The sequence below is a fragment of the Gambusia affinis genome, linkage group LG04, assembly GCF_019740435.1.
Source record: "Gambusia affinis linkage group LG04, SWU_Gaff_1.0, whole genome shotgun sequence".
Classification (NCBI taxonomy): domain Eukaryota; kingdom Metazoa; phylum Chordata; class Actinopteri; order Cyprinodontiformes; family Poeciliidae; genus Gambusia; species Gambusia affinis.
The window spans coordinates 10,634,529-10,706,617 of record NC_057871.1 but is presented as its reverse complement, the minus strand read 5'-3'; the positions used below and the strand labels follow the sequence as shown (position 1 = coordinate 10,706,617).

The window sequence follows — 72,089 nt, the reverse complement described above, 5'->3', positions numbered from 1 at the left end:
TGGCCAGTGACCTGTGGCTGCCTAACCAGACCATAGACTGGCTCACACTTGTATAAACAGACAAAACCTAACATGCACCAGCAAACAGGTGAATGTAAACACAATTGTCTTTCACCACATTACCTGTGCTGAAGAAAGGAAATCGCGTGACAGTAGAGTCAGGTGGTCTGTTTTTCATACATTTGTTTTTATTTTGATGTTTAATAAATTGGTTACATTTGGGGAGAGTTTTACAGTTCTGTTTTGGGCTCTTCTCCTGCTTGCTTCACGTTCTGAAAAATAAAAGAAAGGATTTAGTCACATATAGTTACACATATTGTACAAGTTAATGTGTATCCGGTTTTCCACAACAGCTTTAGCTAAGTGATATAAGTATAAGTTTTTCTTGAGTATTTTGACATTTCATTCAGTTTGTTCTTTTCAGTGTATTTGAATATGCGCTTACTTGAAACGTAATCCCAGAGCCTTACATTACTGTGCAGGGGAAAGAAAGCAGTGACCGATTTCAAATAGTTTTTTCAAATAAAAGACTTTGGACACACAAACATATTGTGGTAGATGCTCAGGTCAAATGAGACTTTGGTCTAAATGCAAAACGTTAAATGCCTGGTCTAAGGAAACAAGACACACCACCCTGAGCACATCATTTTACCATCCAACAGTAAAACATGGTGGTGGCAGCGTCATGCTGACAAGATGCTTTAATAAAGGTGCTCCAGGGAGGCTGCTCAAAGTTGGAAAAGACGGACTGAGCTAAGAATACTGAACTGGAGGGCCAACTTAATACCAAAAACAACAAATAAAATCCCATGACTGTCATGATATTTGTTCTTGAAACAAAGTGACTGATTGTTTATGAAGTGAAGATTTGATTAAGGAGGCGATGCTATGTTCACTATTGTATCGCACCTAACACCTCAGCCTGTTGTTTATTCAAAGTTAAATATGATGAACTCTGATTTACACAAGCAGAAGGACTTGTTTCCATCTTCTCCAGGTATTTTAAAAATTGTTTAAAAATTGTTTTCCACTCTACATGCTGAGGTGCTCTGGAGACAGTTTGCTTTGAGAGCACTGAGCCACAAACTGTCGTCCTTCAGTTTGCCTCCAAACTGCCTCGCCCAGCTGTGCTGGTTCCTGTGTTTTAACTGGCACACAAACACACGCATGCCCGCCCACACACACATAGAAAAGTATAGCCAGGAAATCATATAGATGCTTCTGTTATGCAAGGAGTTAATTTAAATTGTTTCCATTTTGTTAAAAAACAAAAAAGTTGTCATTTTTAACTTGGCAGTAATTTAGACTGAAGGTAATGATTATTTACAACAGACACAGCAATAAGCGGACGTACGCAGATATTTGAGAAATTTATGTGAAGAATTTGAGGTCAGAATGATGGATTTACCAGGAGAGGGATTTAAGAGCACTGTTTTATTGATCTGTGACAAATACTCTGAAAAGTAACTTTTCTTTATGTTTGTTTTTGAACATGCATTTCGCACATAAAAATTATTTGTGTTGCACTGCCTCTTAAACCATTTTTTTTGTGTGCAATTTTTCTTGTGTAACCTGGAGAAAGCTTTAGACAAAAATTCTAATTTTCAAGAATGTTAGTAGCTGCGTTTTATTTATTTTTTTTATAATGTATGATATCCTTTTTTTATTGTTTTCACACAGTTAGAAATTATTCATAAAAAGTGATGATGACACAGGTAGGCTTCAGATAATGGCTCACCTTCAGTTCTCCCTTTAGAAAAGATTGACAGAAGTCCCGCACACGCTCTGTGGAAATTTCTCCTTCAGGTAGGAGCCACTTCATGTCGGAATGTCCATCATAGATCCCGACTCGAGGCAGGTCTGTTGACTTCAGGCCAAAGTAATTGAGTGACTTGAAATTGGACTTTATGCCTCCATTGATAAGCACAAATAAGAACTGGAACAAAGAAGTTTAATTACATCAGACATTTGATCTCTTCGTTTATCTAGGACAGAACGTTCATAAAGCCTGTACTTTTACTTTAATTATCCAAATACTTCTGTCTGAACTCATCGTTCACTGACATCTATACAGTGAAGTTTAACATGAACCTATTTTTCTCTAGAAAAATGTATCTCAGGAATCTCTTCACCTTGCCAGTGAACTCGGGGGCCAGAGCTCCCAGTCTCTCCTTGAGCTCGGTAAATTCTTTACTCCCCTTGTTGGCAAAGAGCACAAGGTGTGTCTTCACCTCTGAATTGAACAGGCCCACAGCCGTCTGGGAAAATAAAGAGAGGCAATTGAACATAAGATGCCAGACATACTATTTCCACTTGTAGAACTCTAACTTTACCAGCTCTATTGCAGCACTTGAAAAAGTATTCATGCATGACAACCTTTTCCATTTTTGATCACATTACAATCACAAACCTGGCTGGGATTTTAGTTGACAGACCATTACAAAGCAATGCATAATTTTGACATAAAAGGAAAATGATACATGAAATTAAAAATGTTTAATGGTTTACATACAGTGTGTACTCAGCTTCCTTTATTCTTTTTCTAAATTGAATCCCTTGCAACTAATTAGTTCCAAAGTGGTTTATAATACACAAGAGGAAAGCAACCCTCTTGTGTATTATAAATACAGCTGTTTGATGAAGTTTGTTAGAGAACAAACGGCAACATGAAACCCTGAACATTGCTCTCCACCTAAACTGAAAAAACCAGCAAGGAGATATTAATCAGACAAACAGCCAAGAGGCCCACAGTTGCTTTGGAGGAGCTGCTGAGATCCAGGGCTTGGCTGAAGCGTTTCAGTGGACTCTGCAAGCATGTAGAGGAAGACACTAGTCAGATGAAATCAGATTTTTTTTTTTGTTTGCTTTAAAATGCTTTAAAACTAACAGATTAGTTAGTTCTCCACCACTAACATTGCCCATAATGTTAGCTGGTCGAAACATACGTTGAAAAATCTGCTGCTGTAACCGCAGTGAAAGGTGGTCCAGTAAAGTGCTGACTCTGAGTGGCTGAATATCAATGGGAGATCCACTTTTTGGACTTTTAGTCATAAACACATTTTAAGCCCTTTCCCTCTAGTTCAGTTATGCAATATTTTGTCTTGGTCGATCAATAAAATTCAGTAAAAACCATTTAAGTTCATGTTTATAAATTGGAAAATTCAAGTGTTTTAAATACTTTTGCAGGACACCGTTTAAATGTTTTAAATTTTGAGCAACTAACTGCTTCCCTCCTATTTTTTATTTGAAGCTTATTGTGAAAAGTTATTGTGAAATGAATTGTCATTTTATCGTGACTTGAGTCATCACTGATTTTGTGTTAATTATAATATTATATATCATTTGACTGTAATTGGGTGCATTTTTCTAATTTTCATTCAAAAGACTCCAGTCCTTTTAAACAATGCAGTAGCAGTATCAGAATTGGTATAAAATATAAAACATTTTTCTTACTATTAGTACTGAAGTTTATTTTTTTCTAATTTAACACCCCTACTCACCACTTGGTCGTATTCTGTGATGTATCGGACCTCATTGATGGAGATGAAGTTCACAAGTCCATCAGAGTTTAACGTCTTGACCTCACCAAGAACTAGGTTCTCCTGATGGTTATCTGCCTGGATCACAAGATAGATACGTGGGACAAAGTTAGAATCATCATCATCATCATCATCATCATCATCATCATCATCACCATCATCATCATCATCATCATCACAGAAACACCTGTGTCCCTAATAATAAAGACATGCGTAAACTCTTTAAATGGTTTAAGGCACTTTTCTGAAGAGGCTGATGGTTCCTGAAGTGATGTTGAAGTCAGCCCACACGTCCTTCACTGTGCAAATGGCTGCAGGGACAAAATCAACTTTCTGTGAAACTGCCAGAAGTTCCTCGTATCCAAGGCTCTCCTCGTTCTAAAAAAAGAAAAGATAGTGTCAATCTTCTCTTATCACACCATCTGTACTTATTTCTTCAAAAGTGTGTCTTCATGACATGCTTCTACACTGTCTTGGCCTCTACTGCTGATCGCCTTCCATGAAATTGTAATAACTCTGACATAAATCTTACGTAACCTGGCCAAGATTGTCTGAAGTTGGAGCAAACACTGTGGACTGTCAGTGGGAAAAGAAGTGGAAAAGTTAAAGAGAAAAATGGAGGCTGCCTCAAAGAGGGGTGAATCATCGCTATTTTTGAGACACTATTTTATGAGCTCTGGCTCATCTGATTTTTCATTTTGAAGCCTCCGTGTGATCATTCTCTGTGAGTCACTGCTCCAATATTTTGGTCTCATGTTGCCTCCAGCATCCAGCTCCGTGCTATCCTCATATGCTCTTGCTACACCACTCTCCTCCTCATGAACCTCCTCCCTGCACTTTGCAGTTGTGGACATAAAAGTCTGCCGAGCCAATCCCACAAGTCTTAGTATGTATTTCCTGTTAGTTCTTCCATCTTCCCACACAAGCAGTGTCTGGCCAAAGAAGTTTGGACAGAAGGACACTCTCTCTTCTCTGCCAAAGATGTGGTGACAGGACGTATATCATTCGTCAAAATTTGCTTGTGAGAATATAGTATTATAATGATCAGGTTAAGAATGGCTGCTTTTTAGACTTCACATTTTTTATCTTTGCCAGAACTTTTCTTTCAACAACTTTCTTTCTGCCAGGTCAGGTTTTTGACATGTGTCACAAATAGTTGTCTACAGATTTCCCTCCAGAGCATTGTATCTCTGCAGCTCCTCTAGAGTTACCATGAACCTCTTGGTTGTTTTCCTCAATAATGTTCTTACCCAGCCTGTTGACCGTCATGTCCTAGTGGGTTTTCAGTAGAGATGGGCAATTATCATATTGTTTAAGATGTAGCACTAGTGGCTTTAATCATTTCACATCAGCAAGGGAAAAGAAAGGAGACGATATGATGTAAATATCAAAGGATCGGGATTCAACTGTGTTGAGGATCTCCATTTATGCCTTATATCGGCGGTTTTCAAAGTGTGAGGCGCGCCTCCCCGGGGGGGCGCCAGAGCACTTTAGGGGAGGCGCGGTGCGAGGGAAAAAAAATAAACCGGAAAAGCTATCTGCTTGCTGTCTACTGATGTGAGAGAAACGTCTTTTACGCACACGATCAACTCTGTGGATTTAGGAAAAAGTTGGTACTGTGGGGTGCGCGTGTGGAGCGGGGATCAGTGGAAATGTTTCCCCCCTTAGAGGATGTTTTGGCCAGTGATGTCAGTAACGTTACTGACGTCGGACCACTTTTTTCAGTAACGAGTAATCTAACGCGTTGCTATTTCAAATCCAGTAGTCAGTCTACAGTTACTTATCAAAATCATTTTTGCGTTACTATCTTCTTTTGTTATTTAATCGTATTTCCTCTACGTGTCTTGTCGAGTGACCGACGTCTCTATGCGACAGAAATGTAAACAATGGAGGGAGATGCGCATTTTGTTGGTGGAAAAACTGGAACTATTTTGAGTTTCTGTCGACAAGTCCGATTATTATAAGCGGCTTTGGGCTTCATTTTTTTAAAGTCGCTTGCAGATTTAATGAGCGGGTTGCGCCTTTTGGGCCTGCTTTTTTTGAACGTGAAGTTACTCATTTGGGCTTGGAAATAAGCAGAGACTCACAATAAATCCCAGAATTTGTCCGTCATTAAGGTAGTTTTACTCCGTCTCTCCCTGTTCATCATTTCCAGGATGATCCGTCCCGCTGTGTCTTTGTTAATGTCAACTTAATTTATTACCTCTGAATGATGTCGAGCTTCGCGTTGCGCTCCAGAAAACTGCAAACGTCGAGACCAATATAAACAGCGCAATAAACGTGAAAACAGCCACGAATAAACGTGTCCGTAGTTGGCAATAGTTATAATGGCAAGTTAGCACCGTTATAATTATTAATATTACGGTAAGTGTCGCAGCCATCGGAGCTGTGGAGCTGCAGTAGCTCTGTGCTGCGACATCAAACTCAGGGGCGTAACGCAGAATCTGGAGGCTGGGGGGAGGGGGGCTTTAAAATTCTTCTTAGAGTTTTCCAGACAACAGTGGACCACACAAATTACTCATGTTTTTTATTTTTTGTACAATCTCCTCTTCAGTTCAACCTTATCAGTGGAGACACATTGTTGATGTTACCATTATAAAATAACTTACAATTAAGTATTAGCAAAGCTCAATGTGATTTTCACAGGAGGCAGAGCGTTGTTGTTAGCAGCTGCTGAAAGTAACTAAAAAGTTACTTAATCCTGCAGTTAGTTACTTTCCTGCAGTTAGTTACTACTTGACTTGGAAAGTAACTTAGTTACCTCCTCCGACCTCCACGGGGCGGCGCAGCAGGCCTTAAGCTCCTTGAAGGGGGGCTCACCCTTTCATACTTTGAAAACCCCTGCCTTATATGGTCAACAGGATATCATCTTAATAGCTCCGTTTCTCCGCAACCGTCTCCCTGATCTGTCTTCTGTATTCCTTGGTTTTCATTATGCTGCTTGTTTATTAATGTTTTCCATCAAACCTTTAAGGACTTCACGGAAAAACTGATTTTATGTTTAGATTAAATTACACACAAGTGGAGTCTGTTTACTAATGAGGTGATTTGTGAGGTCAGTTGGTTGCACTGGGCCTTATTAAAGGGTTTTCCGACTTAAAAGGAAGTGAATACAAACCCACAATACAGTTTTAAGATTTCTTCTGAAAGAAAATGTGAAAACCATGTATCCTCCACTTCTCTAATATAATCAGTTGACACTGTTTCCTGATTAGCTGACTTCTGAAGGCATCATTAACTTCTCTGACCTCCAGGAATCCGATGACCACCACTTCAGTGGAGTCGATGAAGGCCTTAACAGCTTTCATATCATCAAGCTTTGGAAGGCCACTTTCTGTGAAACAAAGACGTAACACGACATGGCATGAACAAAACTTGTTATAATGCTAGCAGCTGTAAGAGTGGACAAAGGCACAGGATTGCTTTGGGGTGAACTCTAACATGAGCAGATTAGCATGATAACATTAGGAATCCAGTTTCTCTCTTCACTTAAACAGATCAGTTTAGTCTCAAGTAGGTTAAAATGTTTCTTTTCACTCAAATGCAAAATAAAAAAAAAACAAGTTACATATTCTTGTTCTATAAGTTGCTAATAAGATAAGAGAGGGTAGAAATAAGTCATTTGAATAATAACTGAAGCAGTCGTTCTGAAATCACTAAAAAGACACTTTTAGTGACAGTACAAATGAGAAATACAAAATGTAGGTGAATAAAATAGATGGTCACAACAAGACGAAATCTGGCTTAAATCTCAACATTTGGGGGGTTTTTTAAGCTGAGTCTGCAAGTAGTAAAAAACCATGGACTTGTAACCACCTCTACCTGCTATTCAACCATTTAAATGTATTTGTACACAATTCATAGTTAATAAGGAATCTCTAAAAAAAACACTCTCATTCAAAATTACTCTTACGTTGCTTTTCAACAACGGTTAATGTTAGTGCTAAATTTTAGTTGAAAGCTTTCCAGGTATTTTTACTGTAGAGTAACAAGGGGTGTGTCTTGTTTAGGACCTCATTCAATCTGAGATCCAATTCTGCTTAAGGCATTTTTAAATGAGTCCTTGAAAAAACTGAAGTGATACTGATGTATTCAATGTGAATTTATATCTACTCCATCACCAGCAATGAAAATGTGCATGAAGCTGCTTGTTTTCATGCACACCAGCCTGAAAACCTGATAGGGCGAGTAAATTATTTATGTTGATCAAACCATTTGTTTTCCAAAACCATCTTAGTGTTTTTACCCAGCATGGTGACGAGGCCACAAGAGCTGTTGTAACGTCCAGCAGGTCATGCCATGTGCTCTATACTCAGAGATTGCTTGTTATTGTGGGCGAGGAGATTAGAGAGTAACAGAAACACTATGCATAAAATTTTAAGATGTTTAAAGCAAATTGGGTTTTTTTAAATTAGAACAACTTTTTCAGCAAATTTTATCACTGCACAATTAACTGGAACCTCAATAAAATGTGTTTTGTTGTATCAAAACAAAGAGTAAACATGTTAATGTTAGATTTTAGCAAACTGCTGCTCTTAACAACACTGGAGCAAGATACAAGTTTTCCTGTTCTGTGGTTGGTAAAAAAAAAAAAAAAAAAGATGATGTTCCTGAAAAGAAAAACTGATTTTGGATACTATAATGTCCAGAAAATCATGAGTAAGTTAAGTTAAATACGATTTTAATACTAATGTAGATCATGTAATTCTAATTTAAAGTACTCTGTTATGTGGAGCTTCACTTTGAAACTCCATATTTTTAAGCATATTTCACAAATACCAAAATGGGACTCAGTATTAGCAAATACCTGACCTTCAAATTGTCAGATCAGAATCTTGAAGAAACGTCCTGATTGACACACAGGAGGAGTAATCTCTAGTGGCTCTTTGCTTTAAGGGAGGCACAAAGCTGTTCAGTGTGTTATCAGAGGGGAAACATTCTAGAGTAGATGCACAGAAAAACTCAGAGAAAATATGAAGCAATTTACCTTTTTCTGCGGCAATGACAGAGGACACCAGAAGGGTCAAACACAGAGTGACAAACATGTTTGGACCAATTTAGCTCACAGGGAAGAAGTCACAAGCATGGAAAGCCCAGAACACTGTGTCTGTTCTTTTCTGTCCCCTCTACTCTATCTGTGACGGTTGCCTCATGGCTGCCAGCAGAGACTGCAGCAACGTCTGTGGGTTGTGATTGGAAGCTTTGTGGGAATCATCCAGGTGCTCCTCAGAAGTCGGACAATCAGCAATCTTAGACTACGTGTCACTGTGCCACAGGGGACACGTGTGAGTGTGTGAGTCTATCCTTGTCTCCATATCTAACTCTAGGGATGATGGTATCAAAACTCACATGGTCGGTTCCACTAGTCTGTCAGTTGGCTCCATCACACATTGACATTCTTTAAATGCTTCACTTTCATTTCCGCTTTTAATCTGGGAAACATGCAGAGAAGTTGCAGTCAGTGTTTAGGATACCTGTGTGAGAAGTTAAGCACCAAGTTAACCAAAGTGTAATTTTCTACATTCACCACATGATGGAAACGTATCCCATTTTATTTACCTCCAAGCAGAATAAACCATCTCACTCTCTGACACAATATTATTCCCAACATTATTTCTGTTTTCTAAAAAAAAAAACAGAATTATAAAACATAATTGTTGTTTATTTCCTTCTTTATACTCAGAGCTTTTACAGATGGTGACATTATTATGCCTTTGAATTATTTGGGAAAGCCCAGATGACAATGTCCTCTCTTTGATGGCTTCTCATTAATTTACATTTGAGATAATTGGATGCACACTGGTAGATACATGTTAGGGGACTACCAGTAAGACACAAATTTATGGAAATTATCAAAAAATCTAAAGAAAGCTGTCAAGGCATGAGTAAGAGAATGGTAGTCATCCTCAAGTGAAGTTTGTCCTTGTGTCCAAATGTCGGATGCCTGATGGTTCAGTTTATGCAGGTATGAAAGTTTTGGAAATGTCTGGACATCAGTAAAGAGACGGATTCTGTGTTTGATGTGTGTGTTAACCGTGGGACAAAAGCAAAATATATTGTGAAGATTCTGTTTGAAGTAGGTACATAAGTGTTAAGCATGGACTGAAAAGCCACTCAGGGAGAACGAAACCATCACTGTGAAATGACCAGAGTACAGTTTTCAAATTACAGACAGCGACAAAATTCGAGCAAAGTATTGTTAGCTGTGAAATACCAAGAAAGCTTAACTCAAGTTACCAGATTTTTAAAGAAAGCCATACAAAATAATAATATGTGTAAACTCATTACACATATTATTATTAAACTCTCTTGTTATTCTGGCATTTAACAAATAGAAATCCTGACCAAAGGCAATAAAAGTCAGACAGTGAGAGTGTACTGAATATAACTGGTTTCAACTATTTAAAACTTATGAAATGCTTTTAAAAAGCTGTTTGTGTTGCAGATCGGTAATTACTAAATTCTCTCATATGTAAGAAAATAACAATATATTTTTTTATGCTTTTTTTGTAGAGTTGAGAAAAAATAACATTTTCTGATTGAATATTTAAAAATTATCAGAAAAAGTTACAAACAGCAAAAATTTCTTGATGTTAACAAAGGTACATTTCTGACATCTATTCAAGATGGAATTTATTAAGAAAAACTGTTAAAAAGGCAATAGAGGTGACCTGTATGAAACTGCACTTTTTTTTCAACAATAGCTTCACTTTGGGAAAAAAAAAATTGCAACACTTGAAATTACGCAAAAAACCTTGATGGACATTTTGTTGGGAACATCACAGACGATCCCTTTGTATCATTAAAGTCTAAATACATGTTCTAAAAAGACTTAGACGAAAATGAGGGTTCTTTTGAAAACCTATTTCTGTTGTTCCTTTTTTTTTGTCTTATCCAGAAGTTAGTTTATGAGTGGTCTCTAAATGAGAGAGAGAGACACACAGCAGTGATAAAAAGGTCTGGTGGGAAACTTTGAGAATTTTAAGGAATTGGAAAACAAGCAATCTTTAAACTGTGCAGAGACCGGAGAGAAAGTGGAATATGAGCGTATCAGATAATCAGAAATATCAGCCAGCACACAAGAACAATTAAGAACAAACCTCTTCAAACAACTTTTCAACACCTCCAAATAAATCGCCGAAGCAAAAAAGCAAAGTCAGTGTCTTAAAACACATCTACTCCCATGACAAGTTCCACTACTTGGAGAATTAGACTAAAAGAGGTATGCATGCAGATCGAAAGGTAAAAGGTTTGATTTCACAGGCGCTGGTATGTCTAGAGCAGCTGCAGGACGAAGTGGTAGCGTCAAATCTGGACTGAGTGCAACAGGCAGTCAGTTAAACATCTGATAGTGAGTCAAGATCAATTTTGAGACTTTGATAATGGTCACATTCCGAGGTTTCCAGATAACCTGCATGGGAAGACTATTTACAAAGTTTCCAAAAAATATTCTGCTTCCTTTTTAAATTTGATTTGATTTGATTTGATTTTTACATATGAGCCCTTTCAAACAAGCATGTACAAAAATTAAAGTGAAATAAATAGTATCCAACAAAAGAAAAAAGTAAAAAGAATCTGATTTATCAAAAGTGGAGGAATTGTAGTTCATCTCAGTTGCAAAACTTACTGCTAATACTGATACAAAAAGTGATTGAGCAGCACAATAAATTATTTTTTGACCTTTTCGCAATGTGCTTGATGTAATCCAATCTTTTTTATTCTTTAAACTTCATGCCTTCTGCTCAAAATAAACGTCTCCCCAATGTTTTTTTTTTTTTTTTTGCGTATCTGAGAGTAATTAAAGTTACTGAAGTGCTGACACAAATACTTTGCCAGCAGTAAAGCTGGTGTTTACAGCATTCCTGACACAAAGAGAACAGGAGGGACAGAAATAAATCCGACATATCAAACTCCTTCAGGAAAAGTGTTAAATGTTCCTCGGGCTCACAAAGAACGATGCTTAGGATGAAATTACAGGTCAGGTTTCTCTTGAGGCTGGTGCTGCTCATAAACATTGTTCATGTCAAACTATAGTGGACGCAGTGAAATACGTGTGAAAACAAGCGAAAGCAGTCTGCTTTCAGAAAATAAAAAGTGTGTAGGCGTTTAAATGAGACTTCCAGGATAGAAAAAACAATTACATATATCCAAAAAAATTTAAACACCCCTGGCTGTAATATCCAGTAATGAAAGAGGAAAATAAATTAATACTAAGTTACAGAGTCATAAGTCAGCAATTGAAAAAAATCTGCCTATTTAAAAAGTAGATGTTATCTGAAACAATCGTCTTGTGTAGATGAACTCATGTAGAGATTATAAAGCCTCCACAAACATGAAGCTTGGAGAGATCTTGGTGTCCTCAATCTGTCACTACTCCTTTGTAGAGCGCCAATGAAGAACAGGTCACATGTTCTCCAGAACTCACAGGCACCCATACTTTACTGTATATGCACTGCAAGGTCCACAGGAACTACTGGAACATGATACATGTTATGTTTGTGGCTTTCTCCCCTGATCTCATAGGAACGTTTCTTTGATTCGTGAATAAAAGATTTAATATCTTAAGTGGTAAATAAATCACAGTGTCTGTGTCTCATCAATCAAAAAAAAAATCTGGTTAGAAAAAAAAAGGTGTCCATGATTTTCTCTTCTTTCCCAAAACTCATGGAAGAAGACCTTTTCTGGCATTTATAAAGCTTTGTTTTACTACAATATTATACATTTATTTCCACCTATTCTCTCACACATGCAGCTGTTGCATGTAACTCTTCCTCCATAGCTTTCCCTCAGTTTTAAACTCTTTCGAATCCCTCTTGGTAGCGATCAGTGTGGGTGGTCACAGCTCAGCAGCAGCCAGAGCTGACACTGTGCAGACAGAAAGTAAGGTTTAGCTTCAAGCGTCAGTGATGTAATGCAGGTGAGCCTGAGGCTAACAGATTACAGCTAATAAGACTCAGGCCGGGTTATTTCTCGACCATCAATTACATAACCTCTACCCTTGTTTTGGCTTTATCGCAGCTTTCGTGTGTGTGTGTGGGGGTGATCTCCTGGCACAGACTGTTGCTCACTTATACAACTCACACATGCTACCCTGAAGGCTCAGGATGGAGTATCTTGACAGTGAGAAAGAGAACCTATAGAAAAAGTGAAAGTAGATAACTTATTTGAAACCATATTGCTGCAAAAGATGGAAAGAGATGTGAAGTGAATGCTTAATCTAAAATTTACATATGAATAATTTCAAAAATGCCATGTTTCCTCTTTTAATGCACTTGATCATTGTTGCTGTTCACTGATACAACACGTGCTTTTCTGTGGGGAAGTAAGCAGCTCATGCACTGTGCTATCAGACTGCACACATTCAACTAAAGCATTTTGAAATTTTGAAAATGTGTGCAAAGTTTTTGCGTAGCTTACAAATAAAACATGAACGTGTCCTATTATTTATTCAAATAACTCCCTGATGACTTTGTAATTAGTCTGTCACAACGCAAAATAAAATCTATGTGCTGCTGTCAACATTTTTACTGCTGTAGTAAAATTATCTATCAGCTTTGACCTTCTGTCTCTGTTCCTGCTGTCAGACACTTTCTCACTTTCCTGACGTTTCGCGACTTTCAAAACAGCTGCCAGCATCCCCAGGTCTGGCCATCCAGGCAAGTTCAACCTTAGAGAGGACTGCAAAGTGCTAAAAGAAGCATTAAAACCACCAAAGTTTTTATGGTTCCCACAAGTTCTTGCCACTCTTGATGTTGAAACGCATGTCTGCATTCCGAGACAACCAATGTTGAACTTTGGTGTGACCTGTGCAAGGAGGAAAGACTTCCTTACTAAGAAAACATGAGGATGGATGGATGCGAGTGAGAATGGAGACAAAGAATGATACTTATGTTCTGCTCAAACTTTCTTTGTACAGATCCATCTAAAATTGAATAATTTCAAACAGAGAATGTTATTAATATTAACCAAATACAGGATTTCAGGGAAAACAACACCATACCAACTGTACTTTATGTCAGAATTTGGGGATGGTTTCCTGCATCAGGACCTGATCAGCTCAATGTCACAGAATCCATCATGAATTCAATGATAATCGAACACTAAACCCTGCAACCAGACAATGACCCAAAACAAATCAGCAACCCCAACAATGAATGGCTGGGAGTTTACAAAAAATGTAAAGCTAAACTTTTCTCACATTGATTTCAGATTGATAGGTGTGTATGAGAAACATCCATGGAAATTATTTCAGCCAAAGGAGTCCTGACTTTTTCTCAGTATTTATATGGCAAAATTCTGGTATTTATTATGTAAAATACCATAAACTTCTGTAGTTTCTGGCATCTTACCATAAACCAAGAGAAGGTTTGGGTTTTTTCTTTTTACAGTGTATCTTTTTCTTTGGGACTAAAATTGGTTAAATTTTTTTTGGTTCTTGATTTAAAAAAAAGCATGAATTTATTAAAATGCTACATATTTAATGGTTACCCTATTTTTTCACTAAATGTTTTTTTTATCTATCATATTTAGTTGTATTTTCCATTTTCCTTTCTTTCTGTCTTCTTTAAGAAGCTCAAGAAAAGAAGAGAAGGAAGGAAAACATCCTGACCAAAGATGATCATGCGTGTGATTCACATTCTGGTTGTCAAAGCATGAAAACATCTAAAGCATTTGAGGTTCTGCTCTGTTTGGGTCACCAGTGAAAGAGGACAGTTTTAGATGAAGATAGATTCAGCAAAAATAGAAACAAAGACTCAGAACAAGCAGTTTGAGCATTTGCCTGCCTTGACCTATATGGGCCAATCCCAATCCTATTAGGTTGTTAGCTGCTCACTTAGCCTCAGTGTGAAGAATGATGGTGTCACGTCAGGCCAAAGTGACAAACAGCACCTTTGGAGGCTCTGCAGTTTGTCTTGTTTTCTGATTATCTGAACTGAACAACTTGAATGGCTGGGTGTTGTTTGGACAAAAAAATATATATAAAAACAAGCATTTACATCAATTTTTATGTTGCAATTGGCAACACATTGGCTTTACATGTAAGCTCTTGCCTTTCAGTTGTATGGGTAGTGTAGTTTATTGATTGCATGAACAATATGTTTTTTTTCACAGTAGATTTTGAATATTGTTTTAATAACTAGGACGGAAATTAAAAAACTTATTGTACAACTTTTGCCTTGCCATTTTTTTCTGAAATTGATGGTTGAAGCCACTAAAACCTTGAGTGATGGCTAAGGTTACATGCTTGTCCAATCATGTATTGTGCTTGCGTTTGCGTGTACATTCCGGTGTGTTCCTTGAGGAACGCCTTACTTTAGATATGCTGTCTGCAGACTGACCTACTTGCCAAAAATTGTTTTTGCACTCTGATATGGTGCATTCACTGATGTGAAAATACATCAAAACAACTTAGTGTATTTTCGGTGGTAACCTTTTTTCCCAAGCTGGATATTCTTATCTGAGGCAAAAGTTATCTTTTGGACTTTGAAAAATAAAAGAGAAATAAGCAACAAAAAGGTGAGCTCAGAAAAGTCTGAACAGCAACATCTTAACTTTTCATGCTGTTTGGATTTCTACTTGAACTGTTGAAAATATAGGATCATTTACAATATATTCAGATTTCCCTGCGTCCAATCTGCTTGGACCTCCTGTTGAGGGACTTTTCATAATGTGACAACAGGAAGGCGTCTCGCAAAAAGGTGATGCATGCATACTTATCCCCTGTAGGCATATTTGTGGGACTCCCACAGAAAACATTCCTGGTAAACAGCATTAACAAGGATGCAGAGTAACAGTGTGTGTGTGTGTGTGCGTGTGTATGTGTGTGTGCGGGTGCTCGTGTGTGTGTGTGTGTGTGCGTGTGGGTGTGTGCGCGCGTGTGGGCGTGTGTGTGTGTGTGTGTGGCAGCAGTTTGAGTGGCAGGGTGATGACTCAGACCTCAGATTTATGAATTGCAAATGCATCATTTTCCCAAACCTTTCACAGTAGACAGAATAAATTACATTTGTGCTGCATGTGGTTAAGAAAATAATGCAACAGTTATATTCACTTTCAGCCTGAATGTGCCTAACGATTTACTCTAAACACTTTGTTCCTTGTGGATGCTCCAGAGCAGAGAAGTCCAGGCGTCTCCAAATGGTCTGTGATTATCAGAAGTTAATCTTTGCAGAGTTGTGAATGATAAGAACAAATCCAGTTGAAGCACAAAGGCAGATTTACAAACTAATTAATCCAAAATTATGATCACGCATGCACTGTCTGTGACTTTCTAAATGTAATCCTATTTCCAGTGGAGACAAACAACAGGCAGATTGTTATTTTCATCCCAGGTGCCAGCAAGTAAATATGACAGTGGCTGAATTTAGAAAGTGGCACATTAAACTCAAAATAATACTCCAACACACTGGCAGCTTCCTTTTATTTTGTTATCCTGCCAACCTCTGAGGAGTCCGTTTTTTATTGCTGAGAGGAAATCTCATATCTACCACAAAGAATTGTCTCCTTTATTTTTATCAGGAAGTAGGAGCTCAATAAGAAGATGCTGTGAATACAATAATGTACCACGTCCCAAAATGTATCAATATTCTGTATTCCAGATTGTTGGGGGGGGGGGGGTTTGCTACTCTTTCTTTGTTACTCTGCCAGGATTGCCTGTCTGTAAATTTAGCAAACAAAAAAGCAGAAAATATTATTATTTCTGTAAACTCTTGTAAATGTAAAATGTTTATGTGAATCACTGGACATGTTCACCTCATCACGCTTGAAAAACGATGCCATAATCAGCTTCTGGACCAATTGCTGAAGATTTGAGTAGTGAACACAAATTCAGGCAAATTCTAGATTCTCTAAAATTTACTTTTTATCTTTTGTTTCATATGCACTGTCCAGAGTTGTGCCAAGGAAAAGCCCAACAGATTTACTTTCACAAGTGGAGCATTATATATAAGCACATATAGAATTTTTCCCATTTACATAAATGCTTCTTTCAGTTCACACTCTCGCTGATATTTCTGTCTCTAGGATAAGTATGTTCACTAATTCCCAACACATGGCTTCTCTTTCCCTTTACTTTGCTCCTTCGGTCTCCAGAAAGGCTCAATGTTGAAATGTTTTCATCTCACTCAGCTAAGCTGTGTGACAGGTCCTCCACTTTCCCCACCCACCTTTACATGCATCTGCTTCAGGTCACAGTGAAATTACCCAACAAAAGGTTTTCAGCCAGTGTCTGTCATTGTCATGCCACAGCGCACAGGAAAATGTGCCATCTGTGTCCTTTTTTCAGGGGTTTGAACACCTAACTGATGCAATGACACAAACACATATTGCTTTACAGAGACCACAGACAAAGTTGTTGGCGCAAGCAAACAACAAACCATCCATAAAAAAATATATATAGCTTCTCAATACTGTGATTTTCAAAAATGGCCTACATATTTGTATTCACTGTTACATATGATTTTAATGAAGGATTGTGATGCACAACCACCAATCAGTTAGCGTTGTACAGAAAACACAAAAACTCAAACAAAACAGTGATGTCAGAGCCTGACCATTGCTTTGCTAAGCAATTCGGTTCCATTCTCATCTCCCTTCAGTCTGGACTTTCTCCCATTGAGCTTGATTTCTGTTGTAGAAACTCTACTGGGCCAATCAGGGAACACAAGGAGAAGTTATGAACGATGATGTCACATTTAGAATTGCAGTCTGCCAGTGGTTTTAACAATGGCAGCGGAGGAACTGAAGGAAGCCATCGAGTCTGTGTTGGTCACACTTCCAAATATTGAATTAACATTAACAGCTATCTGGTTTGGCTCGGCCCGTCTCTCTTCGCAGTGGAACGTGGTTGTTTACAGTGCAGGTAATTTTTGGTAGGTTTCTTGGCATTCTTTACTGGTGCATTACATTTGGTGTTTGGGTCAAATTTAAAACTTCAGCAGAGCCCATGCCTCCAGGAAGTAATCGTTTGGCAATAGCCGAGGGTTCAGACCATCTGTACAATGCAAAGTGTAGAACAAGGAGCTGATTTTTACCAAGCTGGTGCTCCTCTAGCAGTGGACAAAAAAGTTGGACAACACAGGCTTGTTGTTTTAGTTTCTGTAGCAACAAGCTGAGTGTTGTTATTGGACTTCTGTTGTTCTGTACGCTTATATTACGGCGTAGATTTGTCCAGTAGAATGATGCAGAGCTGTAAACAGATCACGAAGCTTAGTGATTAAATGTTTTAAACTGAATTGCAGATGTAGAAACTTTTAAATATATTTCTTCACAAGCAGAATTGCTATTTTCTTCAATTTAGTTGCTCTGCTTCTTGTCAAAATGATAATGAGTGCTATTTTTGGTTTACGTAGAGAGAGGAGAGCTGTTTAATGTGATGTACTGACAATTTTTTTTATATCTATTGCACCAGTGACTCTGCAACCTGGCACTGGGTTAAGTAGGTATAGAGAGCAGATACAGTAGATGGATGGATGAGTTGTTTAATTATACCTTTCAGCAACCTGCCATAACCTGCACCAGAATAAATTTGGCTTTTAACCCCAGCTTCTGCTTCACTGACTCCAAAAGGCTGCAATAATCATAACCAGCAAAGCCTTCGGTGGTACCGTAATAAAGTCAGAGACGAAGATAGATATTTTGTGCAAAGCACTCACATTTATTGCTTTTGCTGCAACAGTTTTTCTTGACTCGGACAGAGATAATATCCTTTGCTAAAGCATAATGTGATTTACATATTTCTGATGGAAGACCAACATGACGTTCGGCTGTACAACAGGAATTTGTTCGCGTTGAATCAGCAGCCTTGAAGAAAATGGGTGGAAGAGGAAAAGATTGTAATACTCCTGAGGTATCGCAGTGACGGATTTCAAAGTCCCTTTTGTTACATTGAAAATACGCATAGAACATTCTATCGGTTTCCTTCCCTTTGTGCTGAGAGAACTGGGTACAAGGAAGACAGAGACAGGAAAAGAGGAAAATGGGAGGCAGAGATGAACACAAGATTTTTAAAAAAACAAATGGAAAGGCAGGGAACAAATAAAGTGCAGAAGGGATTCCTCTTTTATTTCCAGGTCAAACCTCTACAACATCAAAAGCTGCTTCATTTGTGCAGCATGAAGGTAATAGATTATCCACCTGATGGACAATATTAGGACCACATGGGGGAGAACAGTGGCAAGAAGGGTGAAGGCAAAGAAAGGAGGGCTAAACAATTCCATATTTCGCCAAGTCGCTGAGCTCCATGTCGCCGAAGGCTTCCCATGGGCAGACCACTGTGAAGTCTGTGCCAAGACCCTCCATGCCTGGAATGTCATCACCAAAACTAAATCAAAGAAACAGAGAAGCTTTGATTAGAACAAAAAGAAAACCCAAAGGCTGGAAATCTGGCCTAAAATATTAAAGTGAATCTTTCAGGTTCTCACCCCTTCTGGCCTGGTTTAGGTGCCTTGCTCTTGAAGGTGCGAGCGGCCCTCTGCTTGAATTTGGGAGGGGCCTTCTTCTCAGCGGGAGTTGCGACGTCAGCCATTTTTTATTTGGTCACTGAAAGCGAAGGAAGAAAGACACACATAAACCTCGTCCCAGGTTTTCTTCCACTTATCTTGTGCCTTAAAGTTTCCCAAACGTTTCTCTCATTTTTTGTCCAGTTTGAAAATAAGGAAGCTAATCAAGTAATATAGGGTTTAACAATTTAAACTTTTCACATATCTATGAAGAACAGATTGTCAAAGAAGTAAAAACAAAATAAACTGCATAAGAGCTGAGTAAATTGCAGAGTCAACTCACCTTGTTGTTCAGTGTTTTTCAGAAGCTGTGTGATAAGCTTGTTCGTTTCTCTGCTCTCGGTGCGTTTCTCCTCTCCCGGTCTGAGATCCTGCTTTTAAAGTCCCCGAGCTGCTAATCCAGCTGTCAGTCTTTTGAGTTGGCACCTTTTCCAAACCCTCCCCTGTACCAGCTCAGCTGTAAATAGGTGAGATAAAGCATGGCCAGATATAAATCCATGATGTATTTTAAGATGGACGTGCTGGTCAACGTGTAAATTCAACAGAATCACAGCCGCCGTGTTATTTGAGGTCAGTTGATTGGCAGTATGCATCTTGACCATTTTACACTATTTTTGCATAAAAACTTAAATTAAATGGTCTAATAACTTTTATTGAAAACAGAAAAGTGATAAATGGATATAGTATGTTGTATGTGCAGCACAAAATCTACCATTAAAACTTATTGATTCTAGTATTTTCAAATACTTAATATGCAGAATATGCAGAACAGTAAGAGAAAAGTGGAGCTTCCTTTCTTCTGACTGGTTGTGCACAGCCACAGGTGAGGTGCTTTGCAATGCAATTTGGATGAAAAGCCCTTTTGCAAAGTACATTAGTATGTTTTTGCATTTTTTAGGATTTTTTTTGGCACTATAGTGGCCTTTATTGAACAATAAATAAGGTAGACAGAGAAGGAAAAACATGCAGTAAATTGAACCCAGGATGATCACATCGAGCATTACAACCTCTGGACATGTTCAATCAAAGGAGACACCCAGCTCCCAATTTTACAATTTTTATTCAATAATTCCAAACCTTGTATATCCTTTAGCAATAATACCATACTTGCAAAAGTTTTAAACTATCTCTTTATGCTAATTATTCAAGGAGCAATGTTGTTTCTAATCGGTAATCAGTTGTTCTGCCCGCTTTTCTTCTTTGGACTTTGGATGCCTTTTTTTAAAATAATGTTCTGTGCACTTCTTGTAACCTAAAACAGTGAAAACTACAGTATATTCTCTCAGTTTTCTTCTGTTTGTATCTAAAAAAGAATTGCTCTCCATCCTTTCTTTTTGGGAATCAAGAAAAAAATTATCCCCTTTTCTATACATTTGTAAACATGTGTCTCAGGATCACCTGCTCAAAGATTTGGAGTGTGTGATATAAGACCCCAGAAGCCTTGAAGTCTTTGCAGGAGATCAGCCGCATGGAAAGAGATAAAGCGTGCTTAATTATTCAACTCTTAATCTGTCTCTTCATGGCCCTAGGTGAAAAGGTAACGCTCAGGCTGTAAGTAGGACCTTAAGTGACCGATCATCAACGTGACACGAAGAGTCAGACATTACTTTATAAGTCAAAATGTTATTAAGATTTGCTATATGTCACAGTCAAATTGACCAGAGACTGAAATTAAAAGCTTTCTCATCACAAATGTTCTTCACTCAACTCAGTGCAAGTTTGTAAGGAAGGATGTTATTCTGTAGATGTGCAGAAATTGTCAGGGTTGGTAAATAACTCGTTCCATGTAACTGTGTTTTATACATGGTAATTTACTGTTTTTTCCAATTCTTTCAGAGCATTTTTCTGATCAGAAATAAACTTGTTTGTTCAACCTCCACAACATTTAGTCATTTGTGAACATCATAGTAACAGTTTTACATTTCTTCTAACAAATTGCAAACCCTTTGGGATACATGCATAAATTGCTTTATTGTAACATCGTTCGCTCACATCAGTCAAATGAACTGTACTCAGGAATATTATATGATCATTCTCTATAAACTTAATGGTTCTCATTTTGCTGCTTGAGTTGTTACAAACAAAAACTGTTGAGCAGGTTGTCAGAATCTGTCATGCAAATGTTCCCAACCCAGACATAACCTGAAACACCTGCAGTCTTAATTCCACCTACACAATATTGACTCAAGGAACATAAACACAAATTCGTGCACCACTTTAGAGATTTCTATTTGTGAAAGATAAAATATACTTTTACTACTTTATTTATGGAATATTTTGTGATGATCTGTCACATCAAAATGTGTGGTTATAACATTAGAAATGATGAAATCTGTAAATTTGGGTGAATACTTGTGCAAGGCACTGTGCTTTGTTTAGAGAGTGCTGTTTCAATAAGCAAGGTGACAAACTTTCACATGTCAGGACACATTAGGGTATTAGAAAGCAGAGAGGGGAGGGGAGTATATAAGAGAATCACATGGCAGAATGCACACACAGAAACTGACCTGACCAGAGACACATCAGCATGAAGTCGACTGTCTCACAGGTAGGATGAAATCTGTAACATTATGAACGGCGCCAGTGGCTTAAACATCTTTTTTTTGTTTTGCTTTAGAGTAACCCTGAAAAATTACCTCTTAGAATTTTTCTAAGGCTATTTCATAATTTGTATTGTTGTAGTGTTAGACTTTGGGGGAAAAGTAGGACTGGGGTTCTTGAAAGCATCTCAAAGAGAATTAATTATGTCGACTTTTGTGAATCCAAAACTCTCCCCCTATAACTGATAAGATTAGATTCTATAGTGTCAATGTGTATTGTGTTATTTATATTCAGACATTTAGCAGCTAAATGTCTGAATACAAATATGCTTGGGTTTAGTTATTTTTCTCATGTTAAAATAAATTCAATTTTTGTGGTTAATAAGCACTGAAAGGAACGTACTGAAGGCATTATCTGAAATTCTGTATCTAAAAATTATTACTTGTTTTCTGTGATACAAAGAAAAGCAAACTGATACTTGTGTAAAAGTCTGGTTTACTTAACGAGGCATAAAAATAAAAATCCAGCCAGGAATTATCTTAAAAAAGGGAGCCAAGATTTGAAGAGATGATAATAATAATAATAATAATAATAATAATAATAATAATAATAATAATAATAATAATAATAATAATAATAATAATAATAATAATAATAATAATAATAATAATAATAATAATAATACAAAACTCAAAGCTTCTTCCCATCAATAAAAGCTGGAATGAAAACAGTTTAGTTTGGTATTTGACTGTATGAAAAAAAAATAGTATGAAAAGACATATTTTTATGCATTTTTGAATTTGCATATTTTCTATAAAGCATTTAATATCTAAGTTATTTGTATAACATTAAAAATAGGTCTTTTTAATGTTACCCAGATCCCCTGTAACAATTAAAAACAGGGAGTTTCTTCTTTTTAGAAGGGGCTTGCAAGTCGTCTTGGACCAGAATAAAACTGACATATGTAGAACAGTGATTCTCCACCAGGGGGCATATGTCAAGGATGCGATTGAATACAGAAGGCCTTTGAGAAAAGTACCAACTGTGGTAAAGCGGTAGAAGTCCCAGAAATAAAAGTACCAAAAATGTTAGATTTGAAATCATAGGTCGAAAATGTGAGAAGAAAAAAATTTTCAGTTTATAAAGTAAAAATTAAAATCAAGCCTTCTTCCTGTGTACCAAACACAGGGAGAAGTTTTGTGTTTTTCTGTGACATGTCAAAACAAATGGAAACACAAAAGCAAAATCTCCCTTTTGTCAAAAGTTTATTGCTATATGCTAAGCCAATTAACTTTTGTCAGGTTAAGAGATATTCTGGCATTTATAACTTTGAATAGACTGGAACATAAAAAAGAATTTAAAAAAAAGAATAACCTCTTTGCATAACAAGGTCTTAAGTGGACTAATAGCTTTGGTGTATAAATTGACCTAATCTGGGAGAGTTATGTCACTGGATGTGGGGTAGTAGAGTCTTAGGTAAGAAAGCATGTAAAAGCTGTTTAACTCTGAGATTACCCAACTCACTGTACATTTTCTTCCAGTATCTAAAAACAACTGAAGGGGTAGAGAGGACTTCAGAAAACATCAGTGCATCAGATAAAATGCCAAATGATCAACAATTTCTAACTCAATAGCACTACTTGAGAAAAGATGACACTTTATACCAATGACTCTCCTGCAAAATAATTCAGAGTGAAACTAAATAGAACCAGAGAATTTCATTTTTAATGGTAACATTTTGGAAGACATTTAATTAAAAAAGTAATTAAAAAAAAAAACTCCAGCAACTAGGTCCACACTTTATTAGTGTTTTCAGTGAATAAACACATTGAGATTCCTCTTTCTTTGTAAGACACACTGAGTCAAGACTTGGCTTTGATTGTAGATTCGATGACGACATCACCTGCCTGGAAGACTTTGCCGCAGACATCACAGTGATCTGTCTGTAGGAAGCTTTCTGGGACATGGAGCTCAGCGACTCGACTCAATATGGAATTATCTAGAAAAGCTCCCCATGTCATCATGCAACCTGTTCTCCAGACCTGTTCCCTGCTCTTCTCTGTCTAATGAGTTAGCTCGCCTTGTGTTTGTTGATGTAATGCTTAAAAACACTTTCTCAGAAAAATTTCAAACATGAGTTAAAAGTCACTTCTAACATATATTCTTTATGAATTCTTTATTGCTCCAATACTTTGCACTTCCCATGTGTTTCCATAGATCTAACATTTTTTTACATTTCTTTATTGAGAATGACAATCTAAATTAAATTTGATTTTAATTTGACTTGGTTTTGATGTTGATAAAGTATTTTGACATTTCATATGAAATTTAAAGAACTTGGTAAGTTTACTTTTTAAAAGGGCAAATAATAATCTTCATAGTTTTTGTTCCAATCTGACGCAATAGGTGTAACCTTTGTTTGACCTTGGTTTGTTCACAAATACATCTCAGCAAATAACCAATTATTGCTTATCCAACCTTACTTTACCCAGATAAATAAATGAATGAAACACCCACCAAACTGGAACCAATTGGGATGGTGAAGAGCTAAGGAGGAGCAGTCATTCTCACAAGCAGCCATCTTGAACATACTGCTTTCACAAGATGAAAAATAAATGGTAAGTTGATACAGTATAATAATTAGTAGTGTGAGTGGATTTATGGATTCAGTTCACAATAGGGAGGTTCATATCAAATATATACCAAGACTAAGCTAGTGCTAGCTGTGGTCAGTATTCTCATGATGACCAAATAATTGGTTCTATAAAGTCAATAAAGTCTGGCTATGTAACGATCTGTTTCTGGCTTTTTTCTTGTGATTGTTTCATCCTCGATTCATTTTATGCAATTTTCACTTTTTATCCCACATTGCACAATGACCATGACTTTTAGTTATCCAAATTCTACTGGAAAAAACATTACACATTATAAAGTCTTATGAATTTGTGCTGTTGAAATCAAAAATAATTAGTAATTCAAGCAGTGTGGTAATTTGACAATTCAATTTTCAGTATTAATGCAAGAACCTAAATTTCAATGCCACTTTTCTACAAAACTGTTTTATCCATGCATAGATATGGGCTGGTTGGATCAAGTCCAAAAACAAAACTATAGAAAACATATTCCTAAATAAAAGCTTTACAATTAAAGACTTACTTAAACAATTGTGTATAGTAGCAGGTAAAATGGGAATTATTTTATTTCTTTTCTGCTACATTGTGTTAAATTGGAGTTAGTAAGTAAAACACTTATTTGCCTCATGTCTTTTCCCTTTATTTAATCAAAATCAGCTAACTGAAGTCAAATTGCCAAATTATTCAATGATACATTTTGAGAAAATTTGATTGGAATTGGCATTGGGGATTCTAACCGTTTTGACTTGGTTTTAGATCGATACCAAAATCGCCAGAATCGCACAACCCTAAATATCAGATGAACAAAACAACAAAAATACATAAGACGACCAGGACTTCTATTTGATCTTGTTCTTAATCTGTATGTTGTACTAATATTTATCAGAATATAGTTAGTATATTTTAATAGAAACGTAAAAGCTGAATCCGAAAGAATAAAAGCTTCTTTGATTAGTACAGTCAATGCAACTTTAAAGGAAAAACATACAGGAGGCTCAAGCACAACAAAACATTTTATATAAAACATTTTATATGGACATTCAATAACAAAAAAGGAAAAAAAATAAAACAATGGTAGTCAAAGGGATACAGACAGGACAAAGGGACCGTTCATTGAAAAACTATATTAACTATGAAGAATGACCACATAGTTTTCTATAATACAGGGCCAAGAAAGCCATGACAGGAAAATGAAGCTGCCAAATTCCATTTTCTTCAGCAGCCATTTTGTTTGTCAGCAGGCGATTTTATTTTTATTTTATTTTTTTTGCCAACAGCAATGTGCTCTTTGTTGTCAGCTAGATTGGAACCCCAAGCTGCCCATCAGGAAGTTTAGTGGTGATGGAGGGTGCTGCGGCTCTCCGCTGTAGGAATCAAATATGAGAACTCACGAGATTCATGCAAACGGTTTTTTTTTCTTTTCTTTTCTTGTTTTTTTTTTACATGACAACTATCACTCATGCTGGTTTGTCCATGCCATTAGAGGCTACAAAAGTCCACCTTCGTGAATTTTGTTTTTTTGTTGTTTTTTTTATAGCACTTTTCAAGTTGGGAACCAGAACATGCTGGAAACTTAACATCTTTGGCTAGTGCCATTTTTAAAATTTAGTCCAGAGCACATTCTATATTTAGATAAAATAACAAAACAAAAGGATGAACTAGAACTGTTAGATGAAAGAAGAACAAAAAAAAAACATGTGATTGCCCAAAATATATTTTTTTCGATAGTTAAAAAAGTGGGACATTAAAAAAAAAATTTAATCCAACAGTTTAAAAACAGTCCTATTTTACACAATGTATGATTTACCAAATCAGAATACCAACCTGTGTATGCATGAGTAAAACTACTTTCAGTCATCCAAACTGACTATCCACTGAAATGATAAGGAGTCTTCATTAAAATAGAGAGAGAAAAAAAATCAAGCAAAAAAAACAAAAGAAACAAAAAAACCTAAAAACATAAAAGAAAAAGCAGTTGGTTTAATGAAAGTGCCACAGACCTGGTCTCATTCATTCTATTGCTCACTGAAACAAAGAGGGGGTGGAAAAAGAAGCACTTTTTGTGATTGGTGAAATAATGATTACATGTCAAAACAACAATTCCTATGATCAATTGAACAAAAAACAAAATAGTAAAAATGAAACACTTTGGTGACGTTACCTGCATACCTTGTGTTACGCTATCGATGTATGCTCTCAGCTCAGGAATTTTAATTCGAGCCCAAAAACTAAAAGTTGAAATTTGCACCTTACGGAAGAAGTGACAACACACATTTTTATATATTAAAAAAATAACAATAATAAAAAATAAAAAAACCCGAAAAAAAACAAAAAAACATTTAAAACGTAAATAAATTCAGCTATAAGAGCATGATAATAATAACACAAGTAATATATTTATATTTATATATATATATATTTATACGGCAGAAAAATGTGCTTTCTACAAATCTTTGGAACACAAAATAAAAGTCAAAAGAAAAAGCCACATTTTGGAAATATAGGGTACAATAGTATAGAAATATGCACAATAGTAATGTGTTTTGCATTTAAATATTCACTATCAACTCACCAACGGAATCTCTGTCTTGCTCAGTAATTGCTGTTGGCAGCATCTTAAACGCAATTACCAACTAAAGTATGCTTCAGGAAGACTCATCCATTGCTGGACTCTATAAAAGATGAAGAATGAGGGGAAAATCTAAATAATAGAGCTTTACAATAAACAGACCACCAGATACCTGAACAACCCCTACGGCTGCAAGCAGATGATCTCCAACAGCATGTAAACTTAACAGGAACATGTTTACAGTGTAGTGTTGCACATTTTTTGTAGTGTTCTATGATGGCCGCACACAGACTGGTAGTGAAATTCTGTGCATGACCAAGAAGACGTGAGATATAGTTGGTATATTACTGAAGAGTGGAGTGTTTGTAATAAAGATGCATTTTTTTTTTGTTATTATACCCCCCAAGTTTCGCTGATGAACCTCCACCACAGTGGTGCAGCTGTTTCAAACAAAAAAATGGTTTTATATTAAGAAGAATGAGAATAATTACAACAGTAATAATAATAATAATAATAATAATTTGGTAATTTTTTTTCCTCTAAACTAATTTCTTTGCATATCATAACATTTTTTTAAGTTTAAAGGTTTACCATTTCCACATACAAAGAGAAACTTGAGGTAAGGAACAACTCTAATAAACCCTCCCTCCTTCATCTTTCCATCATTTCTCCAAGACGCTGGGTCCAGTCTTCTTCACAGCAGAACACTGAAAGAGTGAAACTCATCCCTTTACCATCTGCCGACATTGAGGACGGACTCTAAAACCCACCACTGGGTGCTTTTGTTATTTCGCCATTCTTTTGCGGGTGCTCTAACTGAAGGCACCTTTCTGCTCTCGAGACTGTCTGCTTCCCTCTTACTTTCCTCAGAGTGTGCGCAGGCCAGCCAGTGCTCGGCTCCTTCTAAGGCAGCTGCTCAAATGTCCATCATCCACATACAGCCTCTGGAAGAACGCCTGGGCTCTGTCCCCAAATCTTGTGCTGCTGAGTGCTGAGAGAATAACAGGGGGGGAGACTATAATACAGCCGTGCAATTGAGAAGGTGGCCATTTTTCAGTCAGATTCTTTTTTTTTTTTTTTTTTTCTTTTTTTTTTATGTAAAGGCGACCCTTCAGTCTTTAATACAGCATTCCTCTATTTTTGTAGAAGCTTAGATAAGAAAACGTGGGATTGCTCTGGGGTGGGGTCTGAAATATCTTTGCTGTGGTTGACTCCACGCTTTAAAACAGGGCGCAGTCCACCTCCAGGACAACAGAGGGAGCTCTTTCGGAATAATTCAATGGGAGAGGGGAGGCCCTGGGTCATGTAGTGTCTTTTAATAAGGGGCAAATCTGCTGTAGCCTCCCCTGTAGAGCGTAGCCTGAAAAAAAAATACAAAAAGATATTTAGATTTTTTGCATTTGTTTCAGGGAGGACCTCATAACATAACTTATAATGAATCGCCCCATAATTTGTTTGCTTTAGACATGCTTACTCTCCCCCATGATGAATGCAGCTGTGAGATACCTAAAAACACTGACTTAACATAGTGTAATTTTGTGTCTTACATTATAGTTTAGAGCCAGAAAATGTACAAATATGGTGATGACAGACGACTCAAGCAGTGAGTCAACAGCCACACCATCAAAATTACCTCTGTAGGCATGAAGTTTCACAGGTAAGACAATAGAAAGCGTTTACATTTCCTTATCCTTTTCTTTTCAGTAAAAAAAAAAACAAAACATCTGCACATCCTTTCTTAAAGGAACTCAATAATCGCTCTCTAGCATTCCTCCTACATGCTAATACACAGTAAATAGCTGCAGCAACATGTTTTTGGTCAGTGTCCGAAGAAAATATATTAGATGTTTGACTCCAGCAGCTGTCACATTGTATGAACCTCTCACATTGGCGCCATATGAAGTATTAGTGAAGAATGGTTCATTTAAACTCACCATGGCTCCAACACCATAGGCTGCTGGGGCCAGTGCAGCATGGTAGGGATCTGCCGTGTAAACTCGTCCATAGCTGTGAGAAACATCACGTTAAGCTTAGAGACAAATAGCAACATTTGTACACAAAAAATAATAAACAACAACAATGAGATAATGAAAAGTTTGATTGCTTTATCTATACTTAGAAATTAATTTTGACACCATATTTTTATTTAGTTTGTCATCTAAGTCTAACTGCATTTTAGCAAAGGAAAAAAGCTGCAAAAGAAAATAAGTTTGAAATCCTGGAGGAATGCACTTCTAGAAGTCGTCACATCTTGAACTAGAAAATGTTTGATTACACTCAGTTCTAATATTTATCCTAGGATCGAACATAGCTTTTATTTATTATTACTAGAATTGGATATTGTTGGAATTATATTTCCTTCTGATATATATTTTTGTTTTTGTTTACTTGCATAAATGTGAATTATTCTTGTCATTCTGTTTTTCCTTAATGTTATTTTTTGTCAATGGCGACAAAAACTGACAAAAGTTTCGTGAACAAATTCAAATTAACATATTACTTGTGACTTAATTTATCGACACAGTGTAAATAACTTTTTAATGTGATCCTGTTGCACGTTGGTCTCTCAGAGGTGGATGAAAATGTTGAATGAGAAGAATGTATAACTGTTTGTTTTAAATGTTTTAAAGATGTCCGGAACTATTGACTCACCTGTCACTGTAAGCTGCTGCTGCAGCGGCTGCTGCTGCAGGAGTCGCTACAGCAGTCGGCTGGGCATAACGATACGCTGCATAGCCGCCCTGTGAGAAGGCGATGGAAGAAGAGGGAGATGGATGAAAGTGTGTGGGAGTGCAGAGGAGGACATGGGGACAATGGAGGGATAGGTGGGGAGGGACAGGAAGAAAAATGAAACATTTATTCAATGCTCACTATGTTCTTCTTGCAGTGCAGATGACTAGTAGTGAATCTAAAGGGTTATATTGTGAGAGAAAACTGCTGAGAAGAGCGAAATATTAACAAGCAGACAGTCAGCAAAACTGGCTAATCTGGTGCAGTACAGCATTCACAAGGATGTAGCTACGGCTCTGTGTTTCTCTCTCACTCCATGACTAACTCAGCAAAACTATCCGTAATTGTACGTGACGCTATTTTTTTTTTCTTTTCTTTTTTTCGGGCTGTTTGCAGCCGTCAACATGCGTCATCTTCCCCACTGTGTTAGACAGAGAGGGAGAGAGACCTTAAAGCCATAAATGTGCCCAACCGCCGTTCCCTTCCAAAAACAAACGGTCAGAGAAAGGGGAAGGAGATGACTGTGCCATTATTTATGTTTGCATGAACAGCTTGTGAACAGACACCAAAAAGAAAAAAAACAAAACAACTACAGGTGTAAGGAGACAGTCAGCCAGTTGGATTAAAAAAAGAGCAAATCGCGCACTCTCACGTGGCCGGCAACCAATCACTGACAGACACGGCATGCTTTCCCAAACGTAGGACACATATTAGGTAAAAAAAAAAAAAAAAAGTCCTACAAAAAATAAAATAACACACACCACTGCATTCTACCCTAAAGAATCAGTCACGACCAAGTCCCTGCATTCAGGACCACACATTGGCTGCTATGGGGGGTGGGAGGCTGGACTAAGTAGGAGCAGAGGAGGACAGAAATGAGGAGAAGGGACAAGAAGATGAAGGGAAGAGGGGACGAAAAATGAGCATAAAACCAGATTGGAAAGGAGTTGGGAGTAAGAAATGGAAAGGAGATTTAAGAAAAGCAAGAGGGAGAATAGAAAAACTACTGCAGCTAGAATAAAAAAGAAAGAGGTGAGTTGGGAGGATGGAGAGATTTGGGAGGTAACAAGAGGGAGGGGGGAGCCAGCCTTGTAAGTATGTCCGCATGCTGACACTGATTCAGTTAGCATGCCACAGGTGAAACAGATAGGGAGATTCCTGGAAGGGGTCTGAAATAACTGAATGTGTGTGTCCTACATCCTTCTGACTGCCAGTGTACACTCTGTGGACTACAACACTACTCACGACCGTTTCCTTCTTCCTCACTTTCCCAAAATGGATAATTTCACTGAAAAGTCCATAATGGGTAATTATTAGGTATAGATTTGCCTTAATTTATCATCTGGATTTATCTGATGCTTTGACTCACTGGTACTGGGACAAAAACAGAAGTGTTGGACATATTTAGCAAGAAGAATAACTTTATTCAACTTTTATCTGTTTAAAGTTTCTACTCCATAGTCAACATGTTATAATTGAAAGGTCAAGATAATAATTTGCTGAAAAACTGTCTATGCTGTGTACTGCAACTTTGTAAGTTCTGAGTCATTTTTTCATGTAAGAGAAGACTTTTTTCCCTTAATTTTCTTTTGGACAGTTGCACAGATCCACCGCGCTTTTTACAAAGCATAGACTGTCTACACATTTCAGATTAATTGTAAAAACAAAACAAAAAACTGCAGCTGTACTGTGCCTAAGGTTAAAACCTATGAAAATAAAATACACTGACGTTTGTAGATGTAATGTGACAAAAGGTAACAAAAGGTGCTGCGGTATGAATACCTTTGCTAAGTAGTCTATATATAATTGAAACCAGAAGTTTACATACACCAAAATAAAAGACACAAGCACCTTTTTCCTCACCGTATGCAGTTATATCAGACTAAATCTCTGTTGTTTTAAATTTATAGGCTGCCTGGATTGAGATCAGGGCTTTGTGATGGCCACACCAACACACTGACTTTGTCGTTCTTGGGCCAAGTTTGGCTTTGGATTATTGTCCATTTGGAAGACCAACTTGCACTCAAGCTTTGATTTCTTGGCTGATGTCTTCAATATTTTCACATATTCTTCTTTCCTCATAATGCCATTTATTTTATGAAGTGCAACAGTCCCTTCTGCAGCAAAAGAGCCTCACAACATGATGCTGCCATGCTTCACAGTTAGGATGATGTTCCCAAGCTTACAAGCGCCCAGCCTTTTCCTGCGTAAACATACAAACATACCTCCATACATACAGTATTTGTTTTTTATAAACATCAGGCTTTTAAGACATTATTAAGTGAATCTCTAATATATTCTTACTCTGATTAATATAATTTTTAGAGAAAGAAATAATTTTTGTAATTCTAACTGAGCCCCCCAAAAAACTTCAGAAAGTGAAAAGAAAATGTGTTTCAGTCTTTTCCTTGAGTGCCTGTGAACTTCTGGTTTCAAGTGTAAGCATCTTAAAATTACTCTTGTAAAATAATCAAGTTATACTGCAATATCTCAGTCCATTACTGTAACTGCACACCTGCCATCTGGATTTCAACTTATTAATTATTTATCCACATCACTTGGAAAATTCATTGTATTTGGGAATTTTAGCCCAATTCTTTTCTCCCCCTTCCGTAACTCCACCCATGTCAGAATCCAGTGAGTTAGTAAAAGAAGACAGAAGAGGCAATTCAATCTCAGATGGTCAATAATGTCTAGCAGCACGCAGTCATTGGAGACGAGGAGGATGCACACTGGCTGTCACATAGAGTGTGTAAACCCTACCTGGGGCAATCTGCCACTAATGTCCTGAAACACTAGTCTACAGAGAGAACAGAAACAGCTATTGTCAACCTGGTCTCACACATACACACACACACACATGATCACACTGGTACAAACTTACTCCACAAAGGCACAGAAACAAACCCCAGAAGAGTTTACTTGTGAATGGGCCTGATTTGAACTGTTTGCTGCACAGAGGAGGAATACTGCATATCATCAGGTGTGTTTCTAAATAAACTTAGGGCTCTTAGAATATACCTAAAAAATAAACTTGGTGTGAAGCATTGTAATAATCATTTCAGATTTAGGCAGAATGACACAAAATGCGTAACAGTGACTAATCAAAACTGTCAAAAGTACACGCCTCTATGGGTTTGATCCGCACCGTTTCACACTTGAAAACCCACAGGCAAGCGAAGGAAAACGTAGGTGACGAGTGAAGCAGTGGAGGAGAGGCAGGCATACTTACATAGAGGTCAGCTGCACCGTAAAAACCATCCTGATAGGCCATCACACTGAGAGGGAGACAGTTGACAGCAGGAGAAAAGACAGGAAGGTAGAGAGTACAAAGGAGTGGTGTTTGGAAAACCAAAAAAAAAAAAAAAAAAAAAAAAATCATAATGAAACGAAACAAGAAAATAATGGAGTGAAGCGCCACCGTGTGGACAGAGCAGAAAACAACAAATAGAGAAGGTGATGGCGAGGTGAGAAAATGGTGCCAAAGAAATTGTGAGAGAGAGAAGAGAAAAGAAGGGTGAGATTATTACACACCGTGCAACATGCAAGACTAAATACCACCTCTTTGTATACAGATGCACCGACTTCAAAGTGTTACTACTGCTACTTCAACTGGTGAGATTTACCAAAAACAAATAACCTCAATTTAATTTTATGACAAACTGCGGTCACATCATAATATGTTTAAAGGTACAAGGAAATGGTATTTTAGCTCTGCAAACTATCAAAGTTATTATTTTTATAGAAATGTATCCAAACACAACATGCACGATTTAAATCACTATCTCGATAAGTGAAGCCATGCTTTAAAAGAAGATCAACCTTATCATTGTTTTTCATTACTTATCTAAAAATACAGGTATTTCTATTGCACATATTTACATGTATATTTACCCAGGGTATGCTGGGATGGCAGGTTGTGGGACGGCAGCCCTGACCGCGCTGTAGACGGGCCGAGCTCGACCCCGCAGATGCGTTCCTCGAAAGGTTGCAGCGGTGGAAGCGGCAGCTGCTGCTGCTGCTGCTGCCGGGTACGGGAACCCTGGAACTGATGATTAGACAATTATATGACAAAGCATGCACCTTTCATTGTATTCACAATGGTGCAGTATTAACAATATCTCCACAGAGAAAAAAACATCTTGACTAATCTGTGTTTTCATAATTTATCACCTAAGTGAGTGGTTGTTGGCAGTCATTTACAGTTTCTGCAGATTTATTCAGCTAAACTTATGTGATTAAAGTTGTTTGGTATTGAAGCTTCTAAAAAAACCTTCACATTTCCGAGTCAGATCGGTGTTAATAAAGGTAGATGTTATCAAAATAACAAGTAGGCTGTAAAAAAAAAATACATTCAGATAGTAGAGAATAGAACAGTCAAGTTTCATGGGAGAGGCAGAACAGCAACCAAAAACAGAAACATAGAAATTTACATAGAGGTTAAAAATTTACATACATGGCATTTTATGAAATATGTATTTGATCCCAAACAAAACATGACTTAAACCTTACTGGGTAAACTTTAAATGAATTCATTATTTGACTCAGGTGTGTCGAAGCAGAGACACATCTAATGATCGCAAAACTCTGATCCTTGGGGGGTGTGGGCCTAAGATTGCATCTTCCGATAATAGTAAGCTCCACTTGTGTAGTAATGCGCTAATGGTTCACTTCTTATGGTCACCCTGATCATGACTGATTCTCATTTTGTGTTTCTTCTATTTGTTCAAGAATCATACCAAACTTCTTGCCTTGTGCAGATCTATCTTGCTTCTCACTTTCCCTGAATAAAACAAACTGGTTCAATTACCTTAATGATCTGTGTACCACATGGACTAGTAACCATGTGGATAAAATGAATTCTGGTTGTATTGGTGCAAATACTTATTTCAGAATTATAACTCGCAGTGTACAGAGATTAAGTACAAATATATAAACTTTAGGGGAAAAAAAACAATATTTCCAGCCAATGTTTTTCTTTTTAATTTCAAGAAAAGAAAGGTTTGTTGTGGCAGTTAAAATTCTGTTTCTCACAGAAGAGTAGCTGGCTACTCAGATCGTAAGGTGTTCGTTGTGTTCATCAGAGTTCCAGCCTGGAGGAAGAAACCATCTCTTTAGTGGCTGGTTCTTGTAAATAGCACTCTGTACTGAAGGTAAAATCCAGGATGTGTGGGGTCTGCAGAGATGCTAGCTGCCCTTTTCCTGACCCTAGACCTCTACAAGTCCTGGATGGAGAAAAGGTCAGCCCTGATGATCCACTCCGTAGACCTAATTGTTCGCTTCAGTCTGGACCTATTCTGTTCTGTGGATATGCCTTGATGACATTCAAACTGCTTATTTTTTAGATTGTTGGTGGATGTCATGTCCCACTGAATTAAAATAAAAGCACAACAAAAGACTATCTTATAAGAAACATGTTTGACCTCTGCCATAATTTATAGTTTTAGTAATACTCAACAATTTTGGAAAATAAAAGTCTGCGATGTGCAGGTGTCTCTTTTTCTAATTCTTAATTTGACTTTGCAAGATTTTGCCTGTAAAATTCTGTATCTGCTGGATATTATTTGAGAAGCAGAATAAAATAATTTTTTAACATCTTACCTGTATAGAGCTCAGGACTGTACATGGCTCCAACCATAGGACTTAACTTCCAACCAGCTGTAGGAATAAAAAAACAACATCAAGGCAACATTCCTGCATAAAAAAACACTAATATTTTCATTGATAGTAACTTAACAGGTGAAAGGAACCAATTTCACCAGTCAAGCTGGTTGCAAGAACAACATTTTTATCTGTGGTCCATAACAGCGCAGATTCAGAATGAATAATGCGATTTGAACCCAAATGTTGGGTCAGAACTCAAACAAATCCTTGTAAAATGATCAGTGATTGAATCCTAGAAAAAACACATCCACCTTTTAATGTTGTTCGTGTGGTTCCCCAATTCTTTCAAGCTGTTTGGGAGAGCAGTTTATTAAACTTAATATTGGAGTTTTAGATTTATAACAACTTAAGCCTATAGACAGAAACAGCAAAAAAATTAAAAGAAAAAACTAATTTTGAATCAAAAACATAGGGAAAGAAAATTAAAACTTCAATACATGAAGTTTTTAAACCTGGACTGAAATATTATACAACAGTTTTTTTTTTATTATTACGGTCACACTTACACAGCTACAATCAAGGACAACTGATACAATTCAGTTCAGTTTGAAGCACAAACAGTAGAAAAAATACAATTTTCTTACGTATGAATGTGTGTGCATTCAGTCAAGAGTCAGAGGCCAAAGGCTTATGGGTAAAGTGTTAAACTCAAAGGTCTGATGTGGCAAATCTATGAATTTATAAATTGTAAATCTATGTAAAAACCATGGCAATTAGTGGGCCAAACTTTCTGTCCTTTAGAACATTTAATACAAGAAAAGAGTCAGAAACAAATTAAACATTTTTTATAAATGAAAAATGGTCAGATAAAATTCTATGCATTATAAGACTATGTAGGGTCTTTCTTTCTTTATACAAGTGATATCTATTATGTAAAGAATACATACCGTACTGGTTTTTGCAGCTAGCAGCTGTAACTATACTTATAGTTAGTATAATATTTTAAAAATTATATAAATGAGACCTATTCTGTCTTTTAAAGTTAGTTTTTAGTTATTATCCAAAATCCTTTTATCTGGTAACTCAGAGTTTATTCAGTGTAGGATTTCATTGAGAAGCACTGGAGTCCTGTAGTCTAAAATGAAGATGTTGCCATGGAGGTAATTATGGGAAATATTGCAATGATGATCTCAGCTATGATATGTGCCTCTCTTTTTTTATCTGTGATTCCATCACTCTGCGACCTTTAACCTTTAGCATCATTTGTGCTGCTGTTGGTTAATTATTACATTGGCATGAAAAATGCACAATGTAAGTTGGAATATATCAGTCAACAATTACTGCACTCCAAGCAGCCCTTCATGATGTGAATATTGCACTCATTAATATTGCGATGATGATACATTTGTGAATCATTTGTTGTTGTACTAAAAAAGCTATCAATAAAGGACATATGTCACCAGTATTGCTTAGGATAATATGTTACCATATGGAAGTGCTGCAAGCCCCTCTCCATTAGCATATGGTGTGGTCATTTTCTTGTTTGTCATCACTCTGGCTGTGGCATTATTAACCTGGAAAATAAACAAAAGGTTCAGGAGCCAATTTATTCTGTTTTGTTTTTGTTTTTTTAGAGAGATACAAGCAAAATTCAAGAAATATTAACATTTTAATAGGAATACATATCTTAAAATTTTAGAACACACATTTTATTTTTCACAAAAATCTTCTGCTTTTCATGTGAGGCGCCATCGTACTTTTAATTTCAGTTTTTATTCTTGACAGGGTGTTAATTCTGTAGATGAGCAGCGATGGTATTTAATGCATGCGCTTCTTTTTAAAGGAGAAACACTGAAAACAAGGATCCCAGTGAGAAAACAGGCAGTTTTGCACACAAACATTGCAACTATTGGCACATAGAACAAAGAAAATTGAAAAAATATATTTCAGAGCAAAGGCATTCGAAAAGAAATCCAAGACCATTATATTGCTGCTAAAAAAGGAGGAGACAAAGAAGGTGAATTAAGCAGCAGATTTGTCAGTTGAACAAAATGCAAAAACGTATAATCAAATAAATAAATAAATAAATAAATAACATCAATCAAACAGTTTGTACAGAAATTACAGACAGCCAACCAGGAGTGCATCACATCACCAGAGGTGAGCAAAACTAACCAATTAGCAAGCATCAGATGCAGCAAATAGACCAATCAAAAACAGAAAAGAAAAAAGATTGGATTCCCTCCCAATTGAGAACACATCATACAGAAAAGGGAGGAGGGGACGGAGAACAACAGAGAAAGGACAGAGGATGCAAGGGGAAGTGCCAGTCCACATGAAAGGAAACAGAAAAACACAGAAACGTGAGGAAGAGAAGAGTGAGGGTGAACGATTCATCCAAATGTGCAGTTCTTCCAACAAAAAAAAAAAAAAAAAAAACATGATGTGATATACATACAACACACAAATCTGATTGTTTGCCTACATCCAGTCTAACTGTACATGAGCCATGATGGAGGAGATGATGATTGGTGCAAAAACGGATACAGAGAGAAAGGACAGCACAGAGAAAAGAAAGAGGATGGGGGATGCAAGTATCATTTCTCAAATTAAAAAGAAAAAAAAAAACAATTCAACCAAACCAAAAACAATCAAACCATTGCTGTGAAACACTGCCGGGCATTTCAGATCAGTGTCGCACACCAGAAAACACCTCGTAGCACACGACCGACGACACACACCATCCAGAACCAAACTGATCAAAAGGTAAATCAAGGACACCTCCTCACAGAAATCAGAACAAGGCAAAGCTGTTTTCATTTAGGTTTGCCAGGAATTATTTCAGGGTGCTTTTTAAATTTTTTTAATTTCAGCTTTACTTTAAAAATCAGCCCCGTTTGGGAACCCGAACTACTCATCCACGACACACAGCTCTGATTGAAACATTAAGGGTGCAAACCTGCACTTCGACAACAGTCTGAGCACTGGTACAGGAAGTGATCATCAAGCACTACAGCACGCCATGATATACAGACAGCTATTATCCCCTCTCCAGAAGAGCTAACATAGCACTCATGCTCCAGCATGCTCTCCCGCTAATAAGGTGCAAGAATGCAGCTATTGGCTGACACATGACATAGAGAGATGACATAGTACTACATGACGTCATACAGATGACCAGAAAGAGAGTAAACCATGCAGGATACAGCTCACGAATTAAATGCTCTGAATGCAGTTAGAGGTGATTGTAATGAATGCATTAAGAAGTGGTAGTCGTAGTTGTTGCACTTGCAGATAGATGCGGTACATTCAGTTACACAAGTGGCCTTATTCTAATGCCATGCGGTAAATGGCTAATCTCCTAATAGTCTCATTCACCACCTCCCCAATCAATCACAGGATGAGCCAATCAGGTTCTGTCCACCAATCAGTCAAGCTCCCTGCAGCAAGGGAATCCTTTGTTTGGGTGCATTTTATTTTTTGTTTGGGCGCATGGGGTGGGGGGAGGGGTCATTCAAAGATGATGCCATGTGTACACAACTTACCGTGGTCGGGGGAACGGCGTGAGGACACGCGAGCAGTTACCGTGGAGACTGACAACAACAACAACAACATACAAAAATCATCAGGGAAATCGAGAAAATATGCGTAAGAAACAAATGATGAACCAAACAAAAGAAGAAAAATAAAACAAAATAAGGCAGGAAAGGGGAGGGACAAACAAAACAAAGTAATGAAAAGCAACCCCCACCCTGTGGTAGAAAGGAAGTGATGTCAGAGGTCACATGACAATAGTCACCTGCAAGTATCAGCCAACCACCTAGCCTCTATAACCCACCATGACGACAGATCATAAAGGTTAAAGAAATGGAAGGAGATGAAACTCAGGGGACACTCTACAACGATAAAATAAAAAGATAGAAATTTAATCTCTTTCTAGAGGGATTTTGCCTCTTACTACATCACGAGACAGAAAAATGAACAAAGATATGAGGGATGAAGGTTGACATAAAGACAAAAACAGAGAGACAGACTGGTTGGGTGTGAAAAGAAAGATAGAAGGAGATAGAAGAAAACCTATTAAAAAATACAAAAAGGAGAGGGAATGACAGCTATCTATGGCATTCTCTTCACTTCTTTCTCCACCCTCCATTTTTTTGTAATTCAGCACACCTACACACAGACAAAGAGAAGAATGCAGGACATCCAAAGACCATGCAGAAGAGCTACAGCAGTAAGTAAAAGAAAAAATAAAAAACTTAATCTGAAGCACGATTTAATACCAACAGCTCGAGCAAATGGCAGAAAGCATGGCGTGTGTGTGTTCCCTCTCGGAGGCCATTTGCAACTGAAATCTGAGCTCATGCTGACAAATTAAAAAGGAAAAAAAAATGCCACAACAAAATGCACTTCCATGAGATCTGGTGTTCGTTTTCAAGCAGGGTGTGTGCAAACAGTAAGCCTTTTTTTTTTTTGTATTTAACCATCCATCTTGCATATGTGATTTTATTTTATTTTTTTTTTAGTTCAGGAAAATCAAAAATGACACCACACTTCTCACAGCAGTTTCAGTCCTCAAATCCCGCCCCTGAAATGCCCCCCGTCATGCTTCGATCTCTGAACACACCAAACATATCAGCAGCGACCGCATACAAGTCGCTCAGTGTGAAGTGACAGGCTGGGGAAACTCCCAGCAAACTCTAACCTTACAGTGCCTCACCAAAGTATTCACACCCTTTAAACCTTTCACATGTTGTCAAGTTACGACATCAAACAGATAGGTATTTTATTGGGACTTTATGTAGAAGACCCAAATAAACCACGGCATCATTGTAAAGCAGAAGGAAAGCGATAAAACTGATTTAAAATCTGAAAGATTTATTGAGACCATTTTGAACTATAATAATAATAATAATAATAATAATAATAATAATAATAATAATAATAATAACAATGCAAGTGCATCCTCTCATAGCAAAAGAAAAAAAAAAAACCTTTTAAGAGAACATTTTAATGTCCAAAATATCCAATATCCAAAATAAAATAAGCGAACAAAACAACTGAAAGAATAGTTAAGATGGATTATGAAGCCTCTGTAACTAAAATTTATTAATCACTTAGTTTAGACAGGGAAAACAGGCAAAAGTGAGAGGTAGTGCAAACTAACTATTTTGTATTGGGTATCAATGTTTACAGTGTTTCTTAAAATGCAGACTTTCCAACAATATCAAAAAGTAGCACCTATTTTAGGAACCTTGTCCTAATAGACATCATCACACTAATTTTAGTTTATAATATGATTATATTAAAATCATATTAAGCAAAAAATTATATTGTGTGAGGATTAGATTTGGGGTGAATTTGTATTCAGTTTCTTTTTACTGTGAACTCATGTGCCACCAAAAGTCACAGAGGTAGTGACTGGGGTTTAACTGTGTGTAATTTAATCTCAGAGGTTTGTTAGAGGACACTAATGAAGGAAGAGCATCCTGGATGGCAGGGAACACAGCAGACATGTCAGAGAGAAGGTTGTGGTGAAAGTTCAGAGCAGGGTTAAATTCTGAACACACATGGAGCATCGTTCAATCCAAAATTGACAGGGTGAGCGAGGAGTGCATCAGTCATAGAAGCAGCCAAGAGGCCTGAGGTAACTTTGGAGAAGATGCAGAGATCTGCATTTCAGGTGAGCGAATCTGTTGACAGGAAAACACCTAGTCTTTCAAAGTGTGGCAGCAAAGGAATTGTTGGAACAAAAACAGAAAGCAAGAAGACCGAAAGAAGTGCTGTTTCCAATTTGCCACAAGCAATGTAAGGGACACACCAATGTGCTGCTTTTGTCAGGTGGCCTGTGTATGTAGGGGTGGGTGATATGGAGTTAGAATTTCATCACAATATTTTGTGGTACTACTGTGATAGCAATTAAAATCATGATTAAAAGAAAGCATTTTTAGGTACAGCATTCATAACATCATGTATAAATATTGTTCTTGAAAAGCATATCCATTTGAAACAAGCTTCTTCTGGATTACTTAAATAGGTGTGATTTGTGCCACTAAGCTGCACACAGTAATTGTATTTAATCATATTTTCAAATTTATTGATCCCATTTTGGAACAAACAGTGGAAAAAAATGTAAAAAAACCCCCCCCAAAACAAAAAAACATTTCCGATAAAATTGTCTTTTATTTTTAATTGTCGAGACAATGATAAACAAAAATTCATATCATAAAATTTTTTTCACAATAATAAATGCCCACTCCTAATATGATCTCTTGAACAAATCATCCCAGTAACTGAGGCAGAATCAAACTTGTTTATTCATTGTGGTAAGGTAAGCCTGGCGTAAAGATAAATGTGGCTAGCCACTAAGCAAAAGTATTGAGACCAGAGCAGACGGCTGAATACAAATGCAAACCGCACTTTTCAGATTATTTTGTGTTTGTTTGAGAGGATTTGTGAAATGTTTCCTTCTGCTTCACAAATTCATCCTACATTGTACTGATTCATAGCAAAATCATAAGAGAATACATTTCAGTTTGTGGTTGTACTGTGACGAAATGTGAAAAGGTTCGAAGTGTTTAAACCGTTTTGCAAGACACTGTACGTTTCCAACCATGCGACACCAGCAGGCACTTTTCTGTTCACAGGAGAAAACAAGAGAGGCTTTTGAAATCTCTTCCAGTCATAAAACACAACCATAAATCAAAAACGGCCACTCATCATGATCATGGAAGACGTGATGATGGGGATGGAGAAGGTGCAGGGAAACAGAAAAAATAAAATAAAGTAAAAAAAACAAACAAAAAAAAAACAACCAGACCCTACATGCTGTGACAGAAGCAGCAGAAATCGCCAGCGATCGAGTCGTAGTGACGTCTCACCAGCCATGCCTGTTGTGTAGCCACTCCACCCAGCAAGCTTAGCAAACCACACAGCTCCAAGTTCAAGGTGCAATGGAGAGCCCACAACACCAACATCATCAACAACATCAACGACAGGAAGTGCCGTCATGAGAGAGCGTGCGGCACTGCTGCACCATGCTATAGTGAAGCCAGAGGAGGGGGTAGAAGGGTACACAAAACAGCCACGTGGAAACCTTCTCCGGGGCAGAAACCACCATAATGGTTCTCATTTGTCATTTCTAGAAATGAAGGAGAGACAGAGGAGAAAATGGACATTGTTCTGGAGGGCTGGACACTCACCTCAATTTTACGTCCTTCCACCAGCGTGCCATGGAGCTTCTCCCTGGCCCTCTCTGCATCTGAGCTGGACTCAAACGTAACAAAACCGAAGCCCTGCGAGGAGAGGAGGAGGGCGGGGAAAAGAGGAGAGGCGCCAAAACAGGCAAAAACAATAATTCAGTTCCTATTTTATCAAAAACAAAACACTTTAATGTTTGAGGGTCTGTCTCTACCATCTTACCTTGGAGCCTCTCTCGTTGAAAATGATCTCAACATCAAGGATTTTGCCAAATTGCTGAAACGAAAGAGACGACGCAGGGAAATTAGGATACTGCAGAAGCACTGAAGTCACATGTTCGCCACAGGGAGTCAGTACTGCTCAGCCATGATGAGCTGGCACTGAGCCAGGATGGGTTCTCCCACATCTATCTCTCCCCTGCTCTTGCTTCATCAAAACATTTTGGAGGCATTTCTCTTCACCAAATAGCAGTTATCATGACAAGCCATTTCAGGGTAACAAAATATTCTGACTTTAAAGGGGCAGAGAAAATGTTATGTGCATTGTAAGCAGAGAGAAAAGGAGAATTTTTTTATCTACATACCCCAAACATTTGTCGTAGGTCGGGGTCTCGGAAGCGGAAGGGGATGTTAGACACATGGAGACGTTTGGGCGTCCCCTTGGCGTCCGAATCATCCCCAGGGCCCCCGCCGCCACCTCCACCTGAGCCAACTACTGACTGTCCGTCAATCTGAGAGGAGCCGTCAGACTGCAGGATCAGAGACAAAATAAGACATGAACCAGGCTATTCAACTGATTACAATTTGTTACAGATATTTGTTTTTATCATAAAAGGCTGAGTAGACTAATGACAAACGAGATGCGGTAATTGGCTGATTATTCCTCTGACTTATCTATGTATCAGTTTTTATAGACATGTTTCCATAAACAGTCCTTGTGGGTACTTCTATTGTTTAACATCAAACAACATACCAGAATTAAATCAAATGCCCCGTCATGGAAATAAGGTATCAGTAGGCCAAAGATTTACTAAAACCAAAACCAAAGACACAAAACGTATCTGCGCATCTGTATCTGTGGAACCAAAGTTTGAAAGACATTTAAGTTTTGGATTAACAACAACTTGAGTGGCTCTTTCACTTTCATCCAACACATTTTATGTTAGAGAAAGTCCCGGATACAGCCTCCTTAATAAAACAGAAAAGGAAGGAATTCAGCAAATGTGTAAAGCAGACTTGTGAGCGTTGCTGCAGAAAAAAATAATGTTGATTGCCTGAGAGTCTTTACTTAGCAGATTTATTAAGCGAATTTATCACCTGCAGTCCAATAATTCAAAATAAGTACGCAGCGTAAACAGGAAAGTATATTTATTTAAGAGGAGAGGAAATCTGAAAGAAACATCCCTTTGTATTGTCAACTCAAGTATTTTTCTGTAGTAAAACACTTGACAGAGCCATTTAGGTTCAGAGCAGAAACATTTGTAGAAGTCTGTGGAGTGTCACTGATCAAGCTTTTACTGGAAAATACAGATTTCTGTTCGTCATTAATGTCCCACAAATTAACCGGTCTAACATTTTTATTTTTAAAAAACATATAACGTGTGTAATGCAATTTTTTTCACAGAGGTTGTACTTTTGAATCCATCAAAAAATGATGATATTTTTCTTATTTACTCATCAGAAAGGTCCTTTAATTTTATCTGATAGTTTTACAATTAAAAGGGTCACATCAAAGAGCAACAGTTTGTTGCATAAATAGACCAAATATGGTCAAAAATATTTAGTTTGTTGTGTTTAATGAATGGAGAAAAAAACTCATCAGGTTTGCAGTATTTTACCTCCTGGTCACAGATCAGAGCCAGACAAGAAAAACAGACTGGATGACTCAGATTTCTTTCAGATTGTTTAGTGCATCTCCACAAATCTATCATGGATATTGAACATATGATTTAATTACTCAGCAGTCAAAAAGAAAGACATAAAACAGCTCTAAAAAGTTTAGGTCTTTTTGTGGGCCATGCCACAAGGTTGGCGCTCACCTGGCTGAGGCTGTTGCTGGCATTGGCCGCGCTGTTGCCTGCTCCGCCGGCCTCCACGGGGCCCTGCACCGCTCCTGCCGCATACAGGCTGCTCCCGTAATCCAGAGTCAGGCCGTTCTGAGGAGGCGGAGGTGGAGGAGGTGGGAAGGCGGAGAAGGGTGGCGGTACGAGTCCTTCCTGACCGCCAGCACTATCCTGAGAGCCCTGTGGACGGAACGAGAGCAGAGTGAGACGGTAGCAGGAGCTACGGTAGCCAGCTGGTGAAATTCCCCTACACCTCCCAAACACTGCGAGAACATTTCCCCAGAGTCTTGGCCTAAAAGTCATGCAGACATGGTGGATACTAAATTTTAATTTTTCCCTCCTGTGTAAGAGCGTGCATGTATCTTCAGCCCCCTGCCCATTAAATATTCACTGCAGCCACATCTATTATTGAGGGTCAGATGTCTCCATGCTCAGTTTGTTGCACAACGATGAGTGTCTGACGCCTGCACACACACTCACAAACGCCTCTGCACACAAATCACCTTTGACATGCAAACACCCACACACCTAAGCGCTCACACAAAGACCAACTGTTATTATGGAAAACTCTCCAAGTATTTCACATACAATTACCCCATAAGATACTAGTTTAGGTTACCAGCACATAGTGGAAAACAATGCAGACATCTGTAAATGCACAGTAACACACACATACACACACACACACATTCCTCCCTGCTGGCAGAGGGGCATGAATACCCTAAATGGTAATAGTTAGTGAGCAAGGGAGGCAGCAGAGAAGGAGGAGGAAAGGGGGGATGGACGATAAAAGGTGGTGACTGATAGAAGAGGCATGCTTTGCCTCTGATCCATAGCTGCAGAGATAAACCATCCATCACAGTCTTTCAGATCTATTTATAACTCTTGAGAATTCATGGGATGCCCAATCAATTAGAGGCTGCAACAAACTGGGACAAGCCTTTGCTTTTAGTTTATTGATCTCACTAATATAATTACATCAGGACTGCAGCTGTGCCAAGTTGCACCAAGATGCAGGCAGGCTTTAAGGTAAGTGCTGAGGTCAGCATGCAAACATGCTGAAGCTGCTTACGGTAACGGCGCATGTTGGCGGTGATGTCAGCAAACCACCATAGCAGTTTGTACTAGCACTTGGCTGGCTTCTCATGAACAAGACGGCCTCCTATAAACATATGATGATGGTAAAAGACCTTCTTCAGCAATTCATTATGTTGACCACACAGAAATAATCACACAGAAATTAAAAAAGGTAGTGAACACATTTAACTTTTGCCAGGTACAATAAGGCAACCACCTTTTTTTAGACATCTTATCACAATGACAAACGGATTTCACTAGATACCATCAAGGCTAACCTGGAGATAGCAGAGTAGATCTGTTTAATCCTCTTAAAATTTTCACCTCTGGAACATGTTGCATTTAGAAACATTGGCAGCATTTTCAAAATGTCAGATTTATTTTACAGGTCTGCATCTTCAACATAAACATGGAGCTTGCTGTTCACAGACAGTAATGAAAACCAAGCTGTGCAATTAACCGAGAAAAAGACGGAAGAAAGAGGAGAGGGTAAGCGGCTACACTTCCCCCTAGCGAGTAGGAAATGATGCCTGTTTGGTACCAAACATCCAGCAATAGATGGCACCATGTTGTATCTGGAAGAAGTCGAGTGTAAAATGAAAATAATTTTTTCCACAATTCAGCAGGCCATGTTGCTAACATAAAATATACAACACAGCTTAAAATATCAACAATAAAACCTTGTTTTACAAATATTCTTCTCTCACACGCACTGAGACTTCACCTCTGTTCCTAAAGCTTAAAAAAAAGAAAGTGTTTAGGATCGTTCTTGGCAGGACGGCTAAAGAGAAATATTTTCAATGCTCTTAAGTACAGTTCTTAAAGTGGGCCCTTAATTGGATAAAATCATTATTGGCAGGAAAAATCTAAGTATATAAGCAGAAATGGTTGGTTTTATATCTCTCAGCAGGACAGCAGATCTTTTCCAGTCTCCTAGAATCTCCTAGTCCAAGTTCTGAACCATTTCCCTCATTGTTCTGGTACTGCTAGATGGTAGAGACGCCTTTTAAGGCAAGAATGCCCACAGACCTGCAGCCTGGCTCAACCATCCATACATGGAAAAATTTTGTCTGAACTACACTGAAGCGCAACCATAACATGACTTTTTAAGCATGTTCTGTAATCAAAAGGTAACGTTACATACAGCAGATTCACTGCATTCACCGTCACTGCAGAAATGCTTCAGTTTGCTCTCAACGCCAGTAGAGAAGTAAATCTGCAGGGCGGCAAGTACATGTGGGAAAACTTCCTTCTGCATCCATTTGAAAAATATCCTTGCTTGACTCTGAACCTGGTGACTAGTACTAATAAAATCATAAAAGAAGGCTGGTAGAACTATTTATTTGTTACCTTATTGCATTGATGTTCTTGTGTTTATTTAAAATAATGGGTTCTTGTTAATGCAACCTGTTCATGCTGTTTCTAGAAGCAACCTCGATTTAATAAAGACAATCAAGCGATTAGGAAACCATCAAATATCCTTTTCGCAGAGCAAATCTGCCCTGGCAAAGCCAGCTTCTCCATGTCGAATGACTGGGAAGCTGTGATGTGAAAAGTGGAAAAAAAAAAAAAAGACAAAGATACTGTTCACCCAATAATAAGGACAAACTGAGCCAAAAATGAGTCGCATGCATTCATTTAATATCAACCTGAATATGATAATGAGTGGAAAAAAATAGAGTTTATGTTTAATCTAAGAAACCTTTTTTCCATGAAACTTACTTTTTATTTAGCTTGCTATTGTGTTTTTCATTCATAGTCTACATATAATTATTTTCACCATATTGGTTCTGCTTTCCTCTGCGGTTATTAATATTTAATGATAGTTGTAATGAGGTAGCACAAAAAGAACACACTGGTAGTAGCAATTTAACAGTAATGGTTGATGTCCTTTTTATCATAATCGTTTACCAGACATCTGCTTGGTGTGTGTGTGTGAGTGTGTGCGCGCGTCTGTCCATGCGTGAGTGACAGAGATGCCCATCTGAGCTGCACAATGGATCACTGTCCCTTTGGGAGAGTTAAAAGTGTGTGGGAGGGTGTTTATGTCTGTTTATGTGTGCGCGTAAGCCATCTGTCTCCCAGCTTTTGACCTTTCTCAGCGTCGCACCTGTGACACTGTAGTCCAGCCCCTCGACTCTGTAACAAACCGGGGGATGCACGCGGTCGACACGGATCACATCAATATTGTGACACAGGAGCAGCAGACTGTGAGGGGGAAACTTTGTCTGTTCGTTGGCAGAGACAAACAAAAGTAAATAAATACAGCAGGAGCCTGGGAATGAAATGCAAGAAGCTTTTAGAGAACCTGCTCTTTCAATTGCTTTGGCCTGGTTTAATAGTTTATTCAGTGCCTTGCATAAGTATTCATACCTAGTGAGCTACAACATTTTGTCAGGTTCAATCTGTCATCTGAAAATACATAGAGAATGAAACAACTGTGAAACTACAGACACGGCTGTCCATCAAAACAAGGAGAATTTATCAGAGAAAAAGCTGATTGTATCGCTGGAGAAGCTGCATAGATCCACTGTTCAGGAGGGAGAGTATCCAGAAAGGACAACTATCAGTTGCTGATTTTACTCGTACTTGAAAAGTTAAGAAATGTGAAAAGTAGACTGAGCTGCTGTTGAAATAAGCCATTTAAAGTTTGCCCCAAGTCTATGAAGGACAGAACAATCATGCGGACATCGGTTTCAAAGGCCAATCCTGAAAGAAAACTTGTTAGAGGCTCAAAAGACTTGAGACTGAGGTTCAGCTTCTAGCAGGACAATGACTCAACATTCAGCCAGTCAGTGCAATGGCTCAGACAAACGTAGGCCTACGTAGCATAAAAATTACATCTCTGATTTATTTTCATGCCAGATGCCACGTTTTTTTTCAAAAATAGTAATTACAAATGACAGTAAACATTTTTAAAAAGCGGCTTTTATTTCTCCATCCGATCTGCTTAAGCAATTATTTTCCTTCTGATTCATAATTATACAATTCTTTGTGTTGGACCATGACATCAACAAAATGCATTAAAGTTTGTGGATGTTGTGGTTTGAATATTATTGCTCTGTACTAGAAATTACAGACTATGTATTGCTGTATAATCTATAATCCTTCAACAAAAACTTTTCTAATCTTAGAAATAAGAATGTTACACTTGCAGAAGCTATTAAACCTGCTAACTAATCCTCTTTTTCACGCTGATGTCGAGAGAGAGTAGACACTTCTGTAGCTTTAAGAGAAAAAAAAAATACTCAGAAGTCATCCTTTATTGACTGCAGTCCTGGACTGCCTCTTGTCATTTTCAGCAGCGTAATCACAACATGAAATCCTGTTATCTTACTCCCTCCTGCTCCCTGATAGCACGCAGTAAATGCATGTATGCCATTAATCTCGACACTCTAGCAACGCAGTCATCTTTTTTTTCCCCCCATACGGAAATCCTTGAACTGCTCCTTCGAGAGTCTCTCCCAACACACACCGTGATCTCCATCTTCAGCGCGTGGCCACTCGAGCCGCGCTGCCAGCAGATTACTGACCGCTGTGTCCAAGTTTAACTTCATTCACATTCTCAGATAGCAGCTGTGTCCGCTCATCTAAACTCTGCAGCTGTATAAACCTGCTCCAATATTGCCCACGGGCATCCAAAATAGGATTCTGCTGAGTGATAACATCCCTCATATCACTGCCTTCCTGTCCTGTGAACGTTTCATGTGTTATATGTTGAAAATGGGGACTCATTTTTCACACTAACCATGGCAGCTATTATTACTCTCTAATAATTTAGAATATCCCAGATCAATGATGAGGCTCTCAATTGTAATTGGGGCCGAGAGTGAAAGTTAAAAATCCTGACCTCTAAGCATTTCTCCTTCCATGCTACAATACCTCCTTTAAATGTGCGCTCGGTAAACAGCTGATATAATTTTATGCTCTAATTAAAGAATAGAAGCCTTAAAATAGACTAGAAAATCATTAACATGTGAGGAAATTTCTCCCATGTTGGATAAAGAAATTCAATCTGTGATGGTAATAATGAGAGCTGCGATCCTCTGATGAGAACGATCTGAATTTATTACATTCGCCTCTCCATCTCGGAGACGAATAGGAGAGAGCAGAAACGTGTAAATTAGTCAGCTTAGATCAGGTTTTAGGCCGAGTAATGGAAGAAAAAGAAATTGTGCCATGCTAAAGGTCCGACCGATACATAGCCTCGTCTTAGATTAAATGCAATCACAGACATGAAAATGATCAAGGATGGAGGAACTAATTCCAGGTCAGCAGGTGGGAGCAGAAAGATAAACTAGAGCTGCACATTGAAGAGCAGAAAGTCAACACCTGGCTTGGGTAAAGTAAAGGAAAAACTTGTTTCTTGACCAACTTCCTGGAGAGTTTTTGAAGAATTTATGAATCCATACATCCATTACGGATTTAAAACTGAAGAAATAAACACATGATTTTTTATCTCCCTAAGCAATTTCAATGTCACACTGACCACCAATCAAATGGTTTGCTGGGTGGGTCAATAATCCTCATACAAAAACAGGAGATGTTTACAATAGAAGCTTGAGGTATAGCCTTACAAGAAGCTTCGCAGGTTGCACCTTAAGCACTAGAACGAATGCAATTTTTTTTTAAACTTCTGGCAATAAATATATAAATACCCAACATGCTTTTTAAATCAGGCTGCACAACCCCTTCTCACCTTCACTCAGACAAGTTTAACTTTATTTATCCTTGGTGTTGTTTTGCATTGCACTATTGCCTCTGCACATTTGCCTCACAGATGGCACTAGGAGACTAAAATTTCTAGCTAGGCTCAAAGAACAGCTCATTTTGATGCAAATGATATTTGGCTTCATTTCTACCTAACTGCAGTTATAAAGGGAGGCATTTTTGGCTTGTTAATGTTTTCCTTATAATTTATTAATTACCTATGAGTTATTTATGAGGTAGAAAAAAAATAAAAACATTTTTATGACCGCTGTATGCGGATACCTATTACATCAGCAAAACAAATCATGAATGCTCATGTTTCTGTCCTCTTTATTTGTTCTCATGAACTTTACTGCTATAAATAATATCTTTTGTGTTTCTGCGGCTGTTTGGTTTGTCTTCGTCACAAAGCTGGATATCATTCCTAGGTACTGACTAGGCCGATTATGAAGCCAAAGTCAAAAGATTTCAGCAGGTAAACTGTGATAATCACTCACTCCATTTGAAATGTGAGCTTAGAAACATGCTCTACAAATTGAAAGTTCCTTGCATGAATGTTCATATCCCAAATCTAGAATAATCTGTTTTCAAATCAATAGCACGCACTCACTCATTGTATTTAATTGCATATTATCATTTAATGTGATACACGGCATTTGGCAAATGGTAAACATGACTTCTTAAAACTTTATTTCAAAAAGATTTTTTTTTAACCACTCCTCCATAGAAGTCTGAATTGTGAAAACCATGTGTAATTGTTGATCAACGGATCTCTGATTTTAATAGCAATTTTTGACCTGATATTCACCTTACAACAATTTTAAGAACATGCAGGTTACCGTGATGGCCCATAGACATAATCTTATGAAATATTCCTCCATGCGTGATAAGACTGATCGTAAGGACACCAGGACAGCTCCGAAAAGGAAATAGTGAACATGTTTGAATCCGAAGGACAAAAAAGCAACATATTGTTGAATGTGACATATAGCCAATCAGAAAGGAAGATGACAGGCACACGAAAATACGTAAATAAGGTGTAAACAATACAACTGTCAAAGTGCACCAGAAAGTCCAAGTGGACATCAGAGACATCTTTTTGTTTCTTCTCTATTAAAAATAGTCCACGAACAATTGCCAGTGCTTCTTTCTCGTTATTCATGCTTGTTCACTTTGAACTCATGTACGATCTTGAAACGTTTTGCGAGACTTCCCGCCTCACAGCTTAATGTTCGTGAGTGAAATCTGTCCAGTGGTGTGTTGTATTTGCTGTGTGGCTTGACACCACTCACTGTTGTACCAAACTTGTGTTGTTTTGTATTGCAAAATGTGAGTTATTTCAGGTTTTTATAAATCAACTGACTGCTGAAACAGGCATTAGGTAAGTCTGTAGTTGTGCCATACAGTTTGCATTTTCAGAGGATGGATAGCTTTGTTAGACATTCAAAGCTTCATGATGTTTCTTCAGCAATATTCTCAAACAAACCTCCAAAGTTTTCAGGGAAAAGTTGGATTTCTCACTGGAGACTTTTTTCCGATTACAGCACTTCCGAAGGCAATCAGTTGCACTGGATTTTATTTTGGGGTGTCATATTGTCTTTTTCACTTCAATCTTGTGCTTTGTGTTGTTCTATCACATCAAATCCCAGTGAAACTATTGCTGTTTCTAGGTGTAATATGACAAAAGGTAAAGAAAAAGGTATGCAAGGTTTTGGATGATGGTATAATTATTTAAACAACCTTTATTGTAAAAACCCAAAGTAGAATCAATGACTAGATTTAGGGAGGTGTAGGTGGGGGTGTATACTCACAACCCGTTAACAGTTTATGCAAGCGTGGCAGCATGTTTTCAGCTTCGGCAGCAGGTAGGCGTCTCTCCCTACCTCGCCTCGGGGCGCACGCTTAGGTGGGGCTTGAGAAAATATTTCAGTCTTTTGAACCTGATATGCTGCTCCAACTCCTGCAGTAAAAGGCCAACCTTATTAGCGCATGCAGCAATATGAGGGAGCTAATATTAACCCTCATCATATGGCACCTTTATTCACTCGTAACTGCAAAGTCAGCTCCAAGAGCGTCCCAATGGCCCACTCCAACAAACCGAATGCATTGTCACATCTCCAAGTCCGTCACCTCATTGGTCTATTTCTGCCTCAAACATGCACACTGTCCAAAGGTGTCCAGTCACCTTAAAAAGTACATTTCCTGATCTCATGCTGCTGTTCTCTTTTGGTTTTCCCAGCCCATCCCCCTCTCTTCCAGAGGCTCTTAAATGAAAACATTGATATAACAGCTGCCAGGGCCCCAGGGAGAGCAAGAGGAGGGAGAAAAGAGGTCAAACAGTAAAGAGAGCACGAATCTAAGGTACAGCTGAAAAAGAAGTGAACACACTCACACACTCACTCTCTGATCCTGACTCACTCCAACTGAAATGTAATATGAACATGACACTTCATGCACCAACTTTGCAGCCCACTGTGTGTGCTTTGGCTTCTGTGTGTTTGTGAAATGTGTGACACAGAAATTACAGTGAGGAGGTGTTTGGAGTTGAACAGGAGATGGAGACCGAAACGAGAGAAAGTAAAAGTGAGTAAAAACAAAGGGAGAGATAAAGAGAGAGAGCGTAAAAAGACAGGAGCAACTGTTCACTGGACACCTGTCCCTTTAACTCAGGAGTAATGTACAGAGACAGCTGCAGGGATAATACCGACTTTTTACCAACCTTTCCTCCTCCCCGAAGTTCCTTTATTTCCACTTTTTTTTTTTTTTTTGCTCAAAAAAATGCCTAAAGAGTTTGCGTGTAGCTAAACTGCTCCATCCAGCTGTACGATCTAACGCAGCAAGCGGCGCGCTCACATGGATTCCTCTGAGCATACATAATACATTGCCGAGCAGTTTCTGGCAGCGGCAGCTCTTCAGATTGCGTGCACACTTCTAGCTCTGAGCAGAACAGATGCCACAACAACGGCGGTAACAATAATGCATTGCCACATTGCCACTCGTGCGTCTCGCCATGGCGAATCATGATTGCGGCCGTTACAATCTCGCTGTCATTCACTACACTAGTTTCTCTGTTTGTCGGCCGAGTCCTAACAGGAGTCTGGCATGTCCTGCGTGGACCACGGTAACGGGTCAGGTAGGGTCCTCGTCTGTTAGTACTTAATTAGCGCTTAATGCTCGGTGACGGTGCCTGGTGCTCTCGCGCTGTTTCTCGTACTGCAGCGGCGGAAAGATACGGAGACAAACACTCACCGACAACACGTTAGGATAGTACAGTCCCATCATCGTATACTGTGCAACAACTCCAACTGTCGCCGCTCCTCGCTCCTTTCCTCTTCTCGCGCTGCCTCGCCTTCTCTCCCTCTGTGTCACCTCACCAGCTCCGTCTCTCTTGTCTGTCTCACAGATTCAAAATCTCCCTCTCTCTGCCCCCGCTCGCTCCGTCTGCCCTGCCAATCCCCACCCCACCTCCTCCTCCACCTCCTCTGCTGGCCTCTGTCCCTGTCACTCTCCCTCGCGTGCCTTCTTCTGTATTCCCCCTCTCTTTCCGCTTCTGTCGTCTCCCACTCACTCTTTTCTCTTCTTTGCTTCTCCCACTCGCTCCTTGCTTTCCTTCTACCCCCAGCCTTCCTTTTCGCTGCTGTGCCCTTGCCTGCTCATCTCTTCTGTCTCTTCTCCAGTCCTCCTCTGCTCCTCTCTCGCCCAGAAAGCCTGACGCCTCCTCCCCCCTCCTACTTCCCTGCTTCTGTCACACCTGCAAACTTTCCCCTCCCCTCTGCTTCCTTCTCATGTCGCAGTCCTCCCCTCCTCTTTCTCTCTCTTCCTCTGTTCTCTTTCTCCATGTAGGTGAGTTAACTGGGGCTGCTGGCACCACTGGGAGAGAAAAACAAGACTTTCCCTTTTCTTCCCTCTATTCCTTCTCAGACATGCACCTTGTTAGGAAAACGCACTGCCAACTGCACACAAGGTTTACGTTTTGAGCAACGTTCAGGAGACACTGCTTCAGAACAAATTCCATCAACTCAAACCACCAAACAGACATTTAAAGGGCTACTAAACCTCTAAGATGTTACAAAATGGCACATTTCTAAGTGTATGCGCATCCTTTTGAATAATATATGAAGATGCACAGTGAGAAATAACAGCCGCAACTCAAAAATCTGACCTTTTTCTGATCAGTAAACACCCAATCCCGAAGGGTTAACTGGGATAGGTGAAAGCTAGTTTTACAACAACAGTACTCTCTCTCATACACACAGTTGGATGTCTCCCCTCCACATAATGTAAATAATGAATGAATTCACACAGCAGGAGTTTAGAAAGAAATATTCTGAATGCTATTGTCAGGTCCAAAGCTTTGCAGAAAAAAAGACAGTAACATATCAACTACTACACTGTCATTGGTGCATCTCAACCAGCATAACTTTAATAGTTTTTGTACATGAGAATACAGTGACAAAGCCGTTCAGTGTGTGCTAATTATAGCATTCATTCAACATACATAAACATGTTAAGTTTCATAATGTTTATAAAGTTAAAATCAGTTGAAACAGCTAAAAAAGTACTTTGTAAAAACCTAAAATTATAATTCCTCCCCATTAAGTGTGTTTGTCAGGTAGCCAATGGTGTTTCTATGTGTATGGTATCACAAAACACAGGATAACGTCACCAGCTAGGGGGGCTTCAACCGTGCTGGGACTTCATAAATACACTTATGCTTTTAGTACTGCCATCGTTGGGCTGGTGATGTTGCACTGTGGTGGAAAATATTTGCGTTCTGCTAAAAGTAAACCAAAGTATTGAGGCCCTATCCATATTGGATACTTTTTCTTAAACAAAGATATTCTGGGTTTGCACTTCTAATCCACAAGGAAAGTGATTTTTATAAAACAAAAACAAACAGGTTACTTAAACCATTTGTGGTGTATCTCTGTGGATTTAAAGCTTTGTAACACAATGATACAACAGCCTACTTTGTGCAACCAACTTATGACATCGTAGGCTGAGAATTAGAGCGACAACTGGGATGTCTTACGTTTTCTCTCCATTTTGGTTCAACCTCTGTTTTTGTTCAACTTGCTCTGGGGAAGTTGGTGACTAAGACCAAAGGCTAAACAGCATAAAAAAGATCACCATAAACACATTTTAGGAAGAAACTGTCATGAAATACACGAAAACAGCTGGTGAACAGAGTCATATACTAAAGGAGTAACAGGTGACGCAAACCACATCCCTATGGAAATGGTGATTGAAAGGAAGACTCAAGTGCTAGCCATTTTCAGTATAGGTGAGAGATTTAAATATGAAGTCACATGTCAGGCTGCTGCTTTTAACTCTGAATTTTAAAAGACTGCTTTCACCCACCTGTTATTTTTTTCTCCTTCTTTACAGTGGGATCTCCATTTTCTCGACAATATGAAGACTGACATTTACAGCTGGCCATGCCAAGAATGCTAAACGTTAAAACAGAATGTCTAATAAGTCAACTTTAAACTAGTAAAACTTGTATTTGCTCCTGACATAGATTAAAAGCAATACTTATTTGAGCACCTAAAGAAAATTCTGTACATTGGGTACATAGGCCTTTAGAATATTAATTGCAGAGGATTGCATCAAATTCATCCTGGTTAAAAACGTTGTGACTGGCTCCTTATTTTTCAATAAGACGTATTTTTAAAGGCATATTTGTTTTAGCTTGATATGATGAGTTTTATCAGGAGAAAGAAGGAAGAGATTTTAATATAGAAAAGTTTTTCAGCCGACACAGCAGTGTTTCTCTTGTAGTTTTTTATATTTAATAATACGTTTTATAATAGAGCCTTCCCTTAATTTATTTTGGCTGCTATAAATAACTGCAGTCGTGCCTAACGGTCTTACATAACGATTAGAGCTCTGCCAGTGTTTGAAGACCTTGTATTTGAGACTTTAAAAAGGAAGACGAATATTCAGAGATTTTTGTGTTATTTTGGCAAAAAATGTCAGCTGCCAGGCTTTCTAAGATACTTATAAGATATTCATATTTCTTTAACAGTACCTCTCAGCTCTTCCCACCCTAGCTTTACACTAAAAACACAACTACCTAATTTCTATCCCTGAAGGATTCATTTCAGTTCTCTCTCTGCCTATTAATGAGTTGTTTCTCCCTTCACACACATGCAGCTCCCTCAACTCTCCAGGCTCTTCCTTTCAGGAGCCTTTGATCGCATCATTCTCACACTCCTGTTGACAGTTTAGCACCTCAGTGTTGTGGAAACCTCCACTGGCCGGCATTGTTTTCTTCCTCCCTGCTCTGCCTCCCCCTGACCAGTTCACACCTCCAAGCCCCAGAAGAAAGCCCTGACTGACATCCCAGAGAGAAATTGCTCAACACAAAGCAGAAAAATGCTATCGGCTGCCTTGAAACATCATCTAGAAGGAAATGATTCAAAGCCTCATCATTTTCCAATGAAATAAAATCCATCTAATTGACTCCCAGGCATACACAGCATCTACTTAGCTGTACTGGGGAAGAAAAAAAAACGACTTGGACTGCGGCAAATAAAAGCGCATGAGTGAAGACCTAAGACAGATAAAGAGCCGATAAAGCAGCCAGAGGTTGCTGAGCATCACAGAGAGCGAGGGATGAGGGGATTACGAGCAGAGGATGAGAGGATGAGTGGATGAACACAGGATGATCTAAGGATTAACCACATAAACTGAGCAGCCTAATAACACAATCAGCCAACTAATACAAACAGATTGTATACTTACACACAGACATCCACACAAAAAACATGGGATACGGCTGGTTTTTCTTTTAGGAATTAGAATTTTTTTTAATCCTATATTTGTGGAATCTGCGTGTGTTTAGAGGCCTAAAGATGAAAGAAATGTGTCCTGTGAGCCTAAAAGATGATTACTATCATCGAGGACAGAGAGGAAAGTAGGTGGAGGATAGGAATAGATGAGTGATGGTTGTGGAGGCACATCTTCCTCTACACAACCATTAAAGTGAAATCTACACCCCCACCTTGTGGCTTACAGAACAACACCGAGCCATGTTAGTGCTGTACGCAGGCTGCAGGAATGTGGCTTATTATGCAACTAACATAATACCAACACTTTCACAGGTGCTCTTACCTGACTGTGAGATGGGTATCCATGGTAGCCAAGGGTCAAAGGATCGTTGTTCTGAAAGAGAGGAGCGGATTTTTTTTTGTTGTAAACATGGCCTGTAATTTCAAAGGCAAACAGACACTTTGTATTTTCATCACTCGGGGAGGCAGTTTCATCTCTTGTTGTGTCTCTCTATCTGACTTTACAGTTAGAAGGCATTTGTGTGACCCCCCCCCCCAATCAAATTAACTCCACTGGTGACACACTCCTGCAATCTCCTCAGTCAGCCTCCTCTCCAGTTTTCCACCCGGCGGATCCTTTTGTCTGCTTGTAAAGACGCGATAACGGGGGCGAGGGAGCTCATGCGAGCGGCGGATGAAAGGCTGGAGAAGAAAGGACGAGTGTTGGCGCGGCTCTTAAAATCATAAATAGGTCAGGAGTGTCGGCGAGCGTGAAGCCCACTGGTGTGGAATGCCATCATAACCTCTTATGCAACCTCTAACAAGTTCCTTTAAATGTTCTGGCTGCGTGGCGCAAAACTTGCTACATCAAACGTCTGGAGGAAGAACCAGAGAAAGTCATTCCGGGCCAATTCATCCCTTTGCCAACTCGCATCCCCATTTCGTACCTACATGTTGCAATTTCATCCAACTCTATTTCCATTTTGGATGTCTAAATTACATTTACTCAAATGGATAGTTCGGGATTTTCGTAAGTTTAAAAGGTTGTAAGCCGTTAATCCCTTATTGGCAGAAGATGATAACTCTCTTGACATCCTACCATTCCAAACTTGCTGAGCCAGGAAGCTAATGCTAACAGCTAGGCCAAACATCTCAATGTCAGTAACAAATGATAATGCTGATCTATGCACCTTCAAACTGACTTCTTCTGATTAACTTGTCTGTCTAACTGACTAGAGATAGGTGCCCTAAGTTAATGTGATGTATGTCTGTCTTTTGTGGAAGCCAAGGCTCTGTATCAGGGAAGCAAAATTGTTTTAAAACTGGTTTCTTATGATCCAAATTTTGATGGATATTTATTTTCTTCTGCTTTCTAATCCTGTAAAACAGGAAGACCAAAAACATATGTAGTGTAGCCTGTAGCTTAATTATGGGGTGCAGTAATGTCTCAACCATTATTAAAATCTGGGATCCATTATGGGTGCTCAGGATGAACCTACTACGAATTTACTGAGTTTGTTTTTATGTTCAGCATGGAACATAAAAATATGTAAATAGGTATGGATGCAAATGTGATGGCGGTCCATAAAATAGTATTTACATAAACTACATAAGCTATGACATTTTTAGGATTGAAATTGTTTCAAAGCAGAAGTCCATTAATTTCAACCTTTATTAAACTGGCCATGCACTTCATCCTCTAGGACCAACTAATCTGGAATTTCTCTAAGTGAAGATGCCAAGACAGCTATCTACTGCAGGTATGGCATGGGCCAGTTAATGATATCAAGGTTTAACATTTATTATTTTTCTAGATGTGGTTTTAAAACAAGTAGAGTTTTCCACATTACTGCTGCAAAAGCATCATGAGATGCCAAAAAATGAGCCAGAGCAACTGGTAGTACAAGACTAAAATATGACTACTGCACTTATCTATATAAGAAAGAAAATATAACAATCTGCAAAGCTACCAGTAAAACAAAAAAGACAGAATCTTATTGTGGAAATTACAACAGTGCAATCAATCACTCCTAATAATGCTGTTTTAAAACTATATTTGGCCAGCCATGAGTGCTATGCATGTTCAGCAGCTGCCAGCAGGCTCTCCTGACAAGCCCAACCAATTAACTTGCTTAAATCAGTTTCTTATATTTTTTATATGAAGACCAGAATGCCGAAATGGCATTCTGGTTTTCTCTTTTTCTTTTTAGTTTTCATTTAATGTTCATGTGTTTAAACAGAAATGCTTTGCTCTGGAGAATGTCAAATGTACAGGTTCGAGTTGCTGATGGATTTATATCTATATCCACTATATCTATATCTACATCTATATCCACTAACATGGCTCGGTGTTGTACTGTAGGCCACAAGGTGGGGGTGTATAAGAAAATTACAACTGAATATAGAGGATATTTCTTCTATTTTTAAGACTACCAAAATAATTATCATAGCATTATCATGAACTCAATTACCAAAATATTGCATTATTTTAACGGCAATGGGAATAACTATGTATTCTCCATATTTAACAAAGCAACTGGATCATGTTAAATAGGTTTGTTTATAATTTTGTGTTTAGTATCATCATGTTGCTCATGATTGCCCTCTGTGCAAAGAACCTACATATGGCATCTGGTCTAAATTGTTACTACAATAATAAACTGAATTGAAACTATAGCATGAGAATCTCATAAGTCTCCATGCTTCTTAATATATCTAGGGACCAACTTTATGCAGACTCATAATGTTGTTGTTCCAGCTATTATGTAAATGTATTTCATTAAAAAGAAGACTTTTCACAGCAATTACAGCACACTCGGAAAACAGATTCTCCTGTCCCCGACTTCATGTTAGCAGATTACAAAACATCTCCGCTCCTCCCTCTTCTCTCAGTCCTTCCTCCTCTGATCTTCCTTTCATGTGGAACCAACGTCCCCTCGTCTGCTCTGTCCCCCAGGGTGGAGGAGGGGTGGGGGGGCACTTTGCTCTGCTCGCAGCTTGAGTTGCCTGATTAATACTGGAGCCATCTCACTCTGGACCCCATGAGGCCATTTCACTAAAACTGAGCACAATGTATCCAAATGGAAGAGGCAGAAACGAGGAAGAGGAGGGAGAGGAGGAAGAGAGAGCAGGAAGCGCCTTCGTGATTGAAAAATACAGCTTGTGCGAGTCTATCTCGGAGCCAAAAATGTACTTAGTGATCTGGCTTTGGGAGGTAGAAGCTCTAAATAATGAATCACCTCTTAGAGGCTTGAATAACATGAATAAAGTATAAACCGTCTTTTGCAACGAGGGCAAACTCCGAATGCAACACACTGCAGGTATGGAGGAGCAAAACAACACCCGGAGAGGAGACGAAAAAGAAAAAAGAAAAGATTTATGGAGCTGCACGCTGCGTGGAAGTAGAGGGGGGTGCTGGGTGAAAACACACATCTGGAACTCATATGTGCGAGACACTGAATATGGAGCCGGCGATATAACGGAAAATGGACAGGAAAAAAAATAAGATTGAGGGAGCAAAGACAATGACTCATACATGAGCGGAGTCATGTGCTTAATTTCCTTAAGGACCCGAGAGAGCTGAGATGAAGGAGGGAGGGGGGTCTGTGTTGAAGAAGCACAACATGAGTGAGTCTCACTCTCACGCTCCACGCCACACTTACTTACACTGCATATGAGAAACAAAACAACTGTGTATGTCATGCAGTCATGCTTGATTATTTAAATTCTGCTGGCAACAAAACGAAGCACGGACGATTCCTGCCTGGAAGGTGGTGACTGGGTTATTTCTGCACCGATTAGAGTTTTGCAGCCAATTCCTGGTGTTGTAAAGCTTTTTAAAGTTAGCCAATTTCGATTTATTTCTTTTGGCAAGAACTGTAAAAACAGCATTACATTTTTCCAAGCCTCTTAATTATTTGTATCAGTAGCAGAGACTATATCACACAGTGTGTGGGGGAGAGAAAGCCCAAAACAACAATGATTGCGCAATGACGTCTTAAGCTGTCTTCAGCCTCTGGCATTAGTGACAAGTGCAGCTAACAGGGCTAGCCTTTTGAAAATAGCAGTCTGTGCATTCCTCCAGGATGTAGAGCCCAACCTTAAATCAGATTTTCAAAATGCTGCTAACATCTCCAAATCAAGTATATTTCAATAATGAAAGACTAAGTACTCAAAAGCCAAAAATATTTGTAAACTTTGCTCTCCTTCATTAAGTTTCCTGCTGAAATTCTCACTCTTATCAGCCTGAATGAATGACAGACAGCTTATAGTCACAATTAGCTTCTTCATTAAAATAGTTTTTGTTTTCTGCTTTTTATGACTTCTTTTCCAAACACTTCACCTATGTTGGAAATATCTAACTTTTGGTATTTTCTCTGTGTGACACACTAAGGTTGTTTTCACACCTGATAGCCCAGAGACTTGGTTTGACTGGGGACCAAATTGCAGCATTTGTTACATTTTCAGCTGATCCAGTTCGCTTTCCAACTGCATTGTGCCAAACAAGCCACATTAATTGAAAAACGAGCCCACCCTCTCACTTGTGGTAGCGCTGAATCAAGAATCACTGAAGGCAATGACACGAAACCCTCAGAAGACATGAATGTAATCTCCTTCTTTGCAAAATGTAAGCAAAAATGGAGTTAGCATCAGGTTTTAGCAATTGTTGGTTTTCTCTTTGGTATTTTAAGCCTCTTGCATTTGTTTAGATTGTATTTACCCAGAATGTCCTACACTATAGTCCGCTTCCTACATTTGGAGCAGTCTCTAGTCCATTTGCATCCACATATGCATTCAAACTGTGCTAGAGTTCACTTCAGTTGAAATGAGACCTAGGTTTTTAGGTGGACCCGCACTAGCTGTCCTGGTCCAAATCAGTTTGATTGCAAATTTACACCTCCACAAACAAACTGGACTTTCTAGGCAAATGAATTAGAGATTAAATCAGACTAAACAGGGGTGGTGTGAATGTGCCGTATGATGATTCACTGATACGTATCAGATATCTGACTTTCTGACCGGCAGATAATCAGTCAGTCTTGAGACAAAGCAGAAAATCATCCTGTACCTGTCATCAAGCATTTTCATGGTGCATTTCCAGTTTTTACGGGAGGGTGTGGAGGAAGGGAAAGCTGCAGTGCAATCAGGAGAAAATAAGAAAATGACCTGAAGACAACTGATTGTCTTCAGGAGAGGGGGGAGGAGGAGAAATGGCTGTACATCAATGCCAGTGCTCCAGCAACCACTGCAGGTCACAGCAGGTGTTTGATGGTAAATCTGGTCACAGGACCCACGTCTATTATGATTGTGCCCTGGGTCAGCTGCTTTTCTGAGGAGGAACCACTTTTCATTACCCTGAGAGTTAGCTTTCCTTGTTGCAATGCAGGAGACCACATATACTCAGGAGGATGTGAATCTACTGTTTCCACAGCACGAATGTGCTAACCCTCCAGACAGCCAGCCCAGCAATTTGAAGTTTGTTTTCCCTTAATACACCTCACATTCCTTCAACTTTTCACAGTAAAACTACACGTGCTTCCTCAAGGGGATGTTGGCTGAAGTCAAAGTGGATCTTGGAAGCTAGCTTGACACTTCGGGAATCAAGATAATCACAGCAGCATCAGCTGCCAAATCACGTGCTACACAGCGAACACCACGGTTTGGTGCACGGATCTTAAATAGAGAAAGAAAATGCCGAGTTTCTTTTTCCCCCAATAAATTACTTCTGATCTTATAAAACAGAATCAACATTTGCTTGTTGTTGTTTACTGCTCATGATAATTGCACATAATCATTTGCTCTGCCTCACTGCAACATCATTTAAGTGAAAGTAGAAACTGAAATGTGGCTTCTGGGAATAACGTCAGTGGCTGTATATGGAAAATACTGCGGCCAGTGCTCTGCTCTGACACTTTAGTGGGATTTTGATAAATGTGCTGATAAAATTGTTAAAAAAGTGTTGGATTGGGTATCACACTGGCTTTAACCCATCAGCCTCCTGGTGTGCAACTTCAATAATGTCTAATTGCTGACTGGAGCAGGTAACTTAGCACAACAGTTTTCTTTCTGTTTCTTTTCTTTGTGTATTATGTTTCAGCTAACTTGCAGAAACTACAACAGATACATCCAGGATTATGTAGTGTTGATATCAGCTTCAAGAAAAGTCTGTATTACAGATATGTTTCTCTTCCATTAGGCTCAAATTTCTGTAGAAAAACAGATTTCTGTTAGCAGTCTTTTTCATAAACAACAAACAGTTTTTAAAGTTTCAGACTTGGCATGGAGCAGATCAGGTAAACATTGTATTGTCAAAAGTAAACACATATGAATTTGAGTGACATCCCATTCTTAATCCATAGGGTTATTTATGATGTCGACTCAGCCTTTGTACTGATAACATTTTCAACCCTTCTGGGAAGGCGTTTTATAAGGTTTAGAAAAGTGTTCCTGGGAGTTTTTGACAATTCTTCCAGGAGTGCATTTCTGAGGATATACACTGATGTTGGACAAGATAGTCTGATTCGTACCCTCAGCTCCAATTCACTCGAATGGTCTTCTGACAGTTTAGGTCGGGAAACAGAGCATTTATTTATGCATCATGCTTTGTTCCAAGCTGTACAGTTATGTTGGAACAGGAAGGGGCCTTCACCAAGTTGTACCTACAAAGGTGGGAGCATGAAACTATCCTAAGAATCTCAGTATGTTGAAGCATAAAGAGTTTCTCTCACATTTCTCTGCGATTGGCAATAAGGGGCCAAACGTAGCTCCTGAAAAACAATTCCCAACCATAATTTTTCTTACTGTTCCAATGGTTTGAGGTCTGAATGAGATGCCAGAACTGACAAACTGAATGATTTACTCTTGTTTAGAACGTAGTAAAGTTAGGTTGTTTGAAAGGATTTGTGGTTGGAAAATTATTAATAATTATGGTGTGAAAACTAAAAGAGAAAAATAACAACAGTTTTCTTGAGATAACACTTTTTTGAAAACTACAATGAGCAAGTTACAAGCCAACAGTCTGTCAAGCAGCTAACTGAACAACCTGACAAAAAACATAGTTTTACTATATCCACAGCAACAGTTATTGGGGGTTTATCTCGTATTTTTAAATCCAAGTATCAATATGATAAATAACATAACTATAATAAAAATGTTACATTATTTATTGCAGTGGTAGAAAAAGTGACTTTTTTTTAAATAAAAAGAACATCAATTTCTATATTTATGGATTATTCATTAAAAATGCTAGTGCTAACATATTATTTTTAATCAAGGTTATATTGTGAGAATCTCATATTCATCCACGCCTATTGCAGACCCTCAGCCTCAACGTTGACAGCTAGAGTGGAGCAATATCATGTGAATAAAGGTAGAGACTGCATTGCAGATGGAAAATTATTGACTATGATGAAGCAAGAAGGTTATCAGACCAAAGGAGAGAGAGAAAAGTGAGAATGGCTTCTAAGGCCTTGACAAGATCTTGTCTCTCGAGACAACAAAAAGCTGTGATACTTCTCATAAAAGTGAACTCTGTCTTGCAAATTATTATCTAGTGATAGTTGGTATGTGACTGTCTGTTTAAACAAGTGGAAGCTATTATTAGGAGCCCCATATATGAACGTGAGCACTTTGTGTCTCCTATTTTGAAAAACAAAATGGAACCAGATTCATACCTCGTATGTTGTTGAAGGTGGGAATGTTTTTGAAAACAACCATTTTTACAGGCAATTTGAAATCTTAAAATAGAAAAACTTTTCAAAAATAACATTTTGTCTTGTTAAACTGCTGCATGCATGGTTTAATGTTAAATCCTGTGGCGGCATTATGACCCCCTGAGACTCTTTTTTTATTATTATTACTGGAAGCAGATTTTGAAAGAATGTGATAAAATCTTGTTTTCTGAGGTAGGTGTATAATTACACCCACCCCTGATTTTACCTAAAATAAAACAAAATGCATTAATGCAAATTGGGAAAGAAAAAGTGGATGTATTTAAGTACGAAAATTAAATGCACCACAAAAGAGACGTTTAAGATTTTTAAGTAGCTATGAGATTGATTTATCACTACTATCCATCAGCTGGGTGTTTCAGGTTAACATAATCTTTTCAAATAATTACAGATTAGTTCATGATTTTTGTTTTATTTTTAGTTCTTACTCTATATGATATACTGGGATTATCTTCAAATGTGGATGAAAAAGGCTCAAGAACAACAGAACCTTAATTTTTAGAAACAAAGCAATGGCTGCTTTCTTATTTTCAAATAAGGAGGTCTTATTATACTGCTATGCACCAGAAACACAGCATGAGCAACACATCACTCAGCTGCAGTTCATATGGGATGATAACTACACTTTTAAGCACATCAGCTCCTCAGCAGAGGCGCATCCCAAAACACTGCTGCTACCTCAGAAATGCAAATCAGTCCAAAGGTTTTCCCCACAAATTTATAGCAGCCCTGAAAAATAAAAAAGGTTTTCAATCTGGTGGATGAGGACATTTTTCTTACTGATGTTTTCGGGCTGTGGCTCAGATAAAAGCATGAATGGCTGAACCACATACATTATTGTTCTGGTCTAGTCATTTGTCCTCTGGCCTGCCACTCCAGGCAAGTCCTTATTAGGATCGAGAGAGCCCCAATTCCTACACAGAGCAACAGCATAACACCAACCACTCCACGGCAGACCAGACGGATATCGAAGCCGACAACCTCCTCTCAACATTTTCAATGATCTGGCGTGAGCTGAAGATGAGAGGTGTTATAAATCCCCTGCCACCCTGAAAATAAAAACAGGACTTCCCCCAGCGCAGCGCATGAATATAAAGTAGACTGATTATATGTTGTGAAGTCAGCAGCAGTAAGCCAGACACCAACATAAAATCCAAACCCTTGGTTTTAAAGTGCAGCTCAAACTCCTGTTAGACCCGCAGCCGTTAATTTGGCCGCATTAGCTGAACATTCAGTCACCTCCTTCATGCTGCACTAATTTAGCAATGCTTTGTTGCTTAGCTAAAACTCTGCAGATATGATTTGACAGAGCATTTCCACCCCTGCACATTGATGACATCACACCAAGAAAAGAAAAAAGGAAAAAAAAAGAAAAACAGCAACAATGACCGAGCGGGTAAAAATCTCATTGTTGAACAGTGGAGGCATTAACATATTACTCACTACTCAACCACACCCAAATGTGCTGCCTTCACATTCAGGTCAAAGTTCAAATCTTGCCGTAATGTCAGCAACAAAGATTTTTCTTTTTTTTTTTTTGCTTTGCATGAAGGATGGAAAGGATTAAGTAAGGGGGACTCTGTTGCTTCTGCGAGCCGGGGCAGCTGTAATATTTTCCATCCCCTGCAGATTAGCTTAACAGACACACTTCTCTGCACTTTCATACGGTTTTCTTGGAAACAAGTTTGCAAAAGTCGGAAAACTTAAGGTCATTTAGCAAAGTTTGACTCAAGAATATTTATTTTGTCACCGGGTTGGAGGAAAATAAATACAGTACCTTACGAAAGTAAACGGAAAAAGTTCAAGTAAACCACTTTTTTCAATTTTTTCCAGTAAGAACAACACACTTCATTGTTTTTATTTAGCTTTTATGTGACAAAACCACCACAAAGTCATCATTTCAGAGTGGAAAGAAAAGGTTATTTGGTGGGGCTTTTTTTAATTGTAAATACAAATTTGAAAAGTGTGGAATCTATTTTTATTTAAGCCCCTGTACTCAAACACCTGGGGAATAATCCAGTTCAACCAATACTAGTGAACAAGGCACTGTGAAGAGAAAGGAAAGGGACAATTTCCATTCCTTGTCTAAATAGGTTATATCCTCCACCTGCCTAAAACAGGTTGAAGATATAAAATAACACCCAAATCAATCAATCAAAAAATTGACAGAAAATAGCAAAACTACTAATTTAGTAAAAACATGGCCATCTAACTAAACTGACAGGCTGGGAAGGGAGACAATTATTCAGAAATGAAGCGAAGAAGGAAATTGTAACTCTGGAGGAGCTGCAAATATCTGAAGCTCAGGTAGAAACCATTAACAGCAGAACTGTGTGTTTCGTTTTGTTCCATATACGAAACATTACATAAGTTCCTGCCCTGAACGAATCATCCCCCTGGTGAAGCGTGAGGGTGGCAGCATCATGCTGGAAGATGGCGCTAAATACAGACCAATCCAGGAACAAAACTCAACAATGAATCTGAGGCAAGACGAAGAAAAAAAACAGACAAACTGAGATCAAGCTTTTTCATAAAGGCAAACAAGCTCTCCACGTGCAAAGCAGATATACATATTTTTTGTTTTACTTTTTGTTTCATATTTGTTTTGTTTGTTTAGTCTTTTATTACACTATGTTCAGTAAAGTCATACCAATATATATATATATATATATATATATATATATATATATATATATATATATATATATATATATATATATATATATATATATATATATATATATATATATATATATATATCCTGAAAAACTTGCAGGAAAAGGAAGTTCTGAAAAGATTGGTTGAAAACAAAAGCATGCGACTCTTTACAGATTTTCTATGTAAAATCATTTGAAAATCATGTGTAATTTTCTGTCTAGTTCATAATTATGTTCTACTTTGAGTTGGTCTGTCAAAAACCTTGAAGTTTTCAAATTTGTTACAAAATATGAGAAGGTTTGAGGCTCAGTCTTCAGTTTTGTTTTTTTTTTTCAAACATAATGAGCTTTAACAATAATTAATGTAAACAAGGAGATGATAATATGTCTATTAAGGAATTTCTTTCAAAGTCAAGCTTAAATTAACTGTTGGAGTAAAAAAAAAAAAATTGCTGCTGTTTATTGCTCTCCATCTTCATTCTAAATTAATTTTCTGATTCTCAAAACAAATTAATATTTAATTTATAACCTGTCAGAAGTAATACACTGACAACCATCACATTTCACAGTGATGACATTATAATGTACTTTTTTCAGCTGAAAGCTCAAAACTGTTTAATCAATTCTGATTGAAAAATTATTGTACTAATTGGTCATACTGGTGGCAGCCAATTTGAGCAGCTCCAAACAAATAATATTAATCTTCATTTACTACCCGCTACAAATATCAGGGCATCCACTTTGTTCTTTTTTGTGTTAAATAAGAATCTTTGATCCCTCCAGTATCCACAGCGATCCCATAAGCTGGAAACAAAGCCTCTTTACTGCCATTGATAGTGCAAATCTGCTCCTGCAGAACCAACAGAGACTGCCTTTGAGGGGGTGAGAAGGGGAGAGGGTACCTTTCCCACTCTCATTTCCGGACTGTCCAGCCAGGCAGTTCGATACGTTTTAGAGCCCGAATGCGATTATCCAACCCCCCCACACACACACACACACACATACATACATACAATCCCCCAATCACGTGTGTAAGTGCATTACAGCAGGCACTGCCTGTCAGCACTCACTAGACAGGACGGCAATCTGAAGCAAGCCATTTAGTTTTCCCAAACAGGAGCAAACAGGCCACTTCACCTCCATTACTGGCTCTTTCAGTGGTGGAGAAATTGCTGTCTGTCTTCCAGTGGAGTACTTCAGCCTACATAATCCACTCTAATGATATCCCGCACATCCCTCTGCCCTTCGGTGATGCTCTTTTAAAAACAAGATACGGCCATTTTTGGTGCAATGAGGCCAAGACAGCTCTATTGTCATTTACTTTTTTATTGCTTAGTATAAATCAGATAAAGGTTAGAAACATATTTTGATGCATTAATAAATATAAACTTTACATTATGTGTTAGACTCTAAATGTGTCTATAAAAGGACATGCAGCACTTTTCACCCTTAGTTTTAAAAAAATGTTTTACAAAATATTTATAAAACAATCTGAAGGGAATCAGAAACCGGTACTGGCTGAGGAAAATGCTGATATGTGCATCTCTAGTTCATACCGCTAACCCTACATTGGCCACATAATTAAAGATTCGGTTTGTTTACATTGTCCACCCTGAGGTGCGCTTTCAGGATATTTATCAACCAGATGATTTTGAAAAGTTCTAACACGATGTCTGGGAAGCAGCCTGATGGAGAAATGCGTTACATTGTTACAACTCCTGCTTCGTATTAAGTCAACTCAAGGCATGTGTAGCTGTGAAACGTGGTGGTATTTCCCTCCCAGCTGGTAATGGAAGAAGCAGAGTGCATGCAGGGCCTTCTCCTGCAGCTCCAACAACAACCATCACTTGGATAAACATCTTGAATAAAACAGTTTTACTGTTCTTAAAATATGAATAGCCAATTGTCCTCACCTGTCCAATCTCGCTGATCCCTCCAGAGCCGTCGATTCTGGGGCGCTTGCACTCAGCCCCGGTGGAGTCCACCAGAGCGGCCGCCGTCTGTCCATCGGGCTCCGGGTCTCCGCGCTTCATGCCTCGCACGGCTCCTGGAGCACCGGACGGGTTCGCGTGAACCCCGGCCATGGTGTCCAGCTCCCTGTCCCGGTCTATGAGAGCCCGGGACACAGGCAGCATGATGGATGCAACGTCGGTCGACATTAACATTTAAAAAAATCTTCCTTTGTTCCTTTTTTCCCGAAATAAACCGAGGCTAAGACCGCCTACTTAATTTTCTGCACCTCCGTGCCTCGAGCCTGACGGTGGAGGATAATAAACGTCTTAATAGGACAAGTTTTTTTTTTAAGTTGGGCCTTTCTATAACCCCCCTAAAGAGTTGATGTCTGTAAGAAAAAAAATAGCAAATATTTAATAGCCTGCTTTGTTTTTACTCTGAGCGAATATGAAAATGTCCCTGTAAAATAAAAGCAGCTTTAATTTGAAGCTAAGCAGGTAGCCCCTCTGCTGTCTGTGTATTTATTTACTGCGGGGCTGCCTTAGAGGCCTGCCTTATTTCAGACCATAACAAAACCAATTAAACACACCAACTGACTGCTGAGCTCAGTTTTCGTTTGCCCCGTTTTTTAAGCCTCCTCCTCCTCTCCTCTCCTCTTACCGGAGCCGAGTGTTTAGAGAGCGGAACACCGACAACAGCCTACCGCAACCTCAAGACGAAGAGCCCCTCAACATGTCTTCCCCGTCGCCTTTTTCCTCCCTATCAGCCACAGAGAAGTGGTTCACTGAAAGTCAGCCCTCCTCATGAGCTCTTGTCCATGTTAGTCCGCAAGAGGAGGGGGGAAAAAGCTTTCTCTGGCTTAAAGTGGGGGGGAAAAAAACAACCAAAAGGACGGACGCACAAACGGAGGGACGGATAAACGGACGGAGGGGCTGCGGTGTTTCCTTCTCCCTCTCTTGGTTATTATTTTCTTCTCTCTCCCCGTTTTTTTCCCGGCGGTGTGTTCCTGTGGCGTGTGTGTTACAGAAAGGAAACTGTCCACCCTCCCTCCTCCTCCCACTCTTCTGCTGTATTCATTCCCCTCCTCCTATCTTCCGCTCTGCCTTTGAACGCTGAGCCAGGCAGCCATGCAGCCCGCAAAATACACGCAGTGTGCCGCAGTGCTTCCATACATTTTACTGAGGGGAGGTGTGTTTATGGGAAGGAGGGAAAGCCCTGCTTTAGGAGCCTCTCTGCTCCCCACGGTCCAAATTCTTTAAATCAAATTATCCTCCTTACATTTCTACTTGTGTTGTTCGGATTTTCCAGCTGTTTCCATGCAAGACACCTCACATGACCAAATAATAACGGGGTGGGCTTCTCTGCGAGATTTCATGCCTAACTCATTACACAACCATTACCCAGGCCAAGGTCCTCACACAAGCCCAGCTGTGAGTCATGCAGCTCACAGAACCTCATGTTCCTCTGGCAATTTTATTGCTTGGATGACACCCAGTGGTCAAAGGCTACCAAGGGAGGAACATATAAAAAAAAGGTACAGAGAAGGCTTTATTGACTCCTAAATAAACTGGTCATAAACATTTAAAGGACATGCTTGTCCTTATACTCAGAAGGAATAAGTAGCTAAATCTAAATGCAAATCCTAAACTTTCCAAACTTCTGTTCTTTTCTAAATTTACTCAAACGCAAACTATTTGGTAATTTGGTGACATATTACCAAATAACGAGTCACATTATTAATGTGTCTTAATGAGTCACATTAAACAGGGAACCACAAGTTGAGTGTATATGAGGGAAAACAATGACATCACTTTCACCAGATACTGGGCTCAGAAGTCCTCTCAAATGTTCAGTGCCTTGCATAAATATTAACACCCCTTTAACTTTTTCATATTTGGGTTTTATTTAGAATTCCTGTGACGGACTGACGCAGAACAGTTCATGATGGTGAAGTGGACGGGAAGTGGTTTTCAACAGTTTTTACCATCAAAAATGTGAAAATTGTGGTGTGCACTTTGTAGCACCATCTTTCACTGACAGTGAAAGAGCATCAGTAAAACTAAATTTTCAGGTTTTGCCACACATTTGTCATTTAATTTGGACTTTCAGGTTATTCATTAATGTACTTCGATTTAATCCACTCCCCTGTCTGGCTGTATCCTGAGGGTCATATTCCTGCTGGCGATTCTCCATCCCAGCCTCAAGACTTTTAAGCTTCCAACTGTTTTCCTCCCATGGCTGTCCCGTATTGAGGTCCATTTATCTTCCATCAACTCTAACCAATTTCTCTGTCCTTTCTGCAGACAGTCTCCACAGCATAATGCTGCTACTGCCACTATGGCCGCTTCCAGGTGACTATACACTACTTTGTTTTAGGCTATCACATTCAATCAAATAAAATATATTGAACTTTGCGGTTACAACTTGCCAAAATATGCAGAGAACCACAAAGGACTGTACTCTTACCATTCCTTTTCACTCTACACCAAACTTGCACTTTTATGTCAGAGTCCTGTCATCTTCAGAAAGAGTCTGCTGACTCTGGAGATGTCAGGTGTATCAGAGATGGTCACGAAGCTCAAGACAGAGAATTGGTGGACCTCTTTGTGGCATGGAGTGGCAACAATCATCTTATCTTACATACGAATAAAACAAGATTCTAGATTTCAGAAGAAACAAGGTCAGGTCAAACACTTTCTATAGAGAGGATCTGGAGGTGGAGGAGGCAGAAAAATACTTGTGTTAACATACAGACGAAAGGATGAAGCCGTCTACACAAAGGGAGAGGGCAGAGTTTATTTTGTGGCCCTTCCG

The 72,089-nt window shown here is 38.6% G+C and overlaps 3 protein-coding genes across 8 annotated transcripts; all 3 read right to left on the bottom strand.

The window, feature by feature from the left end:
* Nucleotides 1-166: 166 nt before the first annotated feature.
* Nucleotides 167-8,707, bottom strand: LOC122830189 (endoplasmic reticulum resident protein 27). Its single transcript, XM_044115348.1, has 7 exons — nucleotides 8,527-8,707; nucleotides 6,788-6,873; nucleotides 3,780-3,917; nucleotides 3,501-3,617; nucleotides 2,133-2,258; nucleotides 1,739-1,936; nucleotides 167-272 (listed from the first exon to the last, which is right to left on the bottom strand). The coding sequence occupies exons 1-7, from the start codon at nucleotides 8,582-8,584 to the stop codon at nucleotides 231-233; spliced, it is 765 nt and encodes a 254-aa protein (XP_043971283.1). The 5' UTR covers nucleotides 8,585-8,707; the 3' UTR covers nucleotides 167-230.
* Nucleotides 8,708-18,578: 9,871 nt separating this feature from the next.
* On the bottom strand, nucleotides 18,579-19,464 carry LOC122830188 (retinal cone rhodopsin-sensitive cGMP 3',5'-cyclic phosphodiesterase subunit gamma-like). The gene is made up of 3 exons (XM_044115347.1): nucleotides 19,320-19,464; nucleotides 18,959-19,076; nucleotides 18,579-18,858 (listed from the first exon to the last, which is right to left on the bottom strand). The coding sequence occupies exons 2-3, from the start codon at nucleotides 19,060-19,062 to the stop codon at nucleotides 18,741-18,743; spliced, it is 222 nt and encodes a 73-aa protein (XP_043971282.1). The 5' UTR covers nucleotides 19,063-19,076; nucleotides 19,320-19,464; the 3' UTR covers nucleotides 18,579-18,740.
* Nucleotides 19,465-25,210: 5,746 nt separating this feature from the next.
* On the bottom strand, nucleotides 25,211-70,455 carry rbfox2 (RNA binding fox-1 homolog 2). Of its 6 annotated transcripts, none has more exons than XM_044115342.1 (13): nucleotides 69,236-70,455; nucleotides 57,279-57,329; nucleotides 44,352-44,555; nucleotides 42,897-43,061; nucleotides 42,536-42,589; nucleotides 42,316-42,408; nucleotides 36,600-36,687; nucleotides 35,111-35,167; nucleotides 33,404-33,557; nucleotides 32,742-32,787; nucleotides 29,432-29,520; nucleotides 28,714-28,786; nucleotides 25,211-28,139 (listed from the first exon to the last, which is right to left on the bottom strand). In XM_044115342.1, the coding sequence occupies exons 1-13, from the start codon at nucleotides 69,485-69,487 to the stop codon at nucleotides 28,095-28,097; spliced, it is 1,371 nt and encodes a 456-aa protein (XP_043971277.1). In that variant the 5' UTR covers nucleotides 69,488-70,455; the 3' UTR covers nucleotides 25,211-28,094. The 6 variants fall into 6 exon arrangements, 5 of the variants coding, with proteins under 5 accessions (XP_043971277.1, XP_043971278.1, XP_043971279.1 ...); XM_044115343.1 differs by lacking the exon at nucleotides 32,742-32,787 and adding an exon at nucleotides 32,273-32,309 and having other exon boundaries at nucleotides 69,236-70,304; XM_044115344.1 differs by lacking the exons at nucleotides 57,279-57,329; nucleotides 69,236-70,455 and adding exons at nucleotides 45,448-45,537; nucleotides 53,412-53,849.
* Between the last annotated feature and the right edge of the window lie 1,634 nt (nucleotides 70,456-72,089).

Coding starts and splice junctions, on each gene's coding strand:
- LOC122830189 (XM_044115348.1), bottom strand. CDS start 8,584: ATGTTTGTCACTCTGTGTTTGACCCTTCTGGTGTCCTCTGTCATTGCC. Junction 2,259..3,500: donor TCACAGAATACGACCAAGTG/GTGAGTAGGGGT, acceptor TTATTTTCCCAG/ACGGCTGTGGGCCTGTTCAA. Junction 1,937..2,132: donor CCCCCGAGTTCACTGGCAAG/GTGAAGAGATTC, acceptor TCTTTGTTCCAG/TTCTTATTTGTGCTTATCAA.
- LOC122830188 (XM_044115347.1), bottom strand. CDS start 19,062: ATGGCTGACGTCGCAACTCCCGCTGAGAAGAAGGCCCCTCCCAAATTC. Junction 18,859..18,958: donor CCTAAACCAGGCCAGAAGGG/GTGAGAACCTGA, acceptor TCTTTGATTTAG/TTTTGGTGATGACATTCCAG.
- rbfox2 (XM_044115342.1), bottom strand. CDS start 69,487: ATGTTAATGTCGACCGACGTTGCATCCATCATGCTGCCTGTGTCCCGG. Junction 43,062..44,351: donor CCAGCAACAGCCTCAGCCAG/GTGAGCGCCAAC, acceptor CTGATCCTGCAG/TCTGACGGCTCCTCTCAGAT. Junction 42,409..42,535: donor TCAACGAGAGAGGCTCCAAG/GTAAGATGGTAG, acceptor CTCTCCTCGCAG/GGCTTCGGTTTTGTTACGTT.